We start from the raw sequence: 70,343 nt of genomic DNA, 5'->3' as shown, positions 1-70,343 counted from the left end.
AAACAAAAAAAAAATAGTTTGAGGATCGTCGCGTGTAAAAAATGACCAGTCGTATGATAAGTGTGATAATATCATAATAGTATTTAATAATGTAATTTATTTTATCAGTTTAGTTTAATTTGAAATATTCTCTAAGCTTATGGATTTTAGAAGATGGTTTTGCAATTTCAAGATACCAAATCAGATGTATTAGGACTATGTTTCCAACAGTTGATATTTTCGGTGTTACAAGAATTAATTTATATGATTAAAATTATAATTTAATTGGGTCATGTGCAAGGCATATATAATTTTTTCGGTCAAATTGATCGAAAAATGACTAGAATTACTAAATTATAAAGTTTCAAAATTAAAGTACGAAAATCAATCCATACCGGATTACAAATGCCAACCCCCTTCCTCCAAATTACAATGCTAAAATCGCAATGTTTCCAATGGAAGTCATGAAAAGATGATGAATTATCTATACTATTTTTTTTTTAAAAAAATTATCGTACAAATTTTTGAATATCCGCTAAATTTATCCTTTAATTCATTTTGTTCCTTAAAATTTTTTTGGTCATAATAGAAATATCAATATTCAATAATATGATAGTAACAACTTTTATCTCTCAAACCAGTACTCCTCGATATCCCGCTCTAACATTCTCCATTTCTTTCCCTCACAAACTTTTATATATTTAATGAACCAATAATTATAATTTATTTTTCTTTCACACATTCTCCATACTTTTTTCCCTACAAACTTTCATATTTTCAATAAATTTATAATTATAATTTATTTTTCTTTCTCACATTCTCTATTTTTTTTTTCACAAACTTTCATATTTTCAATAAATCCATAATCATAATTTAGTTTTTCTTTCTCACTTTATCCCACATTTCTTTCTTTTCACAGACTTTTTTTCTTTCTTCTCCCCTCACACACCGTTTATGTCCATATTTTTTTTTTCTCTTTATTTTATATATGCTCGTAAAGACTGCGTGTGACAATAATTAGTTGTTTATGTTTTGATAAGTAACAATTAAGATGCATGGCATGTGCAAGACACGCTGCTGAACTGCTTTTCCTGCTAATTTATATAAGTTATCCTCAGATTTTTCTGGATCAAACTCTATTCTAAATTTCTTGTCTCATCTGTATCAAACCCACACACATTCATACATATCCTAGGCCCAGAATGTCCGAATCTAGTATAATTTGAGCTCTTATAATTAAAAGATCGCGAGTTTAAGTCGAACGAATATAACAATATATCTACTTTTGTTTCAAATTAATTTGAATTACTAGTAATTAAATTAATTTTTAAATCTGAATATATTGAACGATATAATGAACGCATATTATTAAAAAAAAAATGAAGAAGAAAATGGTTGCTTAAATATGATAGGAATGGAATATTGTAGTCAGATTGTAAACATGTTCATAAAATATGAAAATCGGGTAATACAAGAAACAAGACTAACGTGTTTTCGAGAATTCTCTTAAGATTATTTTTAAAATCATTTTCTACTATAATAGTTTCAAATGAATCATAATAAAAAAAGGTCATACATCAACTATCTTATATAAACATTGTAAATTTACTAGGCAGTTGGGTGCACGATCACTGTGTCCGAAAATAAAATTGGGGCAGACTCCATACTCCGACAAAATATACGCAAACACACAGTTAAAGCAAAAAGGAAATGAGAAAGCAAATAATTAATAAAAATAGAGAGATTAGGTATATGGTGGAGTTTTGTATTTGTGGTTCTTGAATCAGCAGCACTCGGGCAATTAGTTACAAGCTTTGGGAGAAGCAGCAATTTTTGCGTATACTTTAATTAGAAGTTGCATGTTAAATCGGACAGAGCCAGAATTCTGAGTTTTATTTCAACAACAACAATAATAATTCCCGAAAATCATTCAAAGATATATGAATTTTTGTTCTGGCAAATGTTTGATCATAAGTAAAATTATGACAGATGTTGATTAATTACGGTTAGATCAGTTTTTTTTGTCTTATTTTACAATAATAGATAATGTTGATTTGAATTAATTTTTTAAGACGTGATGAGTTATAATATTGAGAATAACCCATATTTTTTGAGGGAATCTTATTGGCATATCCGGATCGTGAATATTAAAATTTAGGAATGTTAGGGGGTTAGTTTAGATATATTAGCATAATTGCATTGATGGAATAATCCTGTATTAGGGAAGAGTGCGTCATTATATTCGTCATCCTCCATGTATTTAGGGGGATTCCCCGTGGAATATTCTTCTTCTACTATTTTTTTTAAGTACTAGTCGATGTGCACGACATGTTATTTCTATATGTATATAATAAATAATTTTTTATATTTTAAAATATATTTTAAATAAGAGTAAATCTAAAAATCAACACATTACATTAAAAAAAAAAGAAAATAAAATTAATTTTATCAGTTGATGTAAAATTTGAACAGTTGAATAAGTTAGTTATCTTATAAGTTAAAAGACAATTTTGGTTTGACAAAAAATTCGTGTGGTGATATCATTAACTGGTGTTTATGAGTGTGGATGGTTTTTCTTTTTTATTATTATATATTATAGTATATGTCTCAAATTATTTTTCTGTGTATTTTTCTATTTCTTGGAATTAATCTTATGGAAATTAATGTATGTTTTAATATAATATGTTATCAGTAAAGTAAACTAATTATGTATAAAATCGAACACTCGATTCTACTTTTAATTTATTATTTAAAAGAATAGCGTATTTTGAGTTAATATAAAATTATAAAAATTAAAATAACGTACATTAATGACATGAAAGTATATATGTTTGCTTGTGATACAATTTCCATCCCGTCTCATCTCGTAAAATATTTTTTGATGTGATATGCAATTGGTTGGGATCTATTTTTCAAATGATATAATAATATTTTAATCACGATAAATGTTTTAGTCATGTTGCAAAAATTACAGCTGACAACGTTGTGTGGTCGTGGTTAATAAATATATATTACAACTAATTATTTTTAGACATCACAATTAATTATGGTTAAATGTTGTATTTCTTGTAACGTGGCTGTAATTCTGTAATTTTATTCACTCTTTTCCGTTACATCTTTTACACATTACATTAATTATTATCATTACATTTTTATATATCTCGCTTTGAACGAGATATTAAAGAAGAAACTTAAACCTGATCTCAACCAATCACATTCGTCTCATTTTTTCTCATTAAGATGAGATGAAATCACAATCAATCGTCTCATGTTCTGTAAATTTTAAAGACTGGCGTTCAATGTGTTTTTGCTTTCATCTGGAAAACATTTTTTTGGACAGAATATATATATTAATTGAACATTATACGCACGAAAAATTAATGTCAAATTAATTCTCGCATGCAATAAGCTCAGCAGATTTTGTCTGGAGAACTTAGTGTAGGAGATTTTGTCTGGTGAACTAACTCTCAGCAACAAAATTCTACTCAAATCAGGTTCGATTGAACTCAATTAATCATTGAGTAAGTGTGATATATTTATCATATGATTAATTATTATTTTTTTGAAATGTACATTAATTGTATGACAAGCGTGTCACACTTACTAAATAATTAGTTAAAATTCAACAAAAATTCAAATTTGAATTAGAATTTTTCGTTTGTTGTTGGTCATCTTTTGTGGTCATTAATGATGTCCCCATACTGTTTGTCATAATTCACCTTTGCCCACTTGTCTAAGATGAAGCTGCATTTATCATGTGATTTTAATTTCAGTTTTATCTCGAAAATAATATCTGTGGGGTTTACTTGAAGTATCTTTCTGCAAAGACTGATTCGTCCCCATGTTTCTATGCAAAGAACTAAATAGGACAATGGTCTGCACGTTTTTATCGTGGTAGTACCCAATTCCGAATCTAACATGATCAGAAAGTTCGTAATTTCAACTCTGGATCCTACTTTCATCGCGTGGTATAGCTTGCGCACATGAATTTCTATTTTTCTTAACAAATTAGAGTAGAATTTAAAGGGTATAATAGGTTATTAGATGAAAAATAATTACGGTGGGACTAGAAAATATAAATTGTAACTTTCATCAAAATGTGATTTTTATAAAATTTAATCCCAAAAATAATTTTGGAAAACGGGGTCAGACGATATAAAAGGTTACGTTTGCACTCAAAATGCATATTAGATCGATCGTGAAATACAAATTTAATATGCTGAATCACAGGATCAAAAATACAATAATGAGAGACCAATCATTAAAAGACACGTGTTTATTTTTTTCTAAAATCCAACTTTTCAACCCTCTTTTGAAACCCTAATACATAATAATTTAAACATCGAACATTTTTAATTAAATCAAGAAACACCTAGCACGCCTAACGAGTTTATTTTCAAATCGTCCCAAACACACATAAAATCAGGGTGCCCCTAATAACGGTCCAAACGAGACCTCAATTTGAACTACTAAAAGAAGAAGTACGCAAGTTATGAGAAATTTCAAATCATTTCAACTAAGATAACAATTGGACCTCAACCTCAAATTTTCCAAATATTTAGGATATATGTATGCTTCTCATTAACGTCAAGCAACCTCATAATTGTTTGGATATAGTTTCAAATATGTTTACTAGGATTTACGTGTCCTAACCAAGTCTAATTAATTAAGGATGTTGTTTAATTAAGATGAGTGGAGGTCGATAATGCAGTAGTGGATTGTCATGGAGATCTTGCCTAACACTCAACTGCCATCTAAGGACTGAGGTATTTTAGGTGTCTAAGTGATGCGTCTTGGACTTTTTCTACCTTAATCTTAATAGGTGAAAGACTGAAAACACTGCCGTTTTTTGGTAAAGGCAACAAGAATCAAAAGTTATGTTTTCGTCAACTTATCTAAATATGTCTCTGGTGTCTCCTAAATATTGGTAAGCGTTGTCGGAAGAGGTCAGCTTTGACCCGTCGTGTGAGACCTAATGTTTGCGTTTGAGGTATTGCGAGTAACGTGGATGGAATTGCTAGGAGTCGCTAAATTGGTCAGACGAAAAGAGGTTGCAACGAAGTAGTAATAGTAACTATTGATTAGTTATATTTGATTTAAAGATTTGAAACGTATTAGATATTATGTATCGTTAATAATATTTATTTCTTATAAAGAATCTCAAAATTTTGAACTCTCATGTGAAACTATATTTTGTAAGATATCCACAAATTTCTGATGTTTTGAATTCCTAATTTCAAATTCACCTTATTGTATCCATATGTAAACATCAGGACATGAGATCGAATTTACGTGACATGATGAAAACATCGACACTATGATTTGTGGCAACATGAAACCCTTTTTAGCAGGTGAAGAGGTTTAATAGTTGTCATATATTTATTATATTGAAACCATGATTAGCAGTGAAAGAATCCAACAAACAGGAATTAGTACTCATCAATCATAGAGTTGGCATGTGGAGATGGCCATGCAGTAGGCCTACGTCGTACAATTGGTCGGTGGGCTCATATGTTCTTGATAAACCCTGTCTTAAACTGATGCAACGGCTTTAAGTGTGCAAAATTTGTTAATTAGTGATAAAAAATTGTCTAAAATTATTACTTGATTCGTGTAGAAGCCCGAGGTCGCTTCATAAGTAGTCCAAAACATTAATTTGAGGTCGAGTGGAAACATTAATTGCTCGTGAAGTACCAGAATGACGTAGTGATAAATGCAACGATTGATTATATAAATATAATGTATTCATGTTATTATCATAAATAATTAATTATATATGTATAGTGACAAGTTATCGCTGTAAATGTATGTGTCAATAAAATTGTTAATAATTATAATTTAGAAAATAAATAATTACTACTTGGATAAAATTAAAATTGGAACGTAAGAACTTTTATACACGTGGAAATAATTCGGATTCCAAAGTAATTTGAAGGGTTTTAGCCATCTTGGTATCTGAAATTCATGGACACCATAAACTCCCTTGGACTAAGGGCAAATCTGGATATTCAGGTCCGCATCTCGGCACATTTATTTTTCTATTTATTTTACATTTAATATCTATTCTTCCTAGAAATTAGGGGTGATTGAAAAATTTTAAAATCGCCCAAAATCGTCCGAATCAAATCGAATCAAATTGTTTTTCTTGATTTATTTTTTAAACTGCAATTCTAAATTTAGAGTAAAATCTCATTGCTTTATTGATTTGATTTTTATTTAGAACTTAAAAAATCGCAAAAATCGACCTGCACCTCTAAATATATAATTAATTTTTTAAATTATATATATAATAATTTGATAAAATAATTAATCTTTTAGAAGAATATCATATTCGAATTATATAATCTCAAAATTTATATGTTATCAAAGATGCACATTGCAAAGCTGATTTTTGTAAAATTTATATTTGGACTTAATATTTAATTATTTAAGCTCATTTAATGCTTGTCTCAAATTTTCATTAATTTTCTCTCCCCTATTTTTTTTCTCCCCCTTTTCCTGTTCTCTCTTTTCTCTCGTACCACTTTCTTTTTTCTGTCTTTGTTCTCTATTCTCTTTAAAATCAACCATTGACCTTTGTGGGTTAAGTGTTTTCTTGTTAGATTAATAATATATATGATCTTATATTTTAATCTATTTAAAATTGTGGAGAGTGTTGGTGGTCTTTGTTGCGTAATGTTAGCTTTTTTTTTCTTTCTATACACAAACACTTGTTTCATTTATTGATTTTTTGTTAGTTTCAACGTCTTATTTTTATTATAAGTATTAAAATCGCACAAAACTGCACCTTTAATTTTGATTTTAAACTTGATAATTTAAAAAAATATTTTATAAAATTGTCAATAACAATTCAATTTAAAAATAAAATTAGAAAAATCGAAACCACACTATGCATACCCCTGCTAGAAATACATGTCCTGAAAAAACAAAAAAGAAAAAAGAAATTGACAGACCCTTAAATAGACACATCATTAATTACAGAACATGGCCATGTCCATCCATTATTCCTAGGCCGAATGTTTTGAGTTAGATTTTTTATTTTATAATTTTACTATGTTTTATAACTTTTTATATATTAATTAAGATTTTGATATATCTCTCAATAACATTCAATTACACGTAACAATGATAATTTTTTTTACTACAAATTTATATAAAATGAAATAAATATTCGCATGACCTCACTTATGTTCATAGAACATCAACATCGACCATCGGTGCAAGACGACATCGATAGGTACAACTAATTTGCTACATTCAGCCTATTCTATATTTCATACTTGAAATAATCTTATTAATTTGAGAATTGTAGGATTATTGCATATGCCCACCTTGCGCTCGTTCGTTACAATTTATGAACGCAGGACTTGAGGAATTAAGAAAAATTATAGTTCAAAATAGAATTATTCGAATCTTAATTAACATAATAAACTTTTTATACTTGTCATATAATTAACCACTGGAGAAAAGTATTATTTTAGTCCATTAAATATATTTAATTTTAATTTTAGTCCGATAACTATGTCTATTTTTGTTTAGATCCAGTAACTTACGAAATTCCTTACTTTTAGTCATGTGGCAGATTTTCAGACAATTTTATCCCTATGCAACTTTTGAAAGGCAATTTTAGTCCATATGCACTCATAGGGGTAAAATTGTCCGAAAATCTGCCAGAGAACTAAATGTAAGCAATTTCGTAAGTTACTTGACCTAAATAAAAATGAACATAGTTATTGGACTAAAACTAAAATTAGGCATATTTAACGGACAAGTATAAAAAGTTAACACTTAAGTTTCATTGTATAAAAGAAAATTATCCTTTCCATTGGGTTTCATTGATTTCCAATGTATCATCATTTTCCAGATAAATATATTTTTGGCACTTCTAGGTGCAATTAAATTATTTTCTTTTTTTTTTCAGAAAAAAAGAAGTAAAATTGCTGTCAGTTTCCAGTAAGCATTGACCGTCTGATCCACACTGGTCCCTGATTGAATCTGATCAGCGAAAAAACAATTGATTGTACACTGTTCAAACCTCACCCTCAGCAACCAACAAAAATCCTCCAGCCAATAGCTTTACTTCACGTGTACCTTCCTCTCCATTATAGCGGCTGTGTTTTCTTTTTAATAAAATATTAATTCTATCATTTTTAATACAAGAACGTTACGGCTGATATAGTACTGAATTCTACGAATAGGACAACTCCTTTCTCATATTCAAAACTAAAATTTCTGATTTCTACCATTTTTTAAGGTAGGTAGATTTATTTATTCTTACAAAAAAAACTTATCATGTCTCGCATATAATATTATAAAAATTTAGAAATTATTTTGTTACGACGGAAAGTGACCTATAAAAAAATATAAAGTATTTTGTTATGTTATATATATATATATATGATTCGCCTGAGGTACTGAGCTCGATTTTGTTTTTATTTTGAATTAAATGAAAAAGTATAAGTATAAGTATAACCTTGAATTATACGATTGTGTTTTGGTTGTTATTTCACTCATCTATCTCTCTTCTTCAAAGAAAAAAAATATATTTTGTTTTTATTCTTATTTGTTGACAGGAGTTTTTTTTATATTAATTTATCATAGTAATTACAAGTATAATTTTTGTTATTTTAAATTTTATATACTGTGTGAGTTTTGATAATAACTTGTTAGTATTCTAGCAAATTTTAAATTTAAATTAGGTCTGCTTAAATTGAACACATTTTTCTTACAACGTGATCCGGTTGTTCTTTTAGAAATGTGGGCTAATAAGTCGTAATATAATTGGTTCATAGATGACCAAATTCAATTCCGAACTAGAAATTTTCAATTAAGTCGTGAAGATACGTCGATGGGACGGTCCAATTGATAAAGTTAATCCCCCATGATACTAAAGTCGTGATTTTGAATCTCACCATTTTATAAATATTTTTACTTTAAAAATAGATTTATATCGAATTATTAAAAAAAAATTATTTATCGTTTTCACTTTAAAAAAAGATAGGATGATGCTTGGAAATTGGGATTGGGTGGTGAAAAAAATCCACAAGCAGTTGAAATGGGCGGATGATGGGGTGCCACAATTCAAATACTCCATAATCAACCGTAATTGAAGCTACGATGCTCTTAATTCGGACAGTCATTGTCCATCCATCCTCATTCCCTCTTCTTTTTCCTGCTGTTCCAAATTGCAGGAATTCGACGCCTTGTCCCCTTCTCCATTACTTTTGTCGCTTCTCTAACATTAATTGCACCAAAACCTTAACACCTTACACCCACACAAACACCATTGGTTCATTCTTTTTCCCATTCATTTATCACGACACATGTACATGTTCTTGCATCTCCAATGATTTCCCTCAACTAAAATTGGATCATGAATATAATAAAATAAAATACTGATATCATCGTGCGTTAAAATCCCCCACCCCTCGTTTCTTACATGATTTAAAACGACTTTGTGAACTGAAATTGAATTGAGAATGTAATAAAATACATTGTTGATATAACGATGTTAAAAGACATGGTCTTGCATTTTCTAATGATTTCTTGAACTGGGATCGGATCAAGAACATGACCGAATGAAATGTTGATACTATCGTGTATACGATCTGACATGAAATATGAGGGAGAAGATTCATTAATGTACAAGAAAACAGAGTTCTATACTTAAAGCATACAATATGAGTACAAAACTGCTGTCTTCTAACTGTATATTCTACCATGTATCTGATTTCACACAGTATGTGAAAGAATAAGGAGAAACCAGCTGAGCTTCCATTTCTACCTACATCCCAAAGCTACAAGCTGCTCCCCCTAAAACCTCCCACATTTAAATATCAAAAAAGAAGACGGAAAATAATAATAATAATAATAATCAAACAGCAGAGAGACTCCGGGGATGTATAATCTAACCATCCCTCTGGTAATTCTCCACCGTTGAAAGTCGAAAACGATCATTCTAATACAGATCAGGCTTGGTTTGCCAAGTCCTTGGCGCTTATGAATGTGCCATGGAAACCATATGGAACTCTTGATGGGAGCTTGACAGAGGCTTCCAGCTTCATAGTCTTGGCATTGACGATTTGCAGCTCTGATTTCCAGGCCTTTTCGTCGTGCACGAAGGCCAGAATGTAGCCGTCGTCTTCAGCTTCAGAGTTGGGATCTCTGGGGAGAAACAGAGGTTCTCCGCCGTACTTTTCGTCGCCGTAGATGAATTTCTTGACTTCGCCTGTGAAGAGGTCCACTTTAGCAAATCCAGAGACTTTAGGCCATGGCTCTGCAATGGCGAGATAGGCGTACCGGGTTTTTCTTCCAAGCCTGTTTCTGTTCACCATTCCTGCCTCTAAATTGACCTGATCCTCTTCGGACATGATGGGCCTCCTCGTGGACTTGCCGGTTTTTAGATTCAGCCGAATTTCGGATAAAACACTCTTTAATCCTTCATCGCATTCGTTGAAAATTGAGTCGGGCGGTGTCATACAGGAACCGATCACGACGATTTCGTCAGTTTCCGGCTCTTCCCACGCATTCCAGAGGTGGAAGCAGAAGCAATCAGGGACTTGAACCCATTTAATCCCGGAGGAATCCTTAGCGTACTTGTCTAGTACACCGAATCTTGATACCTTATCCTTTTCGTAGACCACCGGAGAACCGCCCCGGATCATCTCCGACATCTTGAAGACCACCTGTTGATCTGGCACGATCACGAACTTCTCAGTAATGGCGAAATCATGCATCATTGTTGGTTCAGAAACAGGGATTTCGACATCCTCTGATTTCTCCCCGTTTCTTGAAAACCTGAAATACTTCAAGTAAGGCTTACGGATCACGTCGTAGCTCAGAGCAAAGAGTTCGCCGGAAACAGGGTCGACCTTGGGGTGGGCGATCATGGTGGAGTTCAACTGGCCGTTGAAATTGTACCTCTCCACCGTTTTCAGGTCACCATTGGGAGTCAAGCGGACATGATAAGGCAAATCATCTTCGGACATAGCCAACAACCGGTTGTTGAAGTACACTAATCCGGCGTTCGCTACGCCGGTGCCTTGGCCGTGATCAACCAGATTGAACAGCCCACGAGCATAGAAGAGCAGCAATCTCGCTATGCCCGAATGCCCATGTAGCTCGCCAATGGCTTTGGGAAAAATCGGCCGGCCCAAAGCCCGCTCCTGAACCAACCTCTGCGTCTCCGTAAACCGACAGGCATAGCTCGCAGAGCCGTTCTCGAATTTCACGGCGTGAATCATGCCGTCGCCGTCGAAGAAGTGGTGCCCCGCCTGCGGCTCGAACAGTGGGTTGGCGCCGTTCCTAACGTACACCCCCTGGATAGACTCCGGTATCTTCCCGACGACCGGAAGCCTGTGCCTGACGGGTTGTTCCGGCACCGGCGAGAAGTTTCCGGCGATTTGAACTTCAGGATCGGCTGTCTTCGGCAAAGGGTGGCGGAGCTCGTGGTCTGTCAATGCATTCTCCACAGCGTCCAAGGCCATTGCAGCCGCTTTCTGAATCATATTCCATTTTGGCTTCGACGGAGAAGCAGCATCACCCTTCCTGACGGTGGGCTGCGGATTGACGACAATCTTGGTGGGAGAAGGTGTTTGATAGGTGGTAGGCGGCGACTGCTTGGGGAAATGGAGCGTAGGAGTCTGGAGAGAGCATTTAACATCAGTTTTGCGGCTGTGTGCGCGTGGAGTCCTGTGGGACTGCACGAACGACAGGTTTGTACAAGACCCCAACTCACCTACTTTAGGCTTAATCCAAGAACTCGTAGTACAAGTAGAAGAAGTGGCCATGGCTACCTATTTTGGCACTGTAAACTGTATTCTGCCCGAGTGTGTCTTGTGTGTGTAAATCTTAAGAGTGTTGCAGCTTCGTAGGAATAGAGTAAGGGGGGGAGAGAGAGAGAGAGAATTTGGTTGAGTTTGATGAGAGAGAAAGAGGGGAGATGAGTGTATATATAGAGAGAGAAATGTGGGGAAGAAAGTCCACGTGTTGGATATAGAGGACGGTATGATAATAAACGAGGGGGATGGTGGGAGCAGGTCATAGCTTCTTCAAACTTCGACACGACCACCTTTAATTTTCGTTTTTTATTTCCATATAATAATAATAATATTATTATTCTATTGATCTCCCCACTCAAATTAAATTCGATCGAATTGAAATCAATTACATCACAAATATAATATACTTGTCATACATAATTGATCACATTTTCTGAACTATACACTAATCAAAAGCCAAATATATTGAACATTCATATAATTGATTCAAATCCAATCAAATTCGATTTTGGGTCAGAATTTCTTATTACTATGTACAATTGTGCAATAAAATTTGAAATTTGAATTTAAAAATCGAATTTGTTCGTGGTCCAAATACGCTAGCACATGACGTGATTCACGTACACAAATTATATTATTATAGATGGAAAATTTGGTTATTGTTGCATGATCCACCATAATTTTAATGGAAATTCAAGTAATTTGAAAGTGACGGATTAAAAAAAAAAAATTGAGGCAGCAGTGGGAAAGTGAGACTAAGGTAGTTAGCTCTGTTATTGGACCCTGTCCCTATTTCTTTGCTGATGAGTAAACAAATGACTGTCGACATTCAAACCCCGTTTTATTTTCTCTCCCACGAGTCTTTCACCCCAATAAAACATTTGAATCAATTTATGCCTCTAGTTCGCATGAGAGCCCTGATATTATTAAATTGGCATTCAATCTTATATTCTATATTATGTATTTTTATTATATGTATAGTGATTTTTTTTTAAAATATATAAGTGTTGTATTGTAAATTTAAAATTCAAAAATAAAATTTGAGTGATTGTTATGCTTAACGAATGGAGAACGATCATCCGAACCACATAGGAAAGACTCGAATCATAGCCCTTTGATACTTAAATCAGTAAGTGATAAGGTAGATCGTAAGAAATATTTGGGTAACAAAAGTTATATACACCTATTACGATTTTCACATGAACCACAAACATCAAAATGATCAACTTGTTGCGGTGAGTCTATACATACATATTAGGGCTTGATATGCAGTAGGGTCGGAGATATATCTAAGAGAATACAACTACAAGATGCAACAACACATTATGATCGCATAATTTATAGGGATGATTACACTATTCCCTGTAAGGTTTGTTGTAATTACATATAAATTTTATATGGTTTAGGAAATTATATTTGCTATTCTTGAATTTGTTCTGTCTAACAAATAGATCATTTCGCTAGTTAAAATTTATCGAATTTGTTGAATTAGCAAAAAAGTGAATGAAAATCTATATTATTACTGACACGTTGCAAGTCAAACACATCTTTTCTAACCAAACTACCCTTATCAATCTTCATAAGATTATGCATGTGTGGCGATATATCGCCACCCTTATAAGAGTATTTTGATCAAAAAAGACTTTTTAAACCTACAATAAGTGAATAACAAGTCAATTAGAGATTAAATATGTACGTGTTTCATTCAAATTTTATGTTAATTTTAATAAATTCAATAAAATTTTACTAATTAAGAAATTTATTCGTTAGACAATAACAAATGTCGTGATACTAAATAAAAATTTTTAAACTACACAAGATTTATATATATTAAACCAAATTTCACTAAAGGACGTAAAATTATTTTTTTCTTGAAATGTGAAAAAAAATGAAAATAGGAGATGGAAAATTGTGTAGTAGAAAAATTGGTGCATAAACTTTTTAGCGATAGTGAAGGGGGGGACCCACGTTTTCTACTAGTCTGAAAAAGAAAACCCGCGTTCAGGCCTCTTTATTAAGGGAAGAGCACGTTTTATAGTCAACACGTGGCAGTTCCAAATCTGGGTCACCTCAGTTGTCCAAACACGCTTATGTCCCCCCACACAACCAGCATCTTTTTCTTTTTCCATCTTTACCCCCCTTTCCACTTTTTAACTTACAACATCCCCCACTTCAATTTTTTTCCTTTTTCTTTTTTCAATTAAAAGTTATACAGTGAAAGATCTTTTATCGTATTTTTAAAATCATTTATTGATGTTATACTATATATTAAATGGTCATTTTATTTGAAAGTTTATCTATACATTTATGTTTTATCTTTAATTACGAGCGAACTGAACTAGAGTTTAGCCCAATAAACTTAAAAACAACTCATGAAAAAAAAAATAATAAAAAAACAACATTATAATTCACCTAAAAGCTTTTGACATATATCGACTGGCTCTGTCTCTAGATCTGCATCAGATTATGGGTATTGATTAAGGTGCCTAACCCTGATATAATTGTTGATTAAGAGTTAATTAAGTAAGAGTAGATGTTAAGAATGGTATTGCACCCCCCACCCTTTGAAAGGATTTAGGTACAGATTCTTTGACACCCCACTTTTACACTATAAATTATTAATTGGAGGATCAAACGCTAATAACAACCATATCTTGACCTTTTTAAATTATATATATATATTGAGTTTGCATAGTGTTTTCCTTAATGTCATGGATGACTCTAACTACCACATTAAAAGGGATCATATTATAATTTTTGTGGGGCACAAAACTAAATTTTACAAAATTGAAGGGCTGATTTGATATATCGACATCATGATCTTTTTGACATCTGCACCCACACCTTCTAATATTATAAACCACCACATTATTCTTAGGGTTGCTACGTGTTCCCTTTGATCATGGATTTCCCCCCGTCAAATCTTCATTATCTTTTTCTTTTTCTTTTTTTTAAAATTATTATATATATATATATATATTCTTTAAAAAAAAAAAAGAAATTGTGGGAGGAAGTTTGAGTTGGATTACGTAGGAGACAGGCCCTTTATTTATTGTTAATTAATTATTATTCCTTTTGGTTGGTTAATAGTATGTCCTAATTATTACATTTGTGTAATAATATTTATTTAATCATTGGTTCCTGTTGAACGTGGTTAATGATTATAGATACAGTTGGTTAAGATCATCTAACCTCGTGAAACCCCTTCTTCACCAATTCTTTATAAAATTTGATTTAATTCTTTAGGGTATGTGGTCCAACTTTGCATGGATTTTGAATCTATCATAATACTTGAAATAATAATAAAAAGATTAATTTATAGTACCTTAATTGCATACATAGACCGAGGAAATTACCCTTAATTCTGGGGAAAATGGAGGCCTCAATAGTCTCATCATTTCGACAGATCGTCATTTCAAATTTATTCTCCAAATTATTCTCTCAAATTGAAATTTATGAATCTAAATGCATCTTTAAATAATTTATGGTCCGTAGGGCTTTCGCTAGCCCATAGTGGTAATTCAAGTCAAAGTCATCGATCGTATTTTTCATACAAAATAATTAAAAAATTATTGATGATTGGTGCTACGATATTCAAATATAAATATCTATTTTGTCGATTCACCTAAAGAAAAATTCAGAAATAAATTCTGAAAAATTTGTTATTATAAATTTGAAACTCTTGGCTACCATGTGCAACCAGAGAGGGTTTTCTTTTTTTTTTTTTTTTTTGAGAACTTTCTGAGTCGTATATTAATATTTTTGTATTATATAAATAATTACCCCGTATCTTTAAAAATTTAAAAGGTTTGAGAAAGAAGACACAATATGAAATAGTTCCAAATAATAAAAGGATGATGTGTGACTTTTGGAAGAATAATTAAATAACTACCAAGATAAGGATGTAATATAAAGTTACTCAATAAAGCTATATATATAATAATGTATAATCATGTATGATTCGTTAATGGGGAAATATAATTTATTAAATTACTTTATAAATAAACATGCAATGTTTGTGTCTTATTTGATTGTGTTTATGTTCAGCTACTTTGTGTTTGTGGTACTATATTATCTCTTTGTAAAGAAACCCCATAATTAAAAAGTGGGTTAATTATATTTTGTTATACTATGATCGTTTTTATATTTTGGCATCTAAATTTTACGAAATTTGCACTTGTCATTTATAATTATTTTTTCACCATGTTTTTTGTCAAAAAAACATTACATGTAGTGCACATGTGATATTTAAGGATTATGTGATGTGATATTTTTTCACATATGCACAACATGTGATATTTTTTCAACATAAACATCAATAAAAAATAATCATATATAGCAAAGTGCAAATTTCGCAAAGTTTAGATTCTAAGTTGACAAAAAAAAAAAAAAAAATTAAGTGTACACCAACCTCAGTAACGTTACCTAATTAAGCTAATCAAGCATCTTATTTAATTAGATAACATATGGAAATTAGGAGGAACAAAAATTTGATGATTCCAAATTAACTTGATGATTGATAACTATACTTGCAAGCTTATCATGTGGAGATAAGCTTGTAAACACTTATTTATTTATTTTATCATTTGAGGTAAATGAATAATATATACAATAAGTAAATAAAATTTTAAGTTTACTTCATTTTGTTTGTTGTCATTCGGAGATGAATAAATAATTGTTAAAAAGTTTGATTTAGCGCATAAAAAGAAAATCATATATTGTCTAGTTATCCAATTTATCTTTAGGCCAACCAAGTCTCTATTTATATTTAGAGTAAAGTTGACGTTTCACCTTAAACAACAACTTACGGACCTAGCTGAATTTAATGAATCATAGCCCACTAAGTACGATTCAATATCATGCAAGAATCTGAAATTGTCTCGGGCTTAATCAAATTTGATTGGTTGCAATTAAACGAGCTCTAAAAATAAAACTATATAACTGTTTATTTAAATAGACATTGTCATCTTGTGGGACAAACCCCATAAACATAAACATGGTTATATTTGAATATATGCAAAACTTACTATATTTGGTTAATTTAGTACTTCAAAAACATGTGGAGATGTGTGAAATTGACTGAGAATAGACCATAGTGTACAAGTAGAGGATAAAAATATTTACTAGTTGATAATTCTCAATGAAAAATCGCAAATTGTACCTTAAAGATCATCCATGCTGTCCATGTTACATAAGCATGTTAGGCACATGCCTAACCATCATTAATTTTCTTATGCAAAAAGATCGATGCTCTCTCTCTCTCTCTCTGTCTCTCTCTCTCTATATATATATAATTCTATGTATATATGAAAATAGTTTAAACCTAATTCTTGCAACTTGTGAAAAAAATATATGTATACTATATATGCTTTTGTCCAATGAATATATTTATGTTTTTGGGATTCTCAAATCTTCTTACATGTTGGGAACTTTTTGAATCTGTCAGTAGTTTGGGGTTTAATCTGAATACTTGCTCATCATGTGCTCCAATATTTAATGATGAGTTTTATCTTGGGAATAATATGTCTTACTTTATGCATTATTAATTTATTAACATGCATGAAGAATTAATAATATAGTAATAAAATTAAGTTATAGTTTACAAGTTAGTCAAGGATTGCGATCTGGGCTTTTACTAAATATTTGTAATTTTATGTATATTGTAAGTATGAATGATTACAAATAGTGTTATTTTTTGTATGTGTTCTCATTTATACTTTTGTTGTATACACATATTATATTATGTGTATAATTGCTTATTATGCTCAATCATTACTTACTACTTATTTCACTAAATAATTTGTAAAGTCTATTCGATACGGAGGATTGTTTTCATAATTTTTCTATAACAAAGAATTTTGATTGAAACATATATAAGCTTAATGTTTTATTTACATTGTACGATTTTTTTATCACTTCGTATTTTATCATAATCACAAATAGATTAGAATTATCACTACAAAAAAATTGTTCAATAGAAACAAAAAAAAATTTGTCGAGATAATTAACAAGTAAAACTCTCGTTACTAATCTAAATTATCTAATAATAGAAATTTACTTGCCAATGAATTCAGCAAGGGAAATTAACTTGCAACAAATTTAGCAACACGTTGTTTTAAAGAATATTAAATAATACAGATAGCAATAAAAATTTACTTGCTAATTAGCTGGATACTGATTTTAGCATCAATATTTTTCCTAATCATTGATCATTTTTCTTGTAGTATATGTACCCATTATTGTAATAAGAATTATGTGGAGAAACATATAAGATATTTTTTTTTATAATGTTGATTTATGACCTTTTTTTTTGCTTGAAATTACTAATACTTACATAAATACGTTCATATGTAATCTACTTTTGTATTTGTAGGCTAATTTTTTTTCCCACAAAATTTTAAAAGATTGGAAAAAAAAAATCACAATATAAACCTAGTGATTTTTGGCATGATTAATCAACAAATTCAGTATATATGGCATGATTCATCATTAGCATTAAATTAAAATCTTCTGCTATTTATGTGACGAGCGGATAGCTTAATTTGATTAGCGCAAAACACACAAATGACCTACATTGCCCCCTCCCTCCCAAAAAACAAAACAAAATAATAATAATAATAATAATAAATTAATTAATTAATAAATAAAGGGAAAGTGACCTAGCAAATATAAATTTGATATATTTCCTATATAATTATGATACATGATCTTAATAAATTGATACTAGATAAGAAACATTGCATTTAGTTCATTTATGTTGATTTTATATGCAAATAATGCTTAAACAAATAGAAAATGAAAAGAATTAATAATTCATATGTATAACATCACTAATATTTCTTTAATTATCCTATATGTATAAGCTATAACAACGGAAGCGATGTGATTTCATGCTGATTGATATTTGATCGATAATTGGACCCTAGGACTTGGCAAAGAACAACTCAAAAAATGATGCTTTTTTCTATATTAATGTTTAAATTATTAGAAAACAAAATATCTTTTATATTTAGTACATGACCTTCACATTCATTCATGTATGAACTGTAAACCAATCTTTTATGCAACATACTGAGAACAACAACGAGATTTGAACAAGTCTGTCCTATTTTTTCTGCCCTGCTATTAATAAATGACAATCTTTTTTGAAATTCAAATTATTCAAAAAATTAAAAATAAGGGAAGTTTAATTTATAATAATTGTAACATTCTTGATTAAAATTTATGTATATATGGTTGTATTGGTGAGGGTATATGGGCATATGGGAGAGACTTATCTAAAATAGCACATGGAGACAACATCAAATAATGTGAAGTAGTTGGATATTTGGGCAAGATGTGTAGGGCCTATACACAAACAGTTGAATAGGGACAATCCAAAAAACATAACAACATGACAAGTTCCATCCTAGAGACCTTTATTTTTGGTTGTTTCTACTTATACTAAATTTAAAAATAAAAAATAAAATTAAGCATACTAGTAGGGGGGATTTTGTTAAGTTTGGAAAGTTAGGAGGGTGAATGTGATAAATAATATAGCTGAAGGGTGCAAGATATAATTATCACTTATCTTTTTCGTGTGGAGAAGGAAAAGAGACGCGAAGCGTATATGCACATAAATATCATTCAATCATTTAAGATCCTTTTTTAACTAGTTCTATTTTTTGTATACTTGTTTGTTGTTATTTACTTGTTTTATTACTCCTATGAATAATATATGCCGTCGTTTTTATGTCTATAAAATCAAAATATTTTTATGTTGTGGTAAATAATATTTTTGTTCAAATAGTGCTTTGTCCCATAAAAAATGCTACCACAACAATTTTCTTTCAATGAGATATATATATCATGGGAATTAATTTGAAATAACTGCTAGATAATAAATTTCATATACATTAGATATTTTGTTTTTGAGAAAAGGTGGTTGAAAATCTAAACATTTCACTTTCAATACCTAGCTACAAATTTTTCCAACATAATCTAATTTCATATCACGATATTTGTATACGAACATTATTTATAATGAATTACTGCAATAAGATTGATTTAAATGAATGATACTCGATTTATGTAAGAATTTCATGTGTACAAACATGCATGTACATTTTTATGTAAATATATATATATATGTTGATTAATTTGATTGATAAAAACAAATTATCTTTTGCAAAAAATCATATATTTAATTCCTCAATCAGTCAATATGAAAATTATAGTGTAAAATATCTATATTATAGTTGCTTTTTAAGAGATTTACGATTTTAAAATCTGGTTTAATCAAATAAGATAAAATTATAGCTACTTACCTAAAGTCTCATGTATATATGAATATATATATATATATAAAGGTAAATTATGGCTATCTTTTCTTAAATTTATCATAATTACGAATATTCTTTATTATTTAAAAAATTATAAATACTTTTTTTAATCGAAGAATAATCATGTAGCTCTTAGAGGATGAGGTAAAAATCACTATCTTCCCCTTGTTAAATATTTGAAAAAATACATAAAAACTCAGAAGGTGAGTAACATAAATTATCATAATACATATCAGTCCATAAAATTATTTGAAAACATTTAAAAAATTACATAAAAGTATAATTCATACTCCAAAGTGCATTTCGATACATTCACTAAAAAAGTTAGATTAAAACTATAGACGGGCACTAAAATGGGGGAGTATTTATAATATTTTTAAACAACGATAAAACACTCGTAATTATATCAAAATTAAGTGGAAGTAGTTATAATTTATCAAAAAAAATAAAAAAATATATATGTATATATATGTGTGTGTATATATAGGCCACGTAGAAAAAAGTGAGGCGTGGAGAAAATTGAAAAAGATGAGTACCAATTGAAGAGGCAAAATGATATATAGGATAGGATGTAAGAAATGTTGAATTACACGGCGGCTCCATATAACAATGCCACTTGGACCTCACCATTTTCTCACAACTTTTATTTACACCAATTGCAATTTCTACTACCCACAATTCTCCTAATTCCAAATTAATCTTTTCATATACGTTTCTTTTTTTTTTTTGATGGGAATTTCATCGACGACTTCTATCATTCAATTATATACAATTTCGATGTTAAGGTCTCAAGTAAAAATTAATAGTCCAAGATTTCACAAAATTAGTTTCTACATGACAAATTTGATATAATTTTACATGACAAAATTAGTGTCTACGTGACTAATTCTAAATTTTTTATTTCTAAAATCTTATAAATTTTTTTAAAAAAATTATCAAACAGTTTTATAGAGCTTATAAAATTATAAACTCAGTCGGACACCCTCTAAAATCGTTATTAACTATCATTGCATTTGCACATTTTTTCAAGAATTACTTAAAATATAAAAGATTTTGAAAAATGATTCTTTTTGGTTATTATTCAAGAAAAATAGTATATATATATATATATATTATTTATATCACGTGATTAATTACAAGATATTTTATATTATAATCATGGGATAAATAGAAAATATTTAATTGTTGAATTTAATTTAATAATAAAATAAGCAAATGTGTCACAACCCAATAAAAAACACCCAACGAATAAGTGTTAGAGAAAAGGAAATGTGAAAAGGGCAAAACTGGGCCTAGAAATTAGACAGGTGTCGGCGCTCTGTCTCTGGGCCCACTCAGGTGGGCTCACCCCCACGGTAAACTTATTGGACTGCTCCTCACTCTCATAAAACTTTTTGGGTAAATATAAATTTTATTAATAAAATAAGATCGTACAGTACAATAGTGTTCAACTGGTGGTTTCTCTCTCGATAGGATAAGGGATATACCATAATCTACATAACACATATAAACTAACAAAATGAGATAAATTAACACTGATAATCCTCTGTCTAATATTTTCCACAATGACGGTGGTCACTCATAAAACTTGTTCACCACTCTTATTCCCCCCCAAAAAAAAAAACAAAAACATCTCAAATAAATAAATATAAAGAACATCATAATTATACCCCCACAAAAAAAAACTATAAAGTGATTTTTTAAATGTTGAATTATAAATATTTTATTTGGATGTTATGAGTTTGATGTTTATTAAAAAATAAAATTTATTATTTTATAATGCTTGATTCGATGAAAATTAAGTTTAATTTCTAGTGTAAGGGTAAAATAAAATTCCTTTTATTGAAATAATTGTGTCGGGTTTAACAGGATCTGATCATTCAAAAACAAACATAATGAATCGGGCAAAATAAAGTGATCACTCGAATAGATTATAAATGATTACCACTTAAAAATTATAATATTATTTACAGTGATTAAATATTAAATGTGAATATTTAAGCTATGACGATAGTCGATTGATGTTTGATATAGTTTCAACTATAACCAAAATATTAATTATGGCCCATATTTCAATTTCACTTATAAAAATAACGATTAATAATTAATGCACAATTCTAACTATTCTATAATCATCATAACTTTTTTTTTTTACTTTTCACTATAATAATTAATCATTATAAAATATCGTATTTCTCCCTGTAAAGGATAAAACTAACTTTAAAAGGTGAGCAATAAGAGTGAGACGTTATAGGTAATGGACTTTAATCATTGGTCTTTTTTTTTTTTTTTTTTTCTCAACCCTTTTCCACTAACTAAATTTTGCTAAATTAGTGGTGTCTTTTGTGGGATCCCAAACATTAATTAAGGATTAAAGGGATGTTAATGATCATGTTATCTCCAACTTTGGCGATGAAGCCTTGGAACTTTTTGTTGGTCGTGTGTAAAAAGTAAGGGCACTTGTGTATATAGTAGCTAGGAGATTAACATTCACAAAAATTCAAGTGATAATATGAAATCTTAATTATCTATAATAAAATATATTAAGTAGCAATAATTTTTACTTTCTAATAAAATTATTGTCGTTTAATATATACTTGTCGCTAATCATAATCTTAAAATTATTACTATGACTAATATATTTTGTATGCTTTTATGAGATCCTGAAAAAAAATATTGAATATTAAAATAATTTTTTTCACGTCGAGTGATATTATTCTGTATCTTTTATACATATATATGTATTAAGATGATCCCGTGTTATATATAAATTCAACGTAAAAACTTCTAGTTTAGATGGTTAGACTATCATTTGAATGATAATTAATTTGATGACATGAATTAAAATAAAAGATTGGTTTCCACTTTTGGATAATTAAGTAATACTAGATAATGTTGGCCCTCAATCTTAAAAAATAGGATTATCCAAGAAGTGGACAAGAAATAAGTGATAAACCAAAGTTAATTAGAAAATATTTCTTTTAATTTGTTTTGTTTACATTTTCTAAAATTTATAAGCTCAAATAAATAAATTTTCTCGTACAACTCCAAGAATTAATAGATTCAACACCTACCTTTAAAGATACCAACAAATTACGAGGGTGTTTGGCTAAGTTTAATTATAAGATCTTATAAGTTCATACATTTTATACAATACTTTTTTAGCCTAAATATAAGTGTTACAGTAAAATCTCTATAAATTAATACTCTATAAATTAATAAACTATCTAAAATAATAAAATATTTCGGTCCCGACTTGGACTTTGTAAAAAATCATCAAATTCGATAAGATAATAAGATAATAATTTTTCGAAAAATTCCTTTATAAATATTAGGTCCCATTAAAACTCTAAATTAATAATTCATAAATAATACAATTATAAATATTAAATATGAAGTCTGTAATGCTTTACGCATTTGATCATTCATGGATGATTTTGTCATGTCTTTTAGATGAGAAGACATAGTTGGGTGTTATGAATTATTTTATTTCCATATTGAGATTTATATAGTATATGTTTCATTCATCATGCATGAATATATTTAATTGGCTATAATAGTTATTTAAGTGCAACGAATTAATGTAAATATGTATATTTTAAATAATTTCAATGAATTGATACATGCGTCCATGAATATAATAGTTCATTGTATACAATGAATTGATATTATACATTAGTATATTTAATTAGGTACAAAAAATTGGTTAGTATGAATATAATCAATGAAACATATATAAATTCATTTATTTTCAATACATATGTATTAAATTTGCCGAATTTAAAAAGTCTCCCTTTTAATTAATAAAATATTAATTTATCGATAAATTAATATCTCTCTAAATTAATAAAATTTCATGGTCCCAAGGTTATTAATTTATTGAGATTTTACTATACATGAAAAAAAAAATGAGCGTTTAAGCATAAATAAAATTATGTAATTGATAACATGTTACTAGTGAAAATTTTATATTTTTTTTTAAAAATAAATTGAACTAAAGTTGGGACCTCTTAATCTTATAAGCTCATTTTTAAAAAAAATTGCCAAATACTTATATTTTATAATATTTTAAAGAGTTTATAAGCACACCCAAACACCGTTTAAGTTTAGATCAAAACATTTTACGTGCGATTGACATGAGTTCTGATCGACTATGTTATAATTTTTTTGTACCTGAAAAAATAATATTGAGGGTTTGTATATTAATTACAACTTGGGAGTTGGGAGTTTTTAATGTTATCAAGATTTTACTTTTACTTTAAGGGAGATTACGAGGGTATTTGGCTAAGCTTATAAACTCCTAAAAACATCTTATAAGATGTTAGAGAGCTTATAAGTTCTAACAAAGTGTTTGGTATTTTTTTAAAAAAGCTTATAAGATTTCAAAATAAGACGTTTTGGATATTTTAAACTCTTCAAGAAAAAAAAATTAACTTTCCTAACTTTTTTTAATAAAGATTTTATAAGCTATATAAAATTAATATGACATAAAACAAAAATATTCCTATTAATACACTGACACACTCTATCCCTCACACACACTCTCTCTCTCTCTCTCTCTGACACACACACACAAACAAACACGCTAACATATTATAAGATGTTTTTACATCTTATAAGATTTAACATCTTATTTTATCCAAATATTTAAAAAACTTATTTTGAAAATAAAATCAACATCTTATAAGCTCCTAAAACATCTTATAAGATACAGGAGCTCATAATATATATTTGAAAAGTTTAGGCAAACACCCTCTATCTCATGCTTCAAGTTGTTCTTCTCCTATTATAATCATGCTAAGAATATTAGGTTATGCAATTGACATGGAAATGCTTATCTTAGGAATACTAAACTATGATTTGGAAGTTAGGTCCTGTTTGGGATGACGCAAATTGATGCATTTTGACTTGGACTACTTTCACTAACTGAACTAATGGGTGTCATTAGTCCAATTAATTACTAGAAAAAAAAAATATTTTTTGAACTAAAATATCAAAAATCAATTAAAAAAAATATTATGTGGCCTCACAATTTATGTTAGTAGTAATTTGCTATTGATTAAGTATCTTGACTCTAAGGAGATCCATGTTTGCAAACGCTTCTAATTTTATGGTGAGATTAAGCCGTATGTAAAGTTTTAAGTTTAACTGTATTGAAAATTGAACGTGTTTGAAAACAAAGGTAAAAAATACAAAACATCTGAAAATCGAGTGTTTGGGAAAAAAACTTATAATTATAATAATAAATTGTAAAAATTAATGTGGTAAAACTTATAATTTATTTTGTTTAAATGAGATTAATTTAAGTAGCTAAAAAAATATAAATTATAAATAAAAACCACTCTATTCAATTTATTTTCAGCAATAAGTGCTTAATTAATTTTTTTCAAACACCCCATTGAGTACTCCACTTATAGTGAACTTAGCAAGAAGAGAGTTCCTTCCAAAGTTGATTAAACATATGGATAAAAAAAAATTCCCAAATTGTCCTTATTTGTGTTTTATATTGATGCTCATGCTTCACTGTAAAAGGAATTACAAAACTCAATAACTTTAATTTTAAATTCATATCTATTTAACCAAGAAAAAAAATAACAATAGTATGATACCGTTACTAAAAAACGTACAAGAAACTGTGAAAACCTAAATTAGTTATAAATATAACTCGTATCCGATTAAATTAAAATTGAAATTAAATCGAGCTGGATATAAAAAATGCAATTTTTTTCCAGGCATGAGGTGTCCCAGATCGATTCTTGATTAAACTGAGTTTGCATGCATGGAGGACCAGACTCGTCTAAATATTACAAGAAATCTTTTATTTTTTAAATACATAAAATGAATTAAGTGCATTAACAGTTTTTAAATTATAATATACATTAAAAAAAAGCTAATATGAAACAAAACTAAAATGCCACAAGATATGATCAGCCAATAAGTCATGAGGTGCAGTGTACTACATTACACATACATTTGACACCGTCAATCACAAATTATATAACTACTTAGCAGACTAGAGGTTTGGACCCATAATAACAACCTCATCCCATTTTAGTACTTTGGTGTGGACGTATCAATAAAGTGTTTTTATTTTTTTCCTAGGAACATAAGATTTTGATTTGATTTTGCGCGTGCAATTATTTGATTTGTCCACCGACAGGTTCCATTACAACCTCATAATGTGGTACCCATTTTTCCATGCAATTCTCTTTTCTTGAATGTACAGATGAAAAGAACTTAAGAAGTTTCCAAGAAATGACCCGTATGTGGAGACGGGCCGGTAAGAGATTGGATACGATCAGTATTCTATTCGATTCAATCTATATTATGAGTATACGTTTGAGTTGTTGGGAGTGTCTTAACGATAGTATTTTAATATTTAAGTCAGTCAAAATACTATTAATAGATTTAGTTGTTTTCTATATTGTAAGAATCTAATTGAAACCACATTAATATGATAATGATAAATACGTAATTTTTTTCTCTCAAACTACTAAAAAAAAATTATGATAAAGATATTTATATATATATATATATGTATATATTGACTCGATTAGGAGGCCAAGGGCGCCCAAAGGTATTCCAAATTAAGTATGGAACCTGAGAAAAGAAAATATTGTTCGACTTATTGTAAAATCCCCCAATTAATATCCTTCGATACTTAAATCAATTCGAGATTGAAGATATAATATATATATATATATATATATATATATTGACTCATGTAGGAGGTCGAGGTTGCCCCAAAAGTATCCCAAATGAAGTGTGGAACCTGAGAAAAGAAAAGATCGTTTCACTTGTTGTAAGATCCCCAATTAATACCCTTCGATACTTAAATCAGCACGAGATTGGAAAAAAGTATTTAATGTTGCTGGTTTGAGTGAACGTCTCTTACCATAAATATATTTATAAGACTAAATGCATTCACTTATCTAAGTCATGTGGCACAATTTAAAGCTGTGAAAAAATCTACAACCCATTTATGGAATACATTGGAGTGGATCAAGTCATCAGACCCGATCCAAATTAAATACGAAAGATACTTGAATTGTTTAGAATTTTTCTTATTTTTGAAGGGTAATCTGTCCTTGAGAATTGTTTGTTGTGGTTTTCCTGTGGTATATACTCCAAGGAGTTGACGCGTAAGTTATGAATCATTATCCAAGAAATTCGACGTTAATTTTTATTCTGGAAAATCTAATTATGATTACAACAGCCAACGGCCTAACTCCGAATCAATCCTTTCAAAATCCGCCACGTGGAGGACATCAGAATCTTTGTAATAGAAGGGACATAACCTCCTTGACTAAAACGTGATAAAATTGACCCCAACCATTCATGCATCGACACATCTCCTCTCGCCGTGTTTCTCAGGCTAAATATGACTTGGAATAAAGCAGCTTTATTTTCTCAACCGAAAGCACTGCCCTGTTTCTACCCCCTTTTAACGTTGGAGGATCCATCAAAATATTAATTGGAATCGGATTTCACGATATCTGAATTAATTATATAATAATTAAAAAAAATAATTTAGATTGAATTTAAATTAATTGTATGATAAGTTTAATATATTTGTGATGTGAGTGGTGTATAATTTAAAAATAATGATCAATTACATGATAAGTGTACAACACTTGTTCTATGATTAATTTGGTTCGGTCAAATTTAATTTGGGCAAAAAAAATTCTTACAATTATTATATGATTGACGTGCGATTCAGAGAATAATACAATTATACCCAAATGGATCGATTTAAATAAATATAATTTGAATAAAAAGAATTCTTTTATATACTGAGTTTTTGGTCACTTAGTAATAATTTGGACAATCAATTATGGGTTTTGTGGGTCTAATTCTTTATTGTCTATATACATTGTTTCCTAACTCTTGACCATATCATTTTTGCTTTCTATAAAGCACTCAGAACAATTTGAGGCTACATTTTAGTGAAATGATTTGTAGTTAAAACAAAATTTTAGGGAAAGCATTTCAAATAAATTCATATATATCATAGTAAAACATAATCCGAAATGAGAATTAAATAATTTGAAATTCTTTCTCAAATAAGATTATCCAGAACTGATTTGTTATTACAGATTTCCACGTCTAAATTTATCCATCCAAACACAATGGTAGAAAATACTGAATCTTTTTTTATATTAATTGAGTATAAAAACATAAAAAATTATAAATTATTTCACGTCAGCACAATATGAATTATTTACATAAAACATTTTTAAAAAATAAATGTTTCTTATATTGATTTGTTGGTATATATATATATAGAAATTTAGATGGGGTAGAAGCAGGAGTGGGAAAAAGTCAAGTGTAGCAAAGGAATGTTTTGGTCAAGACGATTGTGGTAAGAGATCAGGCACAAATGTCGGCATGTTGTCTCATCGCCCATGAATTTTTTATGTTTTTTGATGAGATCGATGTTTACCTACTCTTTTTCTTTTTTCTTCTTTTATTGAAAATGATGAAGTTTTTTTTTTAATAAATTGATTATAATTATTAATATTAAATATTTATATCTAATAATAATCGATAATTATAATAATTGTATACTAATTATTGGTATCATATAACTATATTCAATCAATATACAACGATACCTACAATCAAAATAGAATAGCATTCAACACGTTTGTGTGATTTGAACCCATAACCTAAAAGTCGATCTTTAGTTTTGTCAAATAAATTAGGCCTCATTGGCGATGCTTAAGTACTTCTTTGACTCATTTTTAACTTTTTAAATTAATTTTTGTATTTAAAATAGATTCTAGGAATAATTTTCATCATGCTTTAAGTTGTGTTATTGCATGGTTGTTTTAGATAAAATAAAATGATGAGAATCATTGTGAGTTTTTTTATGGGATTGCTAAGTGTTGTTTAATGTTTTTAGAATTTATATATTTTCGAAATGTATGATTTTTTGTGTATTTTTTCTGATTAGTTTCTTCGGACATATTTTATTTAATTCTTTTACTTGAAGTTGAACCAAGCTCAAAAACTATAAAAAGAAAGAAAATGTAACTCGAATTTGAGTATGTAACTATTACAACCTTAATTTGTATGCTATAATGCATAAGGATCATCAGCTATTGACTACAATACTAGTGGTTACGGCTAAAAATTATGATAAATGACTACTATTAACTATGATTAAATAAAATCGATGTAAAAAACTAGTTTTCCCACCGTGAGAAAGTTATTTGTCATAGCTAAAAGACATGATCAAAGATATTTACCATGATTTTTAGTCATGATAAATGTTTTAGCTATTTGCTACGACTATTTACTATTAATTATGTTAATTAATTGTAATTAAATATTATAATTATTGTAGCGTGCCATGACAATTACATAGCAATTATCAAGAAAATTGAAGGACATATGAGAATGTCTGCCTAAAAACCAACAAGTTTGGAGTCTTTGGACAATTTCATGATGCGAAGAATTTTAAAATTTTTGAATTTTTATTTTAAAATATATTTTATAGGGTGGTCTATGGTTGGATTTGAAATTCATTTAATATAAGAGTAAATTATATTTCATCATCTGAAATATACTTATTTTTACATTTTGTTATCTAAATTTTTATTTTTTCTGTCAATTTGTCATCTCAACATTGCGAAAATTTGCACTTTGTCATAATGATTGTTTTTCCAATAGAAAAATCGACAAAAAAAATGATCATATAGGGCAAAGTGTAAATTTTTCAAAATCGTGATGGTAATTTAATACAAAAATAAATAAAATAAATGAAAAAGTATAAAAACAGGCGTAATTCAAATAACAAAATATAATTTACCCTTGATATTAAGTCATTTCATTCAAATTCATTTTTCTAATTCATTTTTCTCCTATAGGTTTCATAATTCTTTCAATAGGATTATAAGCCTAATAGCTTCCACGGCCCAATAGTCCAATCTTTGATGGGTCCACAAAGTTATTGTAATTGTACTGTTTACCAGTGGGTGTGAGGTAGCAGATGCGCTGGGCTTTCCTATCTAATGGTCATGGGTTCTTTAACTCTTTATGTTTGGGCTTTTTAACCAACAAAATAAGAAGTAAAGGCAGGTTTAGATAATTTGAAAAAGGGGTTAGATAAGAAAGGTAAATTGCATCATTTTTTAAATCACATAGAGGTAAATTGCACCTTTTTTTAAAGGGATATTTTGTATTTTTTTATTATCACAGAGGGACCTTTGAAAAAAACGAAAAACAAAAAGAAAAGCAATTTTACTTTCTTCGACTCAGAGGGTGTTTGGAAAAACTTAAAAAGTGCTTTTGAACTTTTAGCTTAAAAAGAGATGTTCGAGTGTTGGACTTTTCTACTTTAGCTTTTTTGTTTTCTAGTTTTTAAATTGAATATTAGATTTTTCTAGGTACAAGTTAGAAGCATCAAATTTCACTAGAGAAAAAAAAATTAGCTACCATATAAAAAATTTATAATAAAAAGCCAAAATCCGTAGTAAAAAGATTTTTTTCTATGGAAAATTTGCTTTAACAAAATTATCATATTTTGCTACGATTATTGAGTCCTAGCCATTACATGTGTAAGAAAAACAACAATCATAACCCTTTTGCCACGGATCTCTATTTGTAGCAAAATAGTAATAAAATTAAAATTTAATTTTGCATTTTATAATTATCCAGATGTTGTTTTTAATATTTATTATTTTTATTTTGTAGAAATTTTATATTAATATAGTTGAAAGTATTATTAAATATCAATATATCTAAAAATTAAATTACATTACAACAATATTGCATATAGTTAAATTTTACATATAAATAACTAAAGAAAAGTATATAAAGTTACTTTAAAGGAAAGAAACATTTTTTTTTACGTTCACAAACTTCCAATGGACACATTTGTTAATAGTTTCCTAATGGCCGTAACATCTTTACTCGATTGTTGTAACTTCTTATTATGAATGTACTTTTTCCCGACATACACTCTAAAAGATTCAGTTGGAACTCCCTCTTGGCCAATCGTATCTGACGACAAAATAAATGAACTCGTGTCCTAATTCCCATTTAAAATGATTTAATAATAATTTGATCATTTTTGGTACGTTGACACTGAGACGTACACAATTTATTTTTCAAAGACACTTTCAAAGTAATATACATATGTTAAAAAAGTCTGAGTAGAATTGACAATAAGTTTTTTTCTATATTTCTCCTATCCCATCGCATTCTTAAAAATTTGCTCCTTAAGCTCCATGTTTCTTTCTAAACTCCGATTTCTTACACAACTTCATAGTGAAATGTATGTGGAAATTTCTGCTGCCGAAAAATATAACATTTCTGCCGCAAAAAAGTAGCAAACAATGGAGGATGATTTCTTGAACAACTGAGGGTAGCTTCTTCCATTAATTGTTGTAATTTTAATAAAAATTACATGAAGAAATACATAAACTAAGTTGAGAAAAAGAGAAGAAATGTTTGTCCCATATAGGAGATTGATGGGAATTCATAAGTATATAAGATGTTGTAGGAGTATGTATAATACACTCATATATCTTTATCCACAGAGAAAGTTTTAGTACAATAAATTCTTAGTTTAAAGTGTTATGGAGATTAGAGTGAATATGGAGGTGCTCTAAGTGTCATAATTGGCTGATGTTAATGTTGCATTAAGAGGCGAGGTTGGCAAAGCCTGTGTAAGTTAAAGCCATGTCTCATTTTTCACATGCCAAAACCAGACTTCTCTCTCGGCCTCTCTCTCAAATTTTTTAGATTTGAGCTTAAATTTTGTAATGAGTTTTTGAGTGTTTGATCGAGGTGTTCATCTGTATAATACTACACTTAAAGAACTGTAACCATCTTATCTTGAGAGAAATTACGTTGTACCCGGTGTACTGCTAATACGGGACGTATATTTTCTTAAAAGCAAACAGTGAACTCTACGATTCAGTTAATTACGATTTTTATTAGACTGATAATTTATTACGATACAATTTTCGTTGTAAGTTTTTATTTAATTTTCTATTGTAAACAACAATTAAACGATAAGGTAATGTACTTGCCACGTAGTTGGTGCACAATTTAAAAAGAGTAATCAATCATAAAATAAATGATGTGATTGGTTGGATTTGATCAGATCTAATTTAAATATAAAAAAAATTAATATATATATAAAGAAAGTTAAATTTGGATTTTAATAGTAGGAATGAGAAGATATGAAGGAGCATATATGTTAAAGTCTTGCATAGTTGTTGCTTGCGTAGATATTCTGAGATTATTTGGACTTAGACGCGGAATGGTGTTAATAGTCAAAAAAGTAAACATTCTACTTTGAAAATGTCTTTGCTGCCATAATAAACTATTGTTCATGTGAAAATCAACTGTAGCTTTTTCATACCCCAAAATATATTCTGTCACAAGTTGGCCTTTTCAGTTGAGCAAAAATACAAGACAATGACGTATTTAAGTTTTTTCATATAAGTGCATGTTTGTCTTACTTTATGTTATTTATTATTTTTAGTCATATTAATTCAATTGATATATTGCTCAATTTATCGAGATATTTGATGTAATCATATATGTAATTATTATTTCAAAAATAAAAAAAGAAAAAACTCTGTGTATATGAATACTGAGATATAGTTGTTTTTCTTTCTTTTTTTTTGGAGGGGGGAGGGGGGAGATAATTTTAATTTTAGTCCTCTATATTTATTATCAATTCGATTTTGATACCTAACGTTTCTATAAATTTATAATCATTCAGTTTTTGCTATGCCGTATGTGACAGTTAAAAATGGATGATCATATGCACATGTAGGTCACATGATAGGCCTGGAGAAAGGGCTAGTGCATCAACTCACATCCGTATTCTACTAAATTTTAAAATCTCCAACTTATTTGTCGTTAGAATTGTAGATCCCATTTCACAAATAAGGATACATGGTCTATTTTTTATAATAGTATTGTTGTTTTGTGTTTTCTTTCAACATTTTTGTTAATTTAAAATTATTGGTGTAGCGGATCAATTTTTAAATTTGTATCTATTGAATTATCGATTAAATTGCAATCTATTAAAACAAAGGGTTAAATACACTTTGCATCTTTGAACTATACATAAAATGCATATACACTCATGAATTATAAAACGTAACAAAATGGTCCCTCATGACATACACTAATTTTTTTAAGATAAAATGCCCTTATTATTTACACCCCTAAAAAATCTCTATTATTATCATTCTTCTAAATATAATATGAATTATTATAATTTTTTTATTTAAAATAAACACTACCCAAAGTTTATAATTCTTATACTGAGTATAGAATCTATATAAACTCTATAAATTTACAATTCTTATATTCTTTATACAACTGGTAAAAAATTTAGATAATTTTTGCCTGTGTTGTTATATATATTGAACTTTTTTTAAAAATAAATTATCAATACAAATTTAAAATATTACATCAAATATATATAACTATAAAAATATGCAAATCTATAATATAATTAATATATAATATTCTATATTTTTAAGTAATGATTTAATATATTTTTATTATGTGGACATGTAATTGAATAAAAACTTATATAAGTTATATAACATAATTTTTCTATAATATTATATGCATTATACATTGACACATATTTACATATACTTTTCAACACAATTTATTTACTTTGTAAAATATATTTGCATATATTGAGCTTATAAATATTTTTTGTGTTCCATAATTTATTAAAAAAATATAAATTATAAAAATAAAATATGGGTAAAATTTTAAATTATTAAAAATAGTTTGGGAGAGATATTTTAATAAAATATATTAAAAGTAGAATAAAAAAAATATAAGGATAAGTGAGAAGTACATTTTTATTTTAACAATGTGAAATTATTTTGTCGGGGGTATTTTTTAACCTTTAGAACACCAATATCATCAAAATCAAACCACTAAAAGGCACTTTTGCTAACTCTTTTGGAATTGTCAAAAATCAACATAATTGTTTTATATTTTTTAGCGTGCCCTAAAAAGTAGTCATATCATATTATTATATTTATTTATTATTGTTTAAAAAATTAAAAAGAAATAATGATTTTAGAAAGAAAATTATAAAAAATAAAGGTTAGCAATAAATGTTGATTTTGGCTATACTGTCCATCTTTGAACCAAACAACTTTTTTCCAATTATGAATGTTGATTTCTTAGGAGTTTTGTCAATTATGAATAATGGCAATGTAGAGAATATCATCATTTCCCACTTAAATCATCTTTTTCCAAATTTGCCATTCATAATGACAACAAGATTTTAAGGCCACATTTTCATTCTAAGTCATCAATTTATCATCACACCAACAAATTATTGATACAGTGGTCGTGAATGATGTTTTTGTTTATATTTTGGGTGCATTCGGTGATTTGAATTTGACAGTAGAATTTGGAGAAAAAATTTCAAATAATTTAATTTGAAATTCATTCATATTCAGAAAAATGCAGTTCAAAATAAGAATTGAAAATTTTGAAATTTTTTAAATGTAAAATTGCAGAAAAATTCAAAAGAATTGTCGTTAAAGATTTGAAACCTGTAATTTTAAATATTTCATTATGCCATATTAATGAATTTAAAATCAAAATGTTGATCCTTATTGGACAATTATTACAAACACAAAAAATTAATCAAAAGCTGAGTATCATTATAATTAATATATATATATATATATGTATGTATGTATGTATGGAACTATGAATAGAAACACGTTTCTTGATTGTTATTTTAAGGAATAAAATCGTTTTTTTTGGTAAGAAAAAGAAAAAGCAAAATAGATATTAGAACAACTCTAACTTCCCAAAAAAGAAAAGGGTCCACTCAGCTTCGTCTGCTTGTACTAAAGAAATATATTTCAGACACACCCACCTTCTTTATGCTACCGTCACAGGGATCTCACGAACCGACAAATGTGGACCGTAGGATCTTCGTTTAGGCCCTTGGGTTTCAACGATATCAACGGTGAAAGATAATCTTAGGGTTCAAGAAGTGACGGGTACGTGAGTTTATCAGAGCCTGCTCGAATACATGGTACCCGGACACATTCTCTCTCCCCCTTCTTGTTTGAAAGAGGAGACATTAAAGAAAAGCTTAAGCTGCAGTTTACTGCCGTTAATAAAGTGATTATGCTGCTAATATTTGACAAACGGAGGCATTCAACTTGTGTTTTCTTATCAGAAAAGCTTCTGCTCGAAGAATAGGGAGATCCTCTGAGAATGTTGGGTGAGTTCTTCGGTGCTTTTCTTGCTCCAATTCAAGTTTCGTTTTTTTTGTTTAAGTTTCGTCGGGTTTATTTGTATCAATCTTGTTATCTGGGCTTGTTTTTGCTGGTTTTGGATCCGATTTGCTGTCGAAGGGTTTGTTGTTCCAATGATTTTCAATTCCTGACAGCATCAGGACCATATGTGAAATTCATGTTTTAATTGGGCTTGCTGAGGTTGCGTCTTTGTGTACAGTGGTAGGTAATATGAGGGTTTGCTTCTAGGGTTCTTGGGCAAGCTCTGTTTAATTGGTGCTGGGATTACCTTGATCTAGTGGCAATTGGTTGATGAGAAGGGTGAAAGTTGTTTGAATTGGTTGTTTTTGTGTTAATTTTGTGATGGGCTGGATGTTTCAGCTGTTGGGATTCATTGGAAGTGGATGTAAGGAAGTATCTTTTGAATGGAAGTTCAGTGGCTGCTTTCTTTTGCTTATATGGCTATTAGCACAAGGATAAACATATGATTTTAACTGATTTTCTTTTGGAAAGTTTGGATCATTGTCGAAAGTTTCGATTGGCGGAGTAGAATTCGTAGTAGTGTGTGTGATTTGTTGGCTGCGGTATCACCAAGCTTAGGTAAAGTTAGGGGAGTAGTTTCCTTTTCATAATGTTATATGTTTATATGAATGCATATTTTTACTCTCAATGCTGTCTGTTCAAGTTCTGAACATGCTAAATTATTTGATCTTGAACTTTGCTGCGCGATATTCTCGTGGAATGGAAGGGGAGAAGTTAGGGGAGTAGTTTCGTTAAGTGGATGTTGATATCTGGCATGATCTCTTTATCAATGTCACTATCGTTTGGGAAATTGGTCTGGGAATTTTGTCGGGACTCCGTCATGTATGCTAGCATATGTTGTCTTTATTGTTCGCATCAGTTGGTGTATTGGGGTTTTGTTCAAAATATAATCTTCTTTTCTTCAGATAGTGGTCTTTGTTCTGTTATAACACTGACTACAGGCTTGAATATGGCATATATGAATTCATCCTTTGTTTATTTGTGCAGTTGTGTAGACAAAAGACTAGAAGGGCTCCATTGCTTCGTATAATATGGAGCTTTGCAATTGTATTGAGCCACCATGGCCAGCTGATGAATTGTTGATGAAGTACCAGTATATTTCAGATTTCTTTATAGCATTGGCTTATTTCTCTATCCCTCTGGAGTTGATATACTTTGTTAAGAAATCTGCTGTATTCCCATATAGATGGGTTCTTGTGCAGTTTGGTGCATTTATTGTTCTTTGTGGAGCAACTCACCTGATTAATTTGTGGACATTTACCATGCATACAAGGACTGTGGCTGTTGTGATGACTTCTGCAAAAATTTTGACTGCTGTTGTGTCTTGTGCAACAGCACTTATGCTAGTACATATCATCCCTGATTTATTAAGTGTCAAGACAAGGGAGCTATTTTTGAAAAATAAGGCTGCAGAGCTAGATAGAGAAATGGGCTTGATTCGTACACAGGAAGAAACTGGTAGACATGTTAGAATGCTAACTCATGAAATCAGAAGCACTCTGGATAGACATACGATACTAAAGACTACACTTGTTGAGCTTGGTCGAACGTTGGGCTTGGAAGAGTGTGCATTATGGATGCCCACACGGACAGGATTAGAACTCCATCTTTCCTACACTCTTCGCCACCAAAACCCTGTTGGTTTTACTGTGCCCATACAACTTCCTGTGATCAACCAAGTTTTCAATACCAGTCATGCTGTAAAAATTTCTCCAAACTCTCCTGTTGCCCGACTTCGGCCTGCTGGGAAATACATGCCTGGGGAGGTGGTGGCTGTGCGTGTTCCACTCCTGCATCTATCCAATTTCCAGATACACGATTGGCCTGAACTATCAACTAAACGATACGCTTTGATGGTTTTGATGCTCCCTTCAGACAGTGCTAGGCAGTGGCATGTCCATGAGTTGGAGCTTGTGGAGGTGGTGGCGGATCAGGTTTGAGTCCATCACATCTCTTTCTTAGTCACATGCAAAATTGTGGACAATTTTCGATTGTACTGGATCATTACTGATGTTTTGTTGTTTTTAAAAAGCAAATTTGACACTGGTGTCAGTTTGTTTATATGCCAGATAGGTCAAGAATTTAGATAAAATTAGATATTTAATGTAGTAGGAGTCTCACTCTTGCCCTGTCTCAATTTTTCATAGGGCCTTAAAAAACCCAAGTAATGGTGGTTTTCACTTTTAGGTAAGTGATTTTGCTATTGGTGAAAGGATGATCAATGGATTTCAGGGATCTTTTGTATCTGCGGCCGCTTTAAGTACACTTATTGTGCGTGATCTTGGCTAACTGCTTGCTTCTCATTGTAGAGTGTACTGCTGCTATTTATGATGTAGTTGAGTTGCCAAAAGAGATCTTCATTGATATATAATGTGATGAACTTCTTAATATATAGAGAAACGAGATGTAAATTGTTAAGAAGATGACGAACTTACATGTTTGAGAAACTTTCCATCTTTTCATTGGTTATATTTACTGCCTTCGAATTGTCATTCAGCTGAGCTGAAGGCTCTTTTAAGATTCCTTGATGCATGAGTTCACTATGATGACTGATGGTTTTTTTCATCAGGTTGCTGTTGCTCTTTCTCATGCTGCTATTCTGGAAGAGTCAATGAGGGCGAGGGATCTTCTTATGGAACAGAATGTTGCACTTGATTTAGCAAGAAGAGAAGCAGAGACAGCTGTTCGTGCCCGCAATGATTTCTTGGCTGTCATGAATCATGAAATGAGAACTCCTATGCATGCAATAATTGCTCTCTCATCCTTGTTACAAGAAACTGAGCTAACGCCTGAGCAACGTCTGATGGTTGAAACAATCCTCAAGAGCAGCAACATTTTGGCTACCCTTATCAATGATGTCCTTGATCTTTCAAGGCTTGAAGATGGTAGCCTTCAACTCGAGATAGGAACTTTTAGCCTACATTCACTCTTCAGGGAGGTATGATATGGTGCATTTATTTTTATTTGTTCTGGAATTTCCACAAAGGTGAAGCAAATTATGATTTGTGTTCTATGTAATCTTTTGATCTTAGCTAACTGAAATGTGCTTTTCTTTGTAGGCCCTTAACTTGATAAAACCTGTTGCATCCGTGAAGAAGTTATATGTTACATTGAGTTTGTCTCCAGACTTGCCCGAGTATGCTGTTGGGGATGAAAAACGCCTAATGCAAGTAGTCTTGAATGTCGTCGGGAATGCTGTAAAGTTCACAAAAGAGGGTGGTATCTCAATATCCGCCTTTGTTGCAAAATCAGAATCTCTAAGAGATCCGCGAGCCCCCGATTTTTTCCCTATCCCAAGTGATAATCACTTCTATTTACGTGTAGAGGTCTGTTTTGTGTGCCTAACTAATTTGTCAAGAACTTGATTGTGCTTACTCTTTTAAGTTTCTGATAATTGCTTGTTTGATATTTAGGTGAAAGATACTGGTTCAGGAGTCAATCCTCAAGATACTCCTAAGCTATTCATGAAATTTGTGCAGAGCCAGCCACTTGCTGCCAAAAATTCTAGCGGTAGTGGGCTTGGTCTTGCAATTTGTAAGAGGTAATGTCGCATTCATGGTTCTTCTGCAATATTGTTTGTTTTTTTTCTATGTCACAAAACCCTTTCAAATTTGCCACCCCTTTATCTGGATTTGCGTGATCAGGTTTGTAAATCTCATGGAAGGCCACATTCGAATTGAAAGTGAAGGTCTTGGAAGGGGTTCTACTGCTATCTTTATTGTTAAACTCGGAATTCCCGGACGCTCGAATGAGTCTAAGCTTTCATTTATACACAAAGGTCCAGCAAACCAAGTGAAGCCAAATTTTTCTGGGCTCAAAGTCGTGGTGGTGGATGATAATAGGTTAGTAATGCATGCACCTTCTACAACTTGTTTTTTGGTTCCAGTTCTCACTATTTGTCATTCTACAGAAGGTTCTTATTTCCATTCACAATTATTTATTTTGTTAAAGTTGTTGAATATAATCATTATTGCAGTTCTTATTTGGATGAATTCCAGTTGCATGATGGCGAAATAAAAGATTATATTTTCGTTCTGTATGTGCATGTAAAGTTGATGGTGCAATCTCGTTATCTATGTTTTCAGTTATATCTTTTTGACGTCAATGATGTCCATTAATGACGCAGTGTCGGTCGTATGGTAACGAGGGGTCTCCTCGTCCACCTAGGATGTGATGTATTAGCTATTGCTTCAGGAGACGAGTGCATTAGAGTTGTCACTCATGAGCACAAGGTAGTGTTCCTTGACGTGACCATGCCAGGCACCGATAGCTTTGAAGTTGCCGTCCGGATACATGAAAAATTTGCAAAACGTCCAGACAGGCCTATCATTGTAGCGCTTACAGGAAACACTGATAGAACGACGAGAGAGAATTGCCTGAGGGTTGGCATGGCTGGAGTCATACTGAAGCCCGTCTCAGTAGATAAAATGAGAAGTGTTCTGTCTGATCTCTTAGAGCATGGATATCTGGTTGAGTCTCAGTAAGCCATAGGACAAGTTTGCTGGTCTGAGAGACGAGGTACATTCTTGTGCCAAATGGATTATAGTGAATATATTGCGCTGAATCGCCGCCTGTCGATGGAAGTTATGGTTGGAATAATTTGAATAGGCGAATTGAAGGCTGGTTTGAAATGTGCCGTGATCGTTAGAATGACGATCACGAAAATTGACAAAAAGTTGTGAAGATGACTGTTCTGAGGATTAGTTGCAAGGATGTAGCTTTGCATGCACAAGAAGCTGGAGCTCATTTGACTTTGTTCAACTTCTGTTTCAATGTAAGATTTTGTGCATGCAGTTAGTAATAGAGAATTATGTCCTTGATAATATCTCAGTACTGTGTAAGAAATATTATTATAGAGGAATTTAAGAAAAGACAAATCTTGTTGGCATTTCCTTGCTCTCTTACCTCTTCCCTGCAAACCTCAAGAGAGATCGATGTAATTTTATTCTTTTTTTAAAAATATGAAGTCACTTAAACAAATCTAAAGATTTGTTATTTGGGATTTGGAATCTCGATCTTCAAATAAATCAATCCAAACAAAATTTTTAGTTCATAATGGAACTATTTTGGACACAAGTGAATTACACCGTGCATGAAGTTACACTTATTATATAGTTAATTTTGTCCAATTCAATTTCATCTGAGCAAATTTTTTTTTTTTTTGTAAATAATGATATTTGAGTATACATTTATATTCACCTCAAATTAAAATTGAAAAGAAAAAAGAACATTATTTGACTTTTTATTATTATTTTCATATAATAATATGGTATAGACTCAGAATCCCATCTCAATTACACACGACAAATATAATTAGAGTTGCGTTTGCAATTGGCCATTTATTTAAAAATGTGAATAAAATGTGACAGGCAAATAGTGTGGTGGTGTTTATTATTCTGCGGGAAACCCTTTCCACACCATCACAAGATTGTCTTAACTTCAATGTCCTACCTAATTATGCAAACCTGTCAGTCTCCCACCGAGCATGTCTTAATCTAGTGGTTAAGGTTAAATTTAAATTTAAATTATATAAATAAATTCAAAAAGCCAAGGTTTCGGATTTTATCCGATGTGTGGGTTTCACTTTATGCGAGTTATTGTAATTTGTTTACGGTCATATTAATATATTGGTTGAATCGAGCGTTATTATTTTTAGTGTATCAATGTACTGATTGAATAGATGTAATGCATGTAAAAATTATTCTGACCTCACACATTTTTAAACTTGGAAAATTAATGTAGCCTAAATTATTATTAATGTTATTCTCATGAAATAAATGGATAGGAAGTGTTATTCTAAAAGTAATTTTAATTAATTATCAAGTTGCATATATAGTTGTTCCAAATTAATACACTTATTGACTTGATTTCACATTTTTACATTTATACTTGGGGTTTTCCGATTCAGAAAAATTAACTTATTTTTATAGGTAAATTACGTTGATATTCCAAATTAGGTCTAATTACATAAATACTTTATATTCTTTATAAAATTATAAGTACACCCCTTGAGATGACAGTTATAAGTACACTTCCTATTCAGTGGTAAATTTAACACAAATACCTTATGATGTGTACATCACAATAAACACGTATTTATTTAATTAAATCTATTTTCAGAGGGTGTCGATGTAATTTATCCTTTTATTATTGAATTCAGATTGTAGACGACTTATACCTAAATATAGTTAGGTATTAAGACATATGACTTATGTTGCACGCAACATATATACGAACATTTAATATGTACGCAAATCATTTTTCACTTGTGGTAATTTTATTTTTCATCCAAAAATTAGAGTATCAAATCGTAGTTTCAACTAATAATTTTTTAGTTTAGTGGTTAAGGTCGAGGTCCCGTAGTTCAGTTCAAAGTAATGGTGCGAGTTCCACCAGATGTGTGGGTGTTTGTCTCATTTTTATGTAAGTTTGTTGTAATTTGTTATTTCATAATTTTTAGTTGTATCGGTGTATCGATCGAACTGATACATTGCTCAGTTGTTCAATTTGTTCAAATATCGATATAATAATATAATTACCATTTTTATCTCAAAAAAATAAAAAAAGTCGTAGTTTCAAAGAAAATAGAAAATGAATTTGAAAAAGGAACTAATTATTTCTTTTTTTACCTTTAAAATGGTTAAACCAACTTAAGAAAATAAATAAATAAATAAAAATCCCTTTCCCACACCTTCCGTCAAAATCAAATAAAGTTAATAACTTAGTACAGTCAATAAAGTCATTAATGTACAATTGATTTTTTTGTTTTGGGAAAAAATTTAAAAAAGTCAAAATTATAGTTGAAAGTCCATATCTCCGACCAGTTTGTACCTTATAAAAACATAGTCAAAATATGAAATGAAGCAATACCATCTTGAGTAAACTCACTGCAATAAAATATAAAATTAGTCAGAAAATATCAAGTTTTTTTTTTTTTATAAAATTATCATGAAAAATACGTATTAAGTGACAACAGTTTTGATCTTATCAGTATATAATTATTAATGACAACACAAGATAAAGATAAATACTTATTACGTCGTCACTATATAATTATCACTGATTGTCTCTAGTGACTTTTTTATACACACATTTTTTGTTACTAATTTTTGTTAATAACAACACTTACAAAATAATTGTCATTGTTAGAACTGTGAAATTCATTAATGTGACAAATAGAAATTCTCGTCTCTAAGTATATATATTTCGTGACAATATTAATATCGTCGTTTAATTTTTTTGTCGACAACCTTCTCTTTTGATGCAGTGACTCCGTGATTAAAATTTATAGGGTAAATTGGAGCTACCTTCCTTATGGTATGATACAATTATGAATACATTCTCGTTGTTTGAAAAATTAAATATATCTTTTTTTAAAAAATAATATGTACCCCTAAAGAAATTACTACTTTACCTTTGCAGAATTAAAAAAGAAATTGAGGTGGATAAGTAAATATATACATAGAACATATTAGTCCATAAAATATATATATATATATATATATTTATAAATGCATGAATTTAATTTCCCAAGAAAAAAACTATTAATACCTATTCTGCATAGATACATAAATGTCAAAGCACAGTTGCTGTATGCCCCCCACAATATGCAAACTCGTTTTCACCCCACCAATAACTCCACTTCAACCCTCTCATAATTAATGAAAATGCGATTAATTATGCATAAGTGAAATTCCATTTACAGTACCTAATTAAAAGCGTGCATGGTAATCAAAGCCCGCGGTTAGGTCAAATCCCCACCTCCCAATTCTCTTTCCACTTAAATTTCATTCAACCTTTTTTTTTTCTACAATAAATTTGTAATAAATCAATAAAAATAAATATGAATTCATGCAATTTATTTGTTAATATCAATAAATTCAAAATTTTAATTAATAGAAAAATTTATTTATCAGACGAAAATAAAAATTATGGGGTACTAAATATAAGATAACGAAAGAAAAAGAAGTAACAATTTATTTGAAGTCGGTGCATTAATGCCGGTATAATAGGAAACAAAATGAAATGTTAGTAAAAGTGTAATAGAAAGAAAAAAAAAATTATAACGAGCTCCCTTGAGGGCAGGCATAATTATAAATACCCCTTATTCAGAAAATTATAAATATTTTTTGATATCTGATATGTCAACTTTGCGCTTGTTGCATTTTTTTTAAATAAAAAATTATAAAAGGAATAGGATGAGAGGAATTGAAAATTTTAAAAAATTGTAAAAAAAGTATCCACTTTGTTCATAATTTTTTAAAAAAATAAATGAAATTATAATTTATAGTTCATAAGGATATTTTGATCAATTCATCATAAAAAATAGATGAGAACCTAATAGAGATTAATTGATTGAGTTAGGTTATTAGATAATCGTTAAAATCATGGGGTTTTAGTAATTTTTCGAACGAGGTATTTATAGTAAGAGATAATTACACTTTCTTCTCTTGAGATTTGTTTAATTACACGTAGACCATTTGTGGTTTAGAAATTATATCTAATATCACTGATATTTACTTTCATATATCAAATAAGTCTCTTTATTAGTTAAAATTATCAAATTTATTGATATTAACAAAAAATCGAATAAAAATTCATATTTACCCCGATTAACTTATTATTAATTTATTATAAATTAAATAAAAATTTTAATAGCCAAATTATGCTTATACATTTTCACATATTAATGCATGCGAGAAAATATATTTGTATTATTACAAGTGCATATTAGTTAAAAAAAATTATTTAACCTGCAGTATATCTGTAATAAGTTAATTGAGGGTAAATATCAATTTTTATCTAATTTTTTTATTAATATTAACAAATTCAGTAAACTCAAAAAAATTATATATAATTTTTTTAGAAAAAAAGAGTGTAATGATTTCCGTCAAATTAAAAAAAAACTCATTTAAATTTAAAAAACAAATAAAAAAAAACGAGAAAGAAGAGATAAGGAAATGTAAATTAGAATCCCAACAAAAAGAGGCAGTTATGATTTATGAAAGCCATATCCTCTGTCGCACAAAATAACAAACAATACAAAAGCCAACCTCAAATAGTCATCTTACGTTACCCCTCTCTCTCTCTCTCACGCACACACACACACACAGAGTACCCTACCCCCCCACCCCCACCTCCACCCCCATCTCCCCCATTTTTGACGTTCCTAACTTTAATACGCTTTCAACTCTCTCATTTCTCTCTCCTGCTTTATCTCTAGCGTATATGTATGTATACATTGTGTATAGTATGTACATATGTATGTAGAGGTATACATACGCACTCTCTCTCTTGAGCAACAACAAAAAGAAGGGTAGAGAAAAGCCAAGGCAAGGCCACCTGTTGGTTCATTCCATAAACCACCAACAAAAACCACTGCCACTTGTGATCAAAAATTTGTTACAGAAAACCCTTCAAGAATATTGTATCTTTCGCATTAGTTTCTCTCTTATCTTTCTCTCTCTTTCAGATCACTTTTCTACCTTTTTCACCAAATGGGTTTTTGGTTTTAGGCCCTCTATTGAGTTATATGCGTACACATACATTGGGAGAATCCAACTAGATTCTATACAGAGATCACCGGAATCTGAAACAGAGAAAAAACCCTTTCTGGACTGATCTCTATGCTCGTGTAGAGATATAAAAAAGATTGGGTTTTTATCTTTGAGGGAAGGAACACAAGAAAGATTGGAGTTTTTTTTATTTATAGACTTGAGTCGGAATTCTTCTGTGGATAGCTGTTTATTGTTTCTTTATTGTAGCAAATTTTGGGCCTTTTGTGTTTGTGGGGTTTTCTTGATTCCATGGCTGCCGGTGCAGAGGTGTCTGGTGAAGCAGCAGTATTGGGAATGGAGTCCCCTGCTGCTGTTCTTGAGCCTTCATCACCAAAGAACACCATTCCCACCAGTGAAAAGAATCTTGAAAAATATGATAATTCCAATACTGAGAAGGCTGGGGAAACTGATGTAGCTGATGGTGTTAAGGAGTCTGATTTGAATTCCAATTCAGGTTCGAAATCGGAACTTGAAATGAAGGAACTTGTGGATATGTGGAAGAAGCTGAAGTTGAACCCCCTGGCCAAGGAGTTTGTTCCTTCCTCGCATTATCAAGGCCAAATGGGGGCTTTCAATTTTGTGCCTATCAATAAGAATTTGGGAAATGATGGTTTCCCGAATCATCAAAGGGTATAAATTCAGTTGTTTCATGGATTATTTTTCACCTTGCTGGTTTATTGATTTGATTAATCAGTTTGTAATTTATGGAGCGTGATTTTAATTGTGGGATTGATTCTTATAATCGTTACATGATTTTGAATTGAATTCTTCTGGTTTGTGGCATTCAATTAGTTTGCAGTATGATGCTTATTTAAAAATGAGAAATTCCTTTTAAAGTCATAGAACTCCTGGTGGAATTCTTTTAATAAAAATTGGGGAGCTTTTCTTGTTAATTCTTTTAACGTAGTTCTTATGTTATGATTAACTGCTTTTGCATTGGAGTTATGATGACATGATACATTGTCGGCCAGGAGGATTCAAGATTGATTTTTTATTTGTACTTGCAGAAAGGATTTTCTAGATTAGAGTTGTCATAGCACAAGGGATGAGTGCCTTTGTCTAATTTCTGTAGTGAACCAACTCGTTTTGTATATTAATGTGAAAAGGTTTCTGTTAGCTGTTAACTATTTCCATCCAGATCTGTTACTGCTTTTGCATTGTTCTTTCTGCGGCAAGTTGAAGTTGAAACTACCATATGCTTCTATCACGCCAAGATTTTCTACATTTTGGTTGGAAAAAGAATAGATTTTTTTTACATTTGTGGTTATGGAAATGATCTTACAATTAGTTCTGAGGTGTATTCTTTTTAGATTATTGTTGTTAGGTTTGTTATTAACTTCAATTTTCATTTTAATTGCTGAGATTCACTTGGTCTTGACAATAGACGTGGCCCATTGACAATCCGAGGTTGAGTACACAAGGACTCACATTTTGGATAGTATACATAAATGCACTTACATGCATGAATCTCATTATTGATTTACATTGGAATTAGCAATCACATAATATCTGATTGTTTGAAAAATTGATTGTTAATCTAATGCTTTGTCATATGTCACCACATCACTACTTCATCATGTTGTTTCACTTCAAGTTTTTGCATGTCATTATCTCTGGGTTGGACTATGTGCATGCTTCATATGTTTATAATCAAGACTGTTACATTCTCTTGCTTATTTTTTCCCTAATGGTGCTCCCGTTGTGCTTTGTTTTGTCAGAGAAGAAATAACTACAACCAGGGTCGGAAGAGAATGAATGGCAGAGCGTTCAGAGCTCAAAGAGAAGATAGCATTAGACGAACTGTCTATGTTTCGGACATTGATCACAATGTACGTAAAGTTATGAATTTCATTGTATCTTAGCAATTCCTGTAATTCTTATTGATAAGATTTTCTTGCCTCTTAAAAAAGATCACGGAGGAGCAGCTTGCTGCCTTATTCAGCGCCTATGGACAGGTCAGTCACTCTGCTTAGTAGATTATTTTTTTCTGCTCTAGATTTTAGGATACCGTACAAACGTTGCAATTTGATGGTCTCTGATATTGTTGAGTTTGTGAAACTTCAAATGCTATAAAGAAGCAGCTGACTAATCATCATAGGCTTATGATCCCACGTTATAGACAATGTAAACTGCACTTCAGCTGGGCTCATTTAGGCAAATCAGAAACCAGCTCAAGATTTAGATGGAAAAATCTTATTGCTATTGCAGGTACAGCTGCTTGGCAAGTTCAATTGCAATTTATTGTTAGAAGAACCATAATGCGGTGCAACATAGGAGGGGATTTTCTGTAGGACGAATGCAGCTCATCATGTTATAGCTTGACCTGCTTTGACAAACGGGTATAAAGAGACTCCAATGAGAATATATAGCGTGTTTAGGCACCAAATAAGTACTTATATGTAGTTATGCCATTCTAATGGATATCCCTCTCCTCTTGGTACCACCCACTCCATATCAGTTTTCAGGAGATTGAAGTAATTATTTCATGGTATCATATCTGAGTCATGAGAAAAACACACGTGCCTACCCTTTTACATGTTTGTCATGTTCCCTGAGTTTGCTAATGTGGCCATTCTATAGTTACTACCTTAGTTGCTCTTTGACGACTGATATTTCATACCTAAGAGCACTAGCATCCCTTCTCATGGAGTAGCTCTGTATGTGCATATATGATGAGGGTGGCACATGCTGCATTATTTTGTGAGGTATCATCATGGTGCAACATTATCAACCAGACTGATCTTTAAAAGTAAATCATGTTGTTTGTTGAGAAAATTGTCCATCAAGTTTTGTCTGTAAATCTGACTCTCCTTTGTTGTGATAGCCACCTCCCCCTTTTGCCTGGAGAATTTTCGCCATTCTCATTTAAGTGAATATATCGTACATATTTGTCTCCTGAACGATAAACAAGGCATATCTTGATGATATCTTCCACTTCTATGTCTTCTATTTACTTTGTAGGTTGTTGATTGTCGAGTTTGTGGTGATCCACATTCCCGTCTTCGCTTTGCTTTTGTAGAATTTGCTGATGAGTGTAAGCAATCTTTTTCTTTCCATTCCCTCTTCCTTAGAGAAACTTAACATGTTTGTCTAATCTTTTAAACCTTATCTTACCTCATACCACTAATGTTATCAGATTCTGCAAGAGCTTCTCTTAGCCTGTATGGAACGCTGTTAGGTTTCTCTCCTGTCAAGGTCTTGCCTTCTAAAACTGCGATTCTTCCTGTGAACCCTACATTCCTCCCCAGGGTAAGAAGATTTGCAACAATCCTGTAACGTGAACAATTTTCTTAATATCCCTCCTCCCCCCAGTTCGCACTTCACATTTATCTTGTTTCTTTCTCATGTTTATGTGTTCGAGTTAAATTTCGTCACATATAACTCCAATGGATTGTTTGTGTAGTCAGAGGATGAACGTGAGATGTGCGCCAGAACAGTCTACTGCACAAACATTGATAAGAAGGTACACGTGACATGTTAGTGTTGTAATACCTTATATTTTCTGCATATTTTTCAAGTGCTGCCACATCTAATCTGATAAAACAATCTGCGGGTTATGATGCTCTTATTGTCATGGATGACATGGAAGTGAGATATTAAAATATATTCATGTTTACATGTGTTGTCCTGAGCAGGTTTCTCAGGCTGATGTCAAGAATTTCTTTGAAACAAGATGCGGTGAGGTATGCATAAATTCCATAACAGGGTTTAGTTTTGCAGCTTGTCAGCTTAATTTGTCCAATAACTGGATAAATCTCTTAATTGTAGGTTTCCCGCCTGAGGCTATTAGGGGATCAGATGCACTCTACGCGAATTGCTTTTGTTGAATTTTTCATGGTACTTTACTCTTTCTGACTGCAACTGCTAGAGTATTGTTTTAGTCTCTTGCTTCCAGCAATGCTGCTTCTCCAAAACAACATCATACCGTGTAAATAGGTATCTGGTTACAATCAAAATAGAAAAATCTTATCACCAAATGACTAGCTGGAGAAATTTGAGATGGTCAGAGTCGTGTAATTGTTAATACATTTCAGACACGTTATGAGAAGACAGAGAAACCACTTCAGCTGCAAATTTGATTCTTGAAACTTACTCTCTCTACAAGCACAGAGTTAAAAAGAACTTAATAGAAGTTGACTCGTATAAACATATGCAGGCTGAGAGTGCAATATTGGCCCTTGATTGCTGTGGTGAACTTCTTGGATCTCAACGCATCAGGTACAAGTTGTCGTCTAAGTCATGACTACTTCTCTGGCAAGTCCGTAACATTCCCTCTTAACTAGTCTCACAATATTGCAGGGTAAGTCCATCAAAGACGCCTGTGAGGCCACGAGTTTCCCGCCCTGGAGCACAGTAATCTGATAGAGAATCCTTATCAGAGAAGGGAGTTGGCATTTGTTCTCTTGGGGAGAGACTACTTCAAAAATGAAGTGGTGGTGAAACTTATCTCTGTTTCCGTTGTTTTCCTTTCTGAGAACAGTAACCTTTTCTTGCTACTTACTAAACTCTTGATGTTCATCTAAGTTTAACTGGGATGGCCCCGGACTTGAGTACTTATTACTCCAATTGATCATCTAATGCTACTAGCTTCAGTAGAAAAATGGTAATCTGGAACTTTTTCTCAGTGCATTTACTCTGAATTGGCAGTGAACATTAGGCTTCCCTCTGTCGGGTTTTGCAATTCTGGCCGATCACTGCTTGCCATTCCTCCGTATATGTTATAGTTGCAATGTTTAAAGAGCAAACGTAATGGAAAATTTAGGTGCTTGAAATAGTCTTCTGGGGAATGGATTGCAGAGGGAACAGGGTTGGGCCGTTTTTCCTTAGACAGAGGGAACCAGTTTTGATCCTTGTATAAAAATAAAATAAAATTTTAAAAAAAAAGAAGAGAATTTTGTTGAAGGAAGAGAGTGACGCACATAGTGGGAGGTGTAGTATGTGAGATGATGATCAAGCCTTTCTGTTATAGTTTCCCTTGTCTTTGTTGGGGTTGGTGGATTGTGTATTATTGTTTGTTGGAGTCCTTTTGATGGAAAATGAATCACGATACCAAGTACATTGAACTTCTTACTTTGCTGTCTGCCTAAACGTCATCGTATTGTTTACACCTTTTCGTTATTGATTGTAATTATGATAAAAAAAAAAAAATCATATATTTTTGGGTGTCGCCACGACTTGATAACTTAAAATGGTGAAATGTAATAATTAGGCAAACAAAAAACAAAATGAAATATTCTTTTTAAAAAATGAATTGTTCAGATAATTCTAACAGAATTTCTATTTTTCTTGGCCGGTAATGAATTCTCATTTTTACCTTCCGGAGATAGAGATTAGAGAAGGTGAGTAGTGGAAGCTCTTTAGGCATATTTTTAGCCACAAAACACTGAATAGAGATGGCAGCTGGCCAAGTTTGGAGCGGGTTTGGATTTGGACCCGCCCCAGACTCGGGATTCGATTAATATTTTTAAAATATTAAAAAATATACATTTTTTTAAAAAATAATGCTACCATAATTGTGTAAATATTAGACGATAATATTATTGAAAAGTTCATATTTTTATTTTTTGTCAATTTATATGTCCATATTTTAGGCATTAAAATATTAAAAATATAGAATATGTGGTATTTATACACATTAAGAACGGCTATAAAGTATTTATATCATGATTTCAATTTATAAAAATATTAAGTTTATGTATTGTATGTAAGTATAAATAAATTTAAAATATTTTTTTATATGTACAAATATATTTCATATAAGTATATATAAAATATATTAAAAAAATATCGGGCCCGGTTCGGAGCGGATCGGGTCTAAGTCTAATCCATTAAGACCAGATCAGATCCATCCCCAAACCCATTTAAGACTTCAAAATCTTTCCTAATTGGGACGGTCCTAGGCCAACTTAAACCCATTATCCGCATCATTATTTGAAAAAAAATTCTAATTCAGAATAGGTTTGATCGGGTCTCAATTAATTATAGGCAAATATAATACATGACAAGTATATCGCATTTATTCTTGATTGATGTAGTTCAACGGAACCTAATTTGAGTAAAATTTTTCCTATAATTTGTCTTACAGCGACGTGCACTTTAAATTATCTCACTACTTAAAAATATACATTGTCCAAATTTCTATATATTGCCTTTTTACATTTATTTATTTTTTATTGGGATGAAATAGAGTTAGGTGCATTATAAGGGCTGTTTCACCAAATCCCTACCTCTCTTCAGCTTATAATGAAAACTTGATAAATTGCATTTACCAATATTCTTTAATTCTCATCCAACTTCTTCTGCACTGCATTCCCTTTCTTGTCTTAAAAAAACCTATATACTTGAAATTCATTAACACATAGTACTACTTAATGCATCCAACTCCTCGTTTCCGTTTCTTTTTTGACCACCCCTTTAATTCCTTTCTACAATTAACCATCATTCATTTATCCCATGTTTAAATACACACACAAGAACAAGAATAAGATTGAAGAAGACGACTAGTGATGGAGTGATGGTAAGTAGACAGTCAAGAACCATTATCATCCTTCTTAATTTACTCCTTACGTTTCCGTTTCATTCAGCTTTCACTATTCCATCTCCATATATTCCACATTGCCCTGCAACTCTCACAAATCATCCTCCTCCTCAACAACAACAAACTAAGTATCATGAACTCCGTACTAGTTCTTGCCGTCTTGTCCCTTTTCCTACTCCCGGTCGTGTGCCGGAGCCATGGACCCAAAGTTTTCAGTGTCCTACGTTACGGGGCTGTTGCGGATAACAAGACCGACAACACTAAGGTAATAACATGTTTGCACTAAGATAAAATAAATGGATAATTGTGACCGACTAGAACTCTTATGATTCTTGTAGGCATTTATGAGAGCTTGGGTTGCAGCATGCCGATGGAGGGGGAAGAGCAGGGTTTTGATCCCTCCAGGATCCTACTATTTAGCTTCTCTTATCCTCCGCGGCCCGTGCAATGGTCCTAAACAGTTTGTGATCAAAGGAGTGTTGACGGCTCCTACTAAACCTGCTTTATTTTTCATTGATCATTGGATCACATTCCAGCATATCAACAAACTCAAGATTTACGGCGGAGGTACGTTGGATGGCCAGGGTGCCTCAGCTTGGCCCTACAACAATTGCCGCACTGGATCTTGCAAGCCTCTTCCTGTCGTGAGTTCATGATCTAGCTCTTTGTCTGAATTTCTTCTGTTTTAAATCATTATTTTATGTTAAATTTAAGGGATCGAGTTGTAATTTTCTGTAAATATGAACAGTCTCTTCGGCTGGATTTCGTGAACGATTCAAAAATAAGCAACATAAAGTCGATCAACAGCAAAAATTTCCATTTCAACGTCTTCTCCTGCTACCGTCTGAACTTCAGCCGGGTGACGATATCAGCTCCCGAGGACAGTCCCAACACCGACGGGATTCACGTCGGCGGCTCCGGCGATGTCGCCATTGACACGGCGGATATAGCAACCGGAGACGACTGCATATCCATCGGGCCGGGTAATAAAGGGATCCGTATCTCGAATGTGGTTTGCGGGCCAGGCCACGGGATCAGCGTCGGGAGCTTGGGGAAATCCGACAGGGAGGAAGGGGTTAGCGGCGTCAGCGTGGTGAACTGCACGTTCAGGGGGACGCTTAACGGTGTTCAGATCAAGACGTGGCCCGACCCGGAAGCGGCCGGCGGGTTTGCTTCGGACTTCATGTATGATAATATTGTGATGGAGGATGTGGACAATCCCATCTTCATTAATCAGCAGTATTGCCCCTACAACTTATGCAGTGCACAGGTAATTTAATTCAATTTAATTTCTTATAAAATACTTTAAATTATTATTAGTAAAGCGCGATAGCAACCAACACTGAAATCGGACAATACAGTCTATCTTATGATATGTACCGATTGTCCTGTCATGAATATGATATAAATCTGATTACTGACGAATTTGTTCCAGGGATCGTCAAAGATTCAAATAAGCAATATTACGTTTAGTAACATTTGGGGGACTTCTACGACGAAAGATGCAGTGAAACTAGAATGTAGCGAGAGCAATCCATGCCATGACATTGCACTAGAAAACATCAACCTAAAAGGTCCTGGGGGAGTCTCCTCGTCTTCATGCTCCAACGTCCATGGTAGGTCCCGAGCCCCAGTAAATCCGCCTTCTTGCATACGCTAGCTACGATGATTCTACGTATCTTTCAGTTTAAGAGTAGATTGTAAGTAAATCAGACAAAGAATCTCCGATTAAGGTTGCTAGTCGTTTTTGCAATCTTAATTCCATGTGGTGATGAGACACAAAGGATGGATGCAGTGCTGTGTTTCTTTTTGACTTAAACAGTACTTCCTGTTTCTTGTAGGTTTTGACTCATGGATTTTTAAGAGGGTTTTGTGCCGTAGACATAGAGACTCATATTACTTCTGTTGTTACATAAAATTTCCCCAACTCCTAATTAGTTAAGTGATTGTGTTAGTTCCATTTTAGTTTTTGTATGTGTTTCATGTGGAAATCAAAAAATTCTAGTCCAAATCAAATTTATTGGGACTTGAATTAGAAATTCAAAATGACGTAACCTAAGAAGTCTAACCTACAAAAACACTGATATTATTTCGCTTCAATTAATTGATATAATTATTTTTTTCAAAAAAATAAGTGTATATTTATAATTTCCAATTAACTATTATTATGAGTACAACATAGAGTTATTTTGAAAAACAGATGTAATGAATAAATATAAAAATCCATACTCTAAACTGGACTGGTTATTTAGACCCTAACCCACTTCATTTAGGTTAGGTCCGGAGGAAGTCTTGCTTTTATTCAATCCCAACTGTTGTCTTTAATTTGGACTGATATTATATTTATTATATAATTAATTAAGTCGAACTTAATTCGAATAAAAATAAAAAAAAATTGAAAGCTAGCTGGTTAATTATGTTGCAAACCCCCCCTCTTAAATAGTTACATTAACAATTTATCACATTAATCTTTCATAATTTCAAAGATCTAAAATTCAAAATGTGCTGATGTATAAAACTAATAAATAGGCTGAGCAGAAAAACAATAGTACCTGTAAAATATATTTTTTAGAGTTCAAATCGAATACAGATTTATTTATATTTTAGCTTATTGAATTGGTAGTTTGAGCAAAAACTTTAAATTATTTATTGGAAAAAAAGATATTTAAACTTAATTTATTATAACTTCCTTTTTCTTTTTTATCCTAACTACATATTGAAGCAACTATCCCACAATTCAATATTAAACGTGAGTGTATTTTGTGTATTAATTTAGTCTTTAAATTTAAATGCTGAGTGACGTAGTGAATTACTGAATTGTATGTTATTAAAAAAATTAAGAAGAGTGTAATTATATTTAAAGTTTTTCCAAAAATATAAAATTATATATTTTTTTTCAACAGAAGTTTGAAATTTTACAACCCCTTTCAAAAATTTATTGTTTACCTCTAATCCTTTTTATTGAAATTTGAATGAAAAATATTGACGTTACAAAAAATAATTACATAAAATTTTAATTTAATCCTCATTTAATGTTTTGATATAATAATTTTGTATATATGAAGGAAAAAAGTAATATTAACATCACCCATATATATTATATTATATATCTATTTACAAGTACAAAAATATATATAAGAATATCAAAGAAGGAGTAAAATTAAAAATTTATGTATTTTTCTTTATTTATGTCAACATTTTTTGTCTAAGTCTTAATGAAAAAAGATCATGTATAAATCAAGAATTTTCAGGGAGTGTAAGTATAATTTCAGTTTTTTTAAAATAAATGTATAATTTTCCATTTTAAGAGGGTTCTAAGTGTCGTTAACCCAATAAAAAAAAAAAGAAAAAGACAAAAAATTTTAGTCCGATAAAATAAGGATAGAATTTTTTTTTGGTACCACAATTATGATAGGTGACGCTTTTAGTTTCATAAAACTCAACATCACGTTTTTTTTTCAATCCCTAAAAATATAATTTGGGGCCTTTTCAATCCAAAATTACAATTTTTTTTAGTCTCAAACAACGCCTTCTTAGCTTTAAAATTAAATACACATGACTTTTTAAAATTAAAAATATGATATCATGAATTTTACGAGACTGATACCAAAATAAAAACTATTCTTATTTTATGAGGTTAAAAAAGCATTTTACCCACAAGAAACACTCAACGTTATTTTATTGTATGTGAAGAGGGGAAATTGCATGGTCGCCACGGGGAAATGGGAGCAGCACATTGACATGGAGGAAACATGCAAATGCAGAAGCACACGTGGGCCACAGCTTTTCTCTATTCCTTAAAAACTCCGAACCCAACTCCACTTCCCGTGCAAATAGCGCGCCTACTGTAACTACCCTCAAGCGAAGGGATTATCCACCCGCGATCCGTAGAGCGCCACCCAGAAAAAATTTCCGTCATAATTACTTGGAAGTTTCTGTCAGGTACGCCGCATCCTCCATGCATATGGGGATATTGTCAAGTGTTAGAATGCAAGGATGATTTGTGGGTTGGTTTTGCCTTGTCGGGATTTGGCTGCATTGTGTTTAATTTTACAGAATCTAGATTATATTTTTTTGGGGGGGTTGCGGGGTGGGGTGGGGATAGGGTGAAAGATCTGATTTTGCTTAGAATTTTGGTGGGTTCTGATTGATCTTTGATTCAGAAACTTTAATTTTATTCATTTTTTTCTGTTGTTTTCTGTTGTCTCCATTTGTTCATTGATGGTTGCTGTGAATAGATTTGAATGTTGATCGATTCTTGACATTTGTTACCTGTTACAAGAATTCTTGCAGCCAGCCAAGACACCTGGATGTTGTGCTGTTGTTGGTTGTCCCACATTATGAAGTTATTATGCTAAGATGTAAATGTTAAGACTACGATCTTGCTTTTTGGGACTACTGAAGTGGTTGCAAAACTGTTTTAACAACAGCTTACTTTCTTTAATTTTGTCAATCTGAGGAACGTGTACTAGCTTGCAGTGACTGAAGCTTTCACACCAATTTTGTTTGATATCCAGAAAGTGTCTATGTTTGTGTGTGTGTGTGTGTATGCACACACAATCGCACACACTGGCACTTCGTATAGCTATGGTATTGAAAGCATGACGATAGTGCGAGAATAAATCAAGATAGAACACAAGCTTGCATTGATTGTGTTTCATGCAGGGTTATGGTCTCTAATGGGTTGATGTAGTTCAAAAAGCCGAGAAGATGCCATTGTTAATGAAAATTCAGTTGAAAAATATCTATATGGCTAACTGCATTTGACGGATAAGGGTAAATATAGGTACACACATGCAGCATTAAATCGGTGTATAGCTTATAAATTGTTTTTTCCCTTTTAATAGCTGATTTTCATGACAGTTCTTTATTTGTGTCTGCATAGCGATTGAAAAACACAGTAATCCCCTTAGCAAATTTCTTCATGTACTTCAGAATGGGAGTGGAAATATATTAAGTCCTAATTTCTGATATTTAGACATGAATTATCAATTTTGTTATTCTTATTCTTGCAGATGCAATGTACCCTTAGGGGTCAAGAAAAGAAGACACTTATGATACAATATTTTTAGAGGTAGCCTGAGTTCCTTTGATGGTTAATGTTCTGGATTTTTCCTATAGCACTTCAGAGGAAAGTTGGTCGTTGAAGTAGAAGTGATATGCTATGAGAAAAACCATGTGAATAAATTGTCATGCAGGCGAATATCTTATGCTATGTGAAAAGCATTAGGACACCATTTTCTATCCATATTCTTTAGGTTTGTCAAACCTGATGTAAGCTAGAAATTCCTTTTAGTTAGAGCATTAATGCTGTACCATTGACGCAGAATTTCCGCTGACTTAGGATTGCTGAAGCATTATTTTTTGTCAATTGTAACATTGTGAATCTAGTAGAAGACATGTCCGACTGCATAATTTAGATCCTGAAGTGGTTTCATGTGATTAATAGTTATTTCTTCACACCAAAGCTACTATTCCATTAGAACTCTTGCCAAAATACTATTTGCTATGGAGTGGGTTAAGAGGTTAACAAATTGAGCACTTGATGCATTGTTTTCAGCAGCAAACTAGCTGAGACCAGTGTTTTTGCACTAGAAGAGTCTTCCTAGCCCATCAAGAGCACCACAGTCACTAAGGTTCAGCTGGCCTTTCAAACATGAAGAGACCTCAGAATACCAAAGCAGCCGCCCAAAGGCTTGCTCGGGTAATGGCTCATCAATCAACTGATGATGATGAGGAGGAAGATGATTTATATGATTTTGACAAAAGCATTCCCTCAGCTGGCATAGGACTTGCTGGTGGACGGCAAACTAAAAATCGTCCCTCAGTGGTAAGAAGCTGGTATGCATGTGGGTCAATGTGACAGTAGATTGTATCTGTTTGTATAAATCTTATGTACATAGTTGCAACTTCATGAAAAATTCTGAGATAAACATGGAACATTCACTGTTTAGATGCAAAGTCAACATTTCTTGCTGATACCTTCCTGGGCAAAGTACAAAATTTTGTGGTCCATTGTTACTGTAGGCTACTACGTTAATATTTTGGCAAGATAACATGTAAGCACATTCATATGAAATTTAAATTATCTAGAACAATTTTACAAGTTGAAACATAGTAGCTATTTCACCACCACATCCAGTTATCAGCAATCAGACTCTTCTTGTTGGGACCTAGCAGTACTTGTAGTTGGCTGAGTTGATGTGGAGAATAAGTTGTTTTTCTTCATTGGCAATGGATCATGAAAACAATTCTTTGATTTCTTTACATTTTCAGTTTTAGTTGGTATCATTGAGCAGTAGTCACCATCATTTTAGTGGTATTATGTCTTATCAGTAACATGCCTGAGTCTTTTATCTTACTTTCTAGTCAGTTCGTAGCTCAGTAGATCTACCACCATCTGCCCGTCCAACACTAGGAATCAGACCATCTGCAGCCGGTAACTCAGTGGAACAGCAGCCTTCATCAGCTCGTTCGTCATCTCTTCTTCGGCCATCTCCGCTCAAGCCCGCAGAACCACCTCCATCTCATCATTCTTCCACAGCTAGTCGTTCATCTCAACTGATAGACTCCACTGAAGAAGCACAACCACCGTCTGCTCGCTCTAATGCTGGAAGAACTTTGGCTTATACAAGTTCTGTGGAGCAACCTTTGTCTGCTCGTTCTTCCTCAGTTGGCCGGCCAAATCTAAGGGACAAGACTGCTCCACTGGCACCAAGTTTACCTCCAATAAAGCCAGGAGCATCTGTAGCTGCAGCTGAGTCTCAACATGACAAAAGCAAGGATAATAAAAGGTACAAACATCATCTGTTTTTTTCATTCGTTTGAGGTGACATGTTGTGGACTCACATACTATCAGCAGCTTATTGCTTTTGAAGTTCTTTCATATTTAGGTTATCTGACTTTGACTTGCTCCCCTATTCTGGATTTCAGTATGATGTGAACGCACATTGTAATAATATTTTCAATCCTACTTAGTTAATTGAAAGTTGAGAACTTTGCCTGGAAACGTGGTTGGTTTCTCTAGACTATGGCAAAATTATGTCCTGTGGGAACAAACTTCTTACATCAATAGATCTTTTGCTGATCTCCAGTGACATATGCCTTATGCTCCAGAACTCCATCTGGTTCTATTTCCTCTGACTTCTTCAGGATCATTTTAAATGCAAACACTGAAAGCCTCATAGCTCATATGGTTTTCTGATCTCCTAAATATACTTGATGCATGAATCTCCAGGACGTCGCTAGATTTTGGAACTTTCAAATATAAAGAGCCCAGCGGGCCACAGGCTTCTTCTGCTCTACAAGATGAGGTACAATTAAGAATATTAGGTTGATTTCTACTGACATAGTTTAATTATCTTTCACGGTTTCAACTCCAGAAATGCTTAGCTATGCATTTTTCATCTCATTTCAGAATGGATATTTGACACATCCTCTTATTTGCAGCTTGACATGCTTCAAGAAGAAAATGAAAATTTATTGGAAAAGGTGATTCGCATGGCTTATTACATTATGTACATGATATTTTTCTGATTTTGTTTTACAAGTCTAATTTAATGGTTGAGTATTTTGTATAGCCCCATTAATTAGGATCTTAACTAACCTACTGGTTCAGCTTCGGATGGCGGAGGAACGGTGTGAAGAAGCAGAATCAAGAACTAGGCAGCTTGAGCAACAGGTAATCCTGCAGTCTATTATAACTTCCTGATGTAAAATTTGCAATCTGTTCTTCTATTCTTTCTTGAAGTCACAATTTGCTTACCAAATTTTCGTTGACGCCACCAAGGTTCTGGATTTTCTTCAACCATTATGAATGCTAAATTGATCAGAGTGATTGAAGAATGTGATTTTCTTATTACATTCTGATACATGTTACCTGCATTTCTGGAGGATTTTAGCTTTTATATCAATTAGAATCTCCATCTCTTGCTAGATTGCATCTTTTGGAGAAGGTGTATCTTTAGAAGCTCGGCTTTTAAGCAGGCAAGTTAAGAATTTCAAACTTTTCCTAAACATCTTGGAGTCTAGATCTGAGTTGTTTCCCCAATATGCTAATTCTGCAGGAAGGAAGCAGACCTTCAGAGAAGAGAGGTATGTAGGATAATGGATGCTACTATTTACTGGTAACAGGTTTTGCATGAATATCTTTTTGTAAACATTAGTTTGCTATTGGATGATAGGTTAGCATTGTAACATTTGTGTTTCATATTTGCGTTGCACTTCTGAGTTCCAAAGTAAACCTTGGAACCGAGGAACTATTCCAGAAAATGAAACTTAGTTGTGAAAGCTGGACACTTTCTAGTGAACTTGAGTGATCTCATTAATTCCCTTGTCCGGGCTGAATTTAGCTGCCGTGGACAAGTTAGGTTCTGGTTCCTTGTTCTTTTAGGTTAATGCAGTAGTTGCTAGGTGTTAACGCTTCTGGGATGCACTTTAAATTTGTGTTCGTACACCTTTAATGTTGCAGGCTGCTCTTAAAGCAGCAGCAGAAACCTATGGTGGATGTAATGAGGAAATTGCAGCTCTCCGAACGGAAGCTGAGGTACTCACAATCTCCATATCAACCTTGTCTTTATTCTCTTTCTTTTGCTAACTTTTCATAAGCTTCCCCATGGACATGTTTTCAGTTCTCACAAAATGCATCACGATTAGTAGGCATGGTCTAGATGTGATTAACATGATTTTCTATAAGATTGCAAGGGATGAAGCTAGTGCAGCTTTGGATCAGCTCCATGATATTGAGCGTGAATCTCAATCACTTAAGACAATGACACAGAGAATGATATTGACTCGACCAGAGATGGTATCTCCAGTTACAGCAGCCCATCGCTTTTTTACTGCTTCCTTTTATTTGTTCGTACTTATGTGATCGACAGTCAACACTTTAGGAAGAGGTCGTTCTCAAGAGATCTTGGCTTGCTCGATGCTGGAGTTTATGTGTTCGTCATGGTAATTTTTACATTACCAATTACATCTAAAGAATCAATTATTAGCATTCTACACCCAATTCTTGAGCTTTGTGTCCCAAACTTCAAAGAACAATATCGAAATGCAGTGTTGAGGTGTATGCAATAGCTTCTATGTCTGTGTGGGAATAAGTTGTAAAAAAAATTGTAAGTTTAGCTGTAGTGAAATTGAGAGTTTTGAAAACAAAAGTTAGAAGAGGAGAAAAACAACTGCAGCAATTGGTAGGAAGTTGTTTCTAGCTTTTTAAGAATGTCGTTTCTTTTGTTTGCCCTTTCAAGGGACGAGGAGGTTGCAGTAGTCTAGACCCAAAGCTCGCAACTTTGACTGCTTAGTTATACATCATTTTTTATAGTGCAGGTATCCATGCTGAGATAGCTGGAGCAAGATACGAATATTGGTCATCTCTTGCTTCCCACCCTGTTGCAGTTATATTGGCTGCAGGACAGAAAGCAAAGCGTGAAAATTCATCAGGTACAAAATTCATCTAATAACACAACTGAATTTGTGTAAATGCTAATGCTTGCTGCTTTCTCCGTTCAAGATTCTAATACGGCCATCATAATTTTGTTGTTTCTATTAAATATTAATACATATAAGCGGGGCCTTTCAATGTAACCTCTGAGAAGCAGTATCTATAACAACAAGCTCTTTAGCTGGATGCAATCTTACCCACTTCTAGTCGTGCCAGATTTTGGTGCAGTTGTGGTTCACCAAATCTCAAAATTAGCTAAACAAGCATCATGGAGATGTATCTATATATTTGCTGAACCACGTATAAGATACCACTCTGTTCTTTTTCCTAATAAATATCCACTCGCCTTCTGGAGACTCGATAGTGATTTACTTTGTGCTACCTAAGCTCATTCTTGTGTAGCTGCCCCTATTTCTTACTTTTTTTCTCTCAATTTGGCAGTTGAAAGTGATTCGGAAGAAAGGGAGAAAATTGTCGAGGACAAGGATAAAATTTCCAAAAGGGCCAATGTTGAAAGCATGCTTTTGGTCGAAAAAGGTCTTAGAGAACTGACCTCGCTTAAGGTTCACCTCTCAATCATCGTCCTACAGTTTATGAGTATGTGTCGTAAATGGCTGTCTGAAGCTCATGGTTTCCCTTTCCTAATACTTTTCACTCAATTCTTCATGAGAATATTTTCTGACACGAGATCAGATGACTATTTCTGTTATTCACTTCTGTTTCAGGTCAAGTACTCTATTTCTATATTTACATACACTAGTCTACTTTAATGTCCATCGTAAAGATTCGTATTGGACGTAATCATATTAGTTTTCACTTCTTGCCTGCCTCATTTTAATTATATTGCAAACGTGAACATTGTGAAGATTGCTTCTTTAGTACTTGTGAACATTCATTTCCTACAGAGAAATGGCACACTCCTCCGAAATCAGATCATGTGACTCAAGTGTGCACTAGATTACGTGATTTGTTATATGTAATGACTGAAACATGACCTTAAGTTGAAACAATTTTGTGTTACTACTTCTGTTCTCAATGTCTATGTTAATTTTTAATTCACCTTTCTTTTGAAGGTAGAGGAGGCAATAGCCATAACACTCGCACAAAAGCGTCGCCCCACTATTGTAAGATCTGGTACGGGTTCATTATCTTATTGGATATGTAATAACATGTCCATGTAATTGTTTGTATCGAATACCACCTCATCTACAAACTTGTTAAAGAGGAAAATCATTTAATATCTAATATAATTTCTAACACGCCCCCCTCACATGCTGGCTGCCAAGCCTGTGCACATGAAATTCAAACCTTGGACCTCTTATATGGCTGGACTTTGATACTATGTTGAATGACCATCTTATCTAGAATGAAAATGAAAAACAACCATGCCTCGAACTTGCTGATATAGGATCCTTCACCTAGTTTTCAAGTCTAACTTCACAATATCGGCTTCATTCTTTGATGACACCGTCTTTAATTCAATGATTGTAGAGGAGTTGAAGCTGCCGACGGATGGCCAGAGTTTTGCAGAAGCATTTGGTAAAATTTTATACACATTTCATTCCTGTTACATTGTGTCTACTGTTTTGATGTTCTAACATATTCAGGAATCATACTCTTTGCCAGAACTGAGTGAAGAGGAGTCTGAAGATGTGCTTCTTAAGCAGGTAAGTTGGCAAGCCTGCGACAATTATTTTTCCTTAAATGTGAAAATTCATTGTTGATCTGTTGTCTGTTGCGGTTTTGTTGGCCGTAAGTCGTCAAACAAGCAACTGAGGTTGGTTTTTGGTTCCACACAGCATACATTTATATCTATATCTATATCTATATCTATATCTAATGCTATATATAAACATGTGAATTGTACAAGTGTTTGATCCTATTGTGAAAAGACATTTATAATAGAAATTATCATCGATCAGTCAATGGCTAACATGATAAAAGGCTCAGACTCTGCATCGACAGTACATTACAAAACAATAATGATTAATAAAATGTCAATATTAAATGTGTTGTTCTTGAATCAAACTTACCCCACTAAGTTCGAAAAGTAATCCAATATGAAAATTTTAAGAGCTCTTGTGTAGACTGAATTATCATCCGCCTTCTTACATTGAAATTAGTTTTAGCCTTTTAAATTAAAAAATAGTACACTGTTAAGATTTTTATGTTAAGATATTAGACTATTATATGTGCATAATTAATATTTTGAATTTGCATGACTTAATAACAAAATGTTAATTAATCAAAAAAGATTGAGAATAGACGAAGAATCTAGAAATTTAAAAGATAAAAAAAAAAACAATGTAATTCACAAACTCTTGAATGTTGTATCTCGTACATCACTTCATATCAGATGGAAAATTGAAGAAAAACATGCCGATTTATTGTGCCATTTCAGGCTTGGCTGACGTATTTCTGGAGAAGAGCGAAAAATCAAGGCGTGGAGGTCGACGTTGCGGAGGAAAGACTGCAGTTCTGGATCAACCAAGGGAACAAGCCACCGACTTCACATGATGCAGTGGATGGTATTCTCCTCCCTTCACTTTCCTATTACAACTTAGCAACTGTATTTTCTCGAGATCTTAGGCTACATTTGGATGAAAGAATTTGGATTTGATGGACTGTTTTATGGAAAAGAAGAAATTTAGATGATTCCATATTAAAAGAATTTAAAATCCATCATTATTACAAGAAACATAGTTCGAAACAGGGCCCTATTGTATAGCTTCACATAAATGATTTCCATGTCTCAACTACATCAGCATTGCTTCTTTCAAAATTGATGCAAACAAATTTAGTTTCCTATTAAAATGATATTACGCCCGCGTATCTTTGCTTGCATGTCGCAGTGGAGCGTGGTATGCTGGAGCTCCGGAGGTTGGCGATCGAGACCAAGCTGTGGGAAGAAACTCGTAGGGATATCGATCCGGATGCCGTAGAGAAGACACTTTTAGAAACCGAATTACAAATGTTGGGCTGAGCGTTTCCGTTTGCCCTTTCCTCGCCACCCTGGATCGCCCTGTAGCCATGCTGCTGACGGTATTCGATCTCTCAAAATATCTGGAGCTTGTTCTTCCTGAGATTTCACTTTATTACCTAGTGCTTTTGATGAATCCTATGATTGGTTTCTCATTTTTATCAGTCTTCAGTTTGGAATTCATTGCAGAGATTATGTAATGAAATATTTCCCTCTGATGAGGAAATTTTTTACAACAATTTTTAGTGCTAAAAATAGTTTTTGACAAATTCTCAGTTTGGGTTTGATTGTGAAGTGGTAAAAAATTAGCTGCTCTGACAATGAATTGGCAATTCATGTACGGCAGTTACTTAGGATCCTTTTTTCTGGCCACTTTTGGTCAAGATCAAATTTAAAGTACATTCAAAGGAACAAAGTCAAATGATTTCTTGATCTATTTTCGTACTTTTTTCATAAGACAAGGTTGTAATGGAAGGCTAGGGTGAAAAAACTTTAATTATGTCTAATTGTTTTAATGTTTAATCATGATTAATTATTATAATTAAAATTAAATAGTCGTAATAATTCATTATTAATTATAATCACATAATGATTGTTGGTCGTGGTTTTTGCAAGGTGGCTGAAAATCATTGCAAAAACATTTTCAATAGCTCATAACCATGTGTAAAAATAATTTTTATGGTGGATTATCTAAATTTTTGCATTGATTTTTGTTTAATCATAATTGTTCATTATGATTTTAATCCATAATCAATAAAATTGTACTAATAATAAATTTTCTTGTAGTGTTTCTGACACACTTACTCGTGTAGAATGCAACTGATTATTTATTTTTTATTTTTATAATATCTGATATAAATAAATATTTATCTATCTGAGATTACACTCAAAGATTATTCTAATAGAAAAATTATCAGATTAAAATTAAATAGAAATACAATAAGCTTTTTATCTTTTATTTAAAAACTCAGAGTTCTTTGTTTAGAAAATCTTTAGTCCATTCATCGTTTCAGGAGGGGGTAAAATGTTATAAACTCTGGAAAGCTAGCTACTTCATTTTGTTGCGCTGTGTATGTTATGACATCGTAAGTGACGATTTCTATTCATTTTTTCTTTTTAAAAGAATATTTTGATGTTTTAGAAGTTTCTTTTCTGGAAGCCCTCCTATTCCATTGTGATATTCTGGTTTTTATTTTTGATAAATCCTACATGAAAATTTCGGAAAAGTCTACATTAATTAAGGACATGAATCAAGTGCTTGTCCCTCAAGGAAAACTTTTTCTTACCCAACTTGCTTGCACTCCTCCAAGACTTTTACCAATCAAACTATGAAACCCTACCCAACTCATTTTTGTCATATCTATACAATTGAGTTTGAGTTTGACCAATTAATCGTCTTCTCCCACTACAAATTAGCTCCGATGATTCTAAGAAGCTTCTGGAAAATTCATCATCAAATACACACAATTCTGATTGTCTTCCCATGACAATGCAAAAACTCATGTAATTTATTTTTCTGTGATACTATAATTAGCAAAAATTATTTTTATATAAAAAAAATAATAATAATTTATTTTTTGTATTTTGTAAAATAAAAATAATTTACTTCCCAACCTAAGAAGGTAAATTGCATTAATTGAAAAATATAAGGGGGACAAATTTCTGTATTTTTAAAAATACAGAAAGTAAAAATATTAATTTTTTTATACAGAATAATTTGTTAGTTTACAATATCACAAAAGAATTATTTTTTTTATTATATATATCTTTTCTAATAATGTCATAAAACTTCTTCGAGGGAAAGAGAGAGTGCAATTTCAGCAAGTAGAAAGGCGCGTTGACCCGATGTGAAGGCATGTGAATGAGTGCTTTTGTGTTTGAAATCCAAGATTCCAGGTAGAGGAGGAGGATGCAAGAATCTTGGTTGAATGCCGTACAAGCAATGATACGCGCTTTCACATAATATATATATATATATATATATATATTTCACAATTAATTAAAATATTATTTTAATATTCGATACAAAAATTAATAATTTTAAAGCAAACGAATACTACTATTAAAAATAGACTAAACACCTTCATTCATTAGACTCAAGCTCACAATCTTTTCAAATTTGGCAAATGCACGGATCATGGACAATTAACGGCTGAATTAACATTTCATTTAAGATTTGACAATTTATTTCACCTTTAATCGTAATTCTAAAAAAAAAAAAGTTTCTATAAAATGAAGAAATTATGTTTATAGTAGTGTTCGTGGGAGATGAATATAACCATATTTAAAATAACAGTCAAAATAAGCGGCATCATTGTCAAATTACTTGAAATTTTTTGAGGAAAATGGAGATTTCCTCATAAATGACATAGAGAAAAGACGATCTGTTTGTTGACAGATAAGATTGAGGTTTCACAATTGAGAGGTTGTCAGTCCGAGCCGTAGGATGTAAGTGTTTGTTTACTTTTAATAGTAGTATGTTTTCTCTTTATTTACCTTGAGTTTATTGATTGATTTATAAATATTGATGTATTGCATAATGAATGTTGTAATAGTTATATGTTAGCTGATTTAGAAATATCAATATATTTTCAAGAAAAGAGACGATGCGTTTGGACGGACAGAAGTTAAAAATCGTAGTGCTTGAAATACGTGAATATTTAATGGTAAACTATATATTATTGTAAGGGATTACCAGTTATAGCGAAATTTCATTATTTCGATAATTGTCTCGACTACTCTTTAAATTAAAATATTTCTTTGACAATATTTACAGTTTTTTTAGATAGTCTAGTATTTATTGTCTATTATAAGTCCTGTTGACCAAAGTTAGGTGTCCTTTTTAAGAAAAACAAATTGCAAATTTTATCATAAGAATTCATTCATAAATATATTACATATACTTCGTTTCTCCTAATATTGAGTTATTTGAGAATTAAAGACGAGTTTTACTATTATTCTCTCAAATCTTATTACTCTCGATCCATCAATATATCAATTAGATTTCTTAACTTTTAGGTTATGTAGGGGTTTCTTGAATTTAAAAAATAAAATAAAATAAAATATTCGTACATTATTTATTTGGTTATATATTTACTTATTTCTCTGAAGAATTCAAAAGTCCAAACACATAATTGGGTACGTACTTACCTGATTCTGAGAAGCTTCGAATTAATAAATATTGTGCCCACATAATTGAAAGTAGGGGTTTAAGACAAAGATGAAGTTGCAAATGTACGTGGTCACCGATGTGCCCACATAACATGTCTGGAGCCAATTTCTTTTCTTTGTTTTTCTGTTTTTTTTTTTATTAGGAAATTTGAAGTATAGTCAATTATTTTAGTCAGAGGAAAATTAAAAGATAATTAAGAAGTAGGACTTTTTTTAGTCAAGACCCAATATGTGCTGGTGAAGACTAACGCGACAAAACTTAATACTTGATAGTAACTCATCATCATCTGACTTTTTATGCATATTATTATTATTGTTGATTTGGATCGAAAATAGTGATGACCTTTATCATAATCCAATTCGAATAAGTGTTTAGAATTTAAGAAAATGATCGAACATTAAGTGTATTTAGAGATTCCTAACAAAGATTTTTCGATACTTAAGTTAGCCGGGTGCGAAATGGAGAGAAAAGATTAAGAATATCTATACTATATATTAAGATAGATTACCTTTTTAATGTCCCTTTTTTTAATATTTAATTTATTTTTTTATTTATTCATCTAACTTTCTACTCCCTCACTATTTTATTGTAGTTTTTTTTTATTTTTATGCATTTCCTTTGTTATTATTTTTTTATAAATTTAGTATTAACTTATTATTTTGTATATATTTTATTAAATAATAAATATTTTTTAAATAGCATTATAGAATTTGCACACACAAAGGGTGTGCCATAAATTACTAGTTCTCTAAACAAATAACATACCTTGATTGCAATGTGGTTCTAGAGTATTCATGGTGCTAAAAATTTGTAATATATGAATCCATGTGTCTGTAATTTTAGCCTTTCAAATATTGGGTGATCAATAACGGTGATTTCAGGTCAGTGGGTTGAATTGGGTATGGTCTGACCAAGTAAAAAATGATAAAATTCTAATTATATTTGAAGTATTTTGAGATATATATTATGAAGGCTATTTTTATTCTTTAAGAGCCCCTCTTATTAGATTCCTATCAATTATTCTTACTAGCTACATGGCACATTCAGTTTATGTGCATAAAAAATTTAAAATAATTAAAAATATTATTTACTAATTTTTTTATTGTAGAAAACATAATAATATAAAAATAATTATGATAAAAAAATATAATTTTGAAGAGAATATTTGGAGTTTGAGAAAGAGAAAAAATATTAACCAAAATAAATAACTATTAAAAAATAGATTTTACTAATAGATTATGAAAAAAATGTAGAAGTTAGTGAGTAACAAAAAAAGAAAAAAGCATACAAAAATAAGGAAGACACAAAAAAAATGCTCACTCTTAAGATATAATAAAATTATTATTATAGGTTTACTTTATATCAAATACAGTGATCTGTCAATTCCAAGATTAAAGTGTGATTTGATTGATGATCACAGCAGCTTGCTTCTTGGTAACTAGGGATAGCTCTAGTCCCGTTCTCTCTCTAGAGTAGAACTTCCATGGTGGCCCTGCAGTCTGTGAGACTTGGAATCAAGCCATTGGTCCAACTCCATCCCATCACTGTTGGTTCCAAATTGTTTCTCATCTTTACATATCACCCTGCACCCTCAACTTCCCCACCCATCATCATTTGATCCATCTTTGAATACTTTGCATTTTTTCCTCTCAGCCAAACAATATGGACGAAATTGATAATGTCAACTCCTTGGCCAATAAATTGAACTCCCTGAAGACAATACCTTCAACTTGGACGGACAATCAGATAACCCCTATCATTGCAAAAGTAATTTGTGAAAAACCTTTCAACCACAATCCCATTAGAAGCATCCTGTCAAAAGCATGGAACATCCCTCCCGAAACCCACATTAACGCCCTTGAACAAAACACCCTCGTCTTTCTCCGACCGCCGGCGCAATTTGCTATAAAGCCCATGGTCCTTCCCGGGGAATCTCATTGTGTCTAAACTGTGGCTACCTAGACGAAGTCGATCTCACCAAGTTTCAGATCTGGGTTCAAGCAACAAACATTCCAGTAATTCATATGAACAGAAAAACAGCGGAAATCATCAGAAATATGATTGGAGAGTTCATTGAAACCGATCTGGTTACAAAAAATCACAGATAAAGGAAGACCCTCCGAATTAGAGAAGAGATTGCAGTGAACAATCCTCCGACTAGAGGAATTGTCAAGCCAAAGTACTTTGTATTGCACATTGATATTTACCAAGAGTTAAATGTATTTTATCTCTTGTAAAAACGCTATTTTCGGCACAAAACTCCTTAATCAAGAAAGAACAAAAAAAAAAGACAATGTGATCCTAAACTTTTGAAAATCAAGCTCATTATCTCCACTTTCGAATGCCGTCTTGTCCTGATTTAAAGTTAGGTGGTTATATTATCCTTTAGTTTCTTTCAAGGAATTATTTAGCTATTAGTATATTCAAATGAGAGCCGATTGCATTTAGCCCTCGAGTAAAAATAAATTAATAATAATATTTTTCTAGCACATGTCAAAGTAAACTCATAATATATATATATATTAAGATTCTTGATATATTTAATGGTAATTAGGGTCTTGATATTTAGCACCAACAATCGCTTGTTTGAGTGGTGAGATTAAGGTTGATCTTTCATGAGTTCGGGTCCGATGAATGTAGATATTTAATCTATTTTTAATAGTAGTATATTATTTTTATGTTTATTTTGAATTTGTTAGTTGCACTGAATGTTATTGATGTAGGCAAGCGTCCCACATTGGTTCCAACTGAGGAGCTTGAGTAACTTATAAACTCTAAAACCTCCTCTTCCTTGCGAGATGTTTTTTTAGGACAAAATCGTTAGACCTATTAGAGGTTAAAGCGGACAGTACTTCGCAACAGGGCACCAATTGTATCGCAAGCCACATCAATTATAATAATCCTACATAGGGGTGGCAACGGGACGGGTTTGGGTGGACCCAGGACCCGTGACCCGCCCCGCAACTTCAGGAAGGACGCGAGATCCGCCCCGTCCCGATACAAAACCTGTCGGGGGTGGTCTAAGTCGATAAATCCAGTTATTTTTATTTTTTTATTTATTTTACAAACATATATATATAAACAATTAACATATTAATTACAAATAAAATTGTTCATAGTCTAACTCAAATATTCAAGTTCAAAAAATAAATTCTCAAGTATAAATGAAATTATTCATAATAAAACAATTCAAATAATTTATAACAATTATACATTACTAACAACTTTTTTCTCCTCACATGTTGTGGAACAATTTTTTCCTCAACTGTTGAATA

At 31.7% G+C, this 70,343-nt stretch overlaps 5 protein-coding genes across 8 annotated transcripts; 4 read left to right on the top strand and 1 right to left on the bottom strand.

Moving 5' to 3' along the window:
* Nucleotides 1–9,622: 9,622 nt before the first annotated feature.
* Nucleotides 9,623–11,914, bottom strand: NCED3 (nine-cis-epoxycarotenoid dioxygenase 3). Its single transcript, XM_011084544.3, has one exon. It carries the CDS (start codon nt 11,766–11,768, stop codon nt 9,948–9,950), a length of 1,821 nt encoding a protein of 606 aa, XP_011082846.1. The 5' UTR covers nt 11,769–11,914; the 3' UTR covers nt 9,623–9,947.
* A 23,240-nt stretch (nt 11,915–35,154) lies between these two features.
* Nucleotides 35,155–40,267, top strand: ETR1 (Signal transduction histidine kinase, hybrid-type, ethylene sensor). The gene is made up of 7 exons (XM_011084545.3): nt 35,155–35,324; nt 36,367–37,313; nt 37,949–38,317; nt 38,439–38,705; nt 38,793–38,920; nt 39,024–39,221; nt 39,506–40,267. Exons 2-7 carry the CDS (start codon nt 36,411–36,413, stop codon nt 39,861–39,863), a joined length of 2,223 nt encoding a protein of 740 aa, XP_011082847.1. The 5' UTR covers nt 35,155–35,324; nt 36,367–36,410; the 3' UTR covers nt 39,864–40,267.
* A 4,291-nt stretch (nt 40,268–44,558) lies between these two features.
* Nucleotides 44,559–49,514, top strand: CID9 (CTC-interacting domain 9). Its single transcript, XM_011084546.3, has 10 exons — nt 44,559–45,566; nt 46,655–46,765; nt 46,847–46,891; nt 47,898–47,970; nt 48,073–48,185; nt 48,340–48,399; nt 48,572–48,619; nt 48,705–48,773; nt 49,093–49,154; nt 49,236–49,514. The coding sequence occupies exons 1-10, from the start codon at nt 45,186–45,188 to the stop codon at nt 49,291–49,293; spliced, it is 1,020 nt and encodes a 339-aa protein (XP_011082848.1). The 5' UTR covers nt 44,559–45,185; the 3' UTR covers nt 49,294–49,514.
* Nucleotides 49,515–51,239: 1,725 nt separating this feature from the next.
* Nucleotides 51,240–53,426, top strand: LOC105165832 (exopolygalacturonase-like). The gene is made up of 4 exons (XM_020695085.2): nt 51,240–51,739; nt 51,813–52,118; nt 52,223–52,744; nt 52,910–53,426. The coding sequence occupies exons 1-4, from the start codon at nt 51,608–51,610 to the stop codon at nt 53,132–53,134; spliced, it is 1,185 nt and encodes a 394-aa protein (XP_020550744.1). The 5' UTR covers nt 51,240–51,607; the 3' UTR covers nt 53,135–53,426.
* Nucleotides 53,427–55,172: 1,746 nt separating this feature from the next.
* LOC105165513 (uncharacterized) lies at nt 55,173–64,171 on the top strand. 4 transcript variants are annotated; one of them, XM_011084548.3, is made up of 19 exons: nt 55,173–55,416; nt 56,490–56,548; nt 57,038–57,304; nt 57,844–58,268; nt 58,712–58,787; nt 58,924–58,965; nt 59,093–59,155; nt 59,411–59,460; nt 59,541–59,568; nt 59,945–60,019; nt 60,170–60,280; nt 60,366–60,426; nt 60,802–60,915; nt 61,358–61,479; nt 61,990–62,050; nt 62,408–62,455; nt 62,543–62,583; nt 63,318–63,444; nt 63,769–64,171. In XM_011084548.3, exons 3-19 carry the CDS (start codon nt 57,131–57,133, stop codon nt 63,897–63,899), a joined length of 1,749 nt encoding a protein of 582 aa, XP_011082850.1. In that variant the 5' UTR covers nt 55,173–55,416; nt 56,490–56,548; nt 57,038–57,130; the 3' UTR covers nt 63,900–64,171. The 4 variants fall into 4 exon arrangements, with proteins under 4 accessions (XP_011082850.1, XP_011082849.1, XP_011082853.1 ...); XM_011084547.3 differs by having other exon boundaries at nt 57,035–57,304; XM_011084551.3 differs by lacking the exon at nt 56,490–56,548.
* The last annotated feature ends 6,172 nt before the right edge of the window (nt 64,172–70,343 follow it).

The sequence above is a fragment of the Sesamum indicum genome, linkage group LG12, assembly GCF_026168435.1.
Source record: "Sesamum indicum cultivar Baizhima isolate 11 linkage group LG12, ASM2616843v1, whole genome shotgun sequence".
In the NCBI taxonomy this organism is placed as follows: domain Eukaryota; kingdom Viridiplantae; phylum Streptophyta; class Magnoliopsida; order Lamiales; family Pedaliaceae; genus Sesamum; species Sesamum indicum.
Note: the sequence above shows the minus strand (reverse complement) of the source record. Positions and strands in the feature narration are given on the sequence as shown.

Excerpts from the sequence above, each read along its gene's own strand:
- NCED3 (XM_011084544.3), bottom strand. The coding sequence starts at position 11,768 with ATGGCCACTTCTTCTACTTGTACTACGAGTTCTTGGATTAAGCCTAAA.
- ETR1 (XM_011084545.3), top strand. The coding sequence starts at position 36,411 with ATGGAGCTTTGCAATTGTATTGAGCCACCATGGCCAGCTGATGAATTG. Across the intron at positions 38,921-39,023 it reads GGTCTTGCAATTTGTAAGAG|GTTTGTAAATCTCATGGAAG; the intron begins GTAATGTCGCAT and ends TTGCGTGATCAG. Across the intron at positions 39,222-39,505 it reads GTGGTGGTGGATGATAATAG|TGTCGGTCGTATGGTAACGA; the intron begins GTTAGTAATGCA and ends TTAATGACGCAG.
- CID9 (XM_011084546.3), top strand. The coding sequence starts at position 45,186 with ATGGCTGCCGGTGCAGAGGTGTCTGGTGAAGCAGCAGTATTGGGAATG. Across the intron at positions 45,567-46,654 it reads GTTTCCCGAATCATCAAAGG|AGAAGAAATAACTACAACCA; the intron begins GTATAAATTCAG and ends TTGTTTTGTCAG. Across the intron at positions 46,892-47,897 it reads TATTCAGCGCCTATGGACAG|GTTGTTGATTGTCGAGTTTG; the intron begins GTCAGTCACTCT and ends TTTACTTTGTAG.
- LOC105165832 (XM_020695085.2), top strand. The coding sequence starts at position 51,608 with ATGAACTCCGTACTAGTTCTTGCCGTCTTGTCCCTTTTCCTACTCCCG. Across the intron at positions 52,119-52,222 it reads CTTGCAAGCCTCTTCCTGTC|TCTCTTCGGCTGGATTTCGT; the intron begins GTGAGTTCATGA and ends AAATATGAACAG. Across the intron at positions 52,745-52,909 it reads ACAACTTATGCAGTGCACAG|GGATCGTCAAAGATTCAAAT; the intron begins GTAATTTAATTC and ends AATTTGTTCCAG.
- LOC105165513 (XM_011084551.3), top strand. The coding sequence starts at position 57,131 with ATGAAGAGACCTCAGAATACCAAAGCAGCCGCCCAAAGGCTTGCTCGG. Across the intron at positions 62,456-62,542 it reads GAGTTTTGCAGAAGCATTTG|AACTGAGTGAAGAGGAGTCT; the intron begins GTAAAATTTTAT and ends ACTCTTTGCCAG. Across the intron at positions 62,584-63,317 it reads AAGATGTGCTTCTTAAGCAG|GCTTGGCTGACGTATTTCTG; the intron begins GTAAGTTGGCAA and ends GTGCCATTTCAG.